The 68961-nt window shown below is 37.1% G+C and overlaps 1 long non-coding RNA gene across 3 annotated transcripts; it reads left to right on the top strand.

The window, feature by feature from the left end:
- The first annotated feature begins 16950 nt into the window (after positions 1–16950).
- Positions 16951–40249, top strand: LOC144316846 (uncharacterized). 3 transcript variants are annotated; one of them, XR_013382681.1, is made up of 3 exons: positions 16951–16994; positions 34932–35031; positions 39007–40249. It is a non-coding gene; the product is annotated as an uncharacterized LOC144316846 (long non-coding RNA). The 3 variants fall into 3 exon arrangements; XR_013382680.1 differs by having other exon boundaries at positions 16985–17063; XR_013382682.1 differs by lacking the exon at positions 16951–16994 and adding an exon at positions 27784–27936.
- Positions 40250–68961: the final 28712 nt, after the last annotated feature.

Here is a 68961-nt window from a genome sequence, read left to right as displayed (position 1 = left end):
TAGGGGTGGTGGAAGGGGAGGAGGGCGGGCGGTGGGGTGACTGGGTGAGGCACTGAGGGGGGCACTTGACGGGATGAGCACTGGATGTTATTCTGTATGTTGGTAAATTGAACACCAATAAAAAATAGATTTATTATTAAAAAAATAAAATAAAATAGAAATACCGTACCAACAATTCTACTTCTCAGTAATTATCTGAAGAAATGAAATCACTATCTTGAAAGGATATCTGCACACCCATATTTATTGCACTCATCTTTAGAATAACTAAGATATGGAAACAACTTACATGTCCATTAACAGATGAATGAGAAAGATGTGCTGTATATCTACAATAGAATATTATTTGGTTGTAAAAGGGAAATTTTGACATTTGCAAGAACACTGATAAAACTTGACAGTTTCATGCTAAATGAAATGAGTCAGACAGAGAATGACAAATACTTTATGAACTCACTTAAATGTGGAATCTCAAAATACTGAACTAATAGATATGGAGAGCAGATGGGCTGTTGTCAGAGGGGAGATGTAGGAGGTGAGCAAAATGGGTGAAGGTTTTCAGAAGAAACAAGCTTTCAGTTATAAGATAAATAAGTCCTGGGGATGTAAAGTACAGTATGGTGACTATAGTTAGCAATACTGTATCATAGATATGAAAGTGGCTAATAAAGCAAATCTTAAAAAAAGTTTCATCACTAGAAAAATATTTTAATTATGTGAGGTAGTGGATGTTAACTTATTGTGGTAATTATCTCACAATATATACATATATCAAATCATGTTTGATTTAATGGTCAAATTCTTTTCAGCAAAAATTAAAACAGAGCATGTGAAAAATTGTAAAGGTGTTCAAAAGGGGTCTGAATTTTCAACAATCTCTTTATTTGATCAGGTTGATGGGCTTTGGAGGAGAGGTTTGACTTAGCATTGCTGGAAAATACATTCAAGCATACAGACTGGAAGCTACAAATGGATCATTCATTACTGGTCTCCATTTGACAATCCTTTTACTTGTCTTTAGTTTGCCTCCTTTCCTATTTTCCATTAAGAATGATACCAAGACACTTTCAACAGCCTCCATATGCTCTATCTACTTGTACTGCACTCCAAGAAAATGCCTTTATGATTTCACTGTGAAATGCATCAGGTATCAATTCCAATTCTTTACTTCCAAACTGCAAGATTAATTATTTTCCTATCCATCCATTCCTTTCCCTCTCCAATCTCAGAAAATGAGATGCTCTCCTGTTCAAGATTAGGTAAAAGTTAAACAGGGAGGCAAGGAGTATGGGAAGTGCCTGCCTGGCAGAGGTACAGTATGTAAGATGGTCTGGGTAGGAGAAGCAATATGACAAGTTCAAGGAAGTAAAAAAAGTTTAGCATGTTTGGAGTGAGAGATCAGGCTAGGGTCTTAATCCTAAGGGCAGTGGGGAGCCATTCAAGTGTTTTAATCAGAAAATGACATGGTACTGTTGTCTTCTAGAAAAATCACTCTGCCTGCAGTGGGGGTCAAAGGAGGGGAGTGTCAAAGTTGCAAACAGGAAAACCAGTAATCTAAGCAAGAAATAATGGTGACTTAAACTCGGGAAGTGGCTGTGTAGATGATTCAAGATATATTTTGGAGGCAAAACTGATAGAACTTGATGATAATTCATGAGGGTGGAGAGGATAACAACTAGGGTTTTGTCTTGTTCAAGCAGGGGATTGGTGTGGCATTTACTGAGATAGAGAATACAAGAGTTAAAGTAGGTTGACATGTAGTAACAAATGATAAATTCAGATTTCAGTATGTTAAAACTGAGGTGCCTGTGGAACATGATATAAAGAAATTTAATCAATAGTAGAATATGTGGATCTGAAGCTCAGAAGACAGGTCTGACTGGAGATATGAATTTGAGAGTAGTTTGCCTATAGATGGTAATCAAGTTGTGGGACTGCATAGTGTGCAGAATTATGACGGGGTTTAGGATAGAACGCTGATGAACAGTGAGATGTAGGGACCAGGCATGAGGAAAGGGTCTCACAAAGAAAACTGGGAACACCTGACAGAGAGATAGGAAGAAAGCCAGGACTATGAGGCCACAAACACCAAGGGAATCAAGAGTTTCAGGATGGGGAAACTGGGCAACATCATGTCACATGCTATCACATGGCCCTTGGATTTAATGACCAAGTCCACTGTTTGCCATGCAGAGAGGAGCATTTTCACTGATAAAAGCCAGGTTGTGGTTTGAGGGTTATAAGTAGAGAAAATGAATGAGAAAACAAAAGCTGTTTCAAGATGTTTGACTGTGAAGGGGAGTGGGGAGAAAAAGAGCGGTATCTGGGAAGTTCAATGTGGCTAGTTTAACCTGGAGAGAAGTCTTTGTGTAAATTATTTGAATTTATTCATTTCTGAATAAAGATAGCTGTATTCTTCACTCTTGAGGAAAAAACAAATAGAAAGGAGTTGATAACATAGAGAAAGAGAATAACTGATAGTGTGTGGTACTGGAAAATGAAGAAATATATGGGAATTTGAACAGTGATTGTGGTAGGCAAAACAAGGACTTCACAAAGATGTCCATGCCCTAATCCTTGGCCTTAAGAATGTCTTAGGTTATGTTATGTCAAAAGTAAATTTAGTTGCAGTTGAGTTTAGAGTTGCTAATCTGCTGACCTTGAGATGAGAAGACTATGTTTGGTTAAGTGGGCCGACGTAACCACAAGGGTCTTTGTATGTGAAAGAGAGAGGCAGAAGAGAGAGAGATGGTGTTGTGAGAGGGACTTGACCTGACATTGCTGGCTTTGAAGATGGAGGAACAGGGTCATGAGTTAAGGAATTTGAGTGGCTATAGAAGCTAGAACAAATGGCAAATGGATTCTCTCCTAGACTTCCCATTGAAGGAATATAGCTCCGCCAATACCTTGCTTTAAAACCCAAACAGACTCATCTCAGACTTCTGACTTACAGAACTGTATGAGCATAAATGTGTATTAAGTAACCAAATTTGTGATTGTCAACAGAAGCAAAAGGAAACCAATATAGTATTCTTCAATTTTTTTTTGCCCACAAAAAGATTCTTACTCTTACACATCTGATTAAATGTTCAAGGTATTAGAAAATGCTAATTTACCTTCATGGATATTCCTTTTACTTGAAGCTGCAACACTGATTGATGGAGACACTTTTCTACTTCCTCCTTTAGATCATTAAAACATGTATCTGAGCCCTATATCAAGACAAAGCTGAAGTGAGCTCTTACCAAAAAGAAATGCAGAGAAGGTGTACCTCATAGCCAGCTGGATTTTCCAGCGTGCTTTCCGCATATCTCAAATATTCTAATTCTAGGACAGAGAGATAATCCACAAAGCCTTTCCTTGAGTTTGCCACCTAGGTAAAATAAGACACTGCTGCCTTTGATATTTTTCCTGTTCTCTCTTCTTTCTCTCTTTGCACTCACCCCAAGGTGATGTATCTTTTGGCAGTAGTTCAGGAATCGAAGATGGGAAGTTATTAAGTGAAATTGTCATCACTACTTCTGCCCCATATTACAAAATATCTAATCCCAACTCCCTTAACATGGTTTTCCCTAAAAGCAGAGCCTGAGACAAAGGCTTACCATGCAGGGAACAGTGAGATAGGAAAGTAAACAGGGAGAGGAGAGCCAATGAAGGAAGCTTTATCCAGTTGGCCACTGCTGTAGAAGACTGGCTTCTGGATACCAGAGGATCACCTGAGGGACCTAATAAGGGTCCTGAGGCTCTCAGGATCATCTTTCCGAATATAGGGGGAAGCCTTTACCTACTTGAAAATTCTAGTACTCCAAATTTGCCATCTCTAGACTCAATGGAAACCTAGACCTAAATAAAATTAACATACAGTCTTTAGATCTGTTGCCATGTTTCCTGGGGGCCACCACTAATTATAAGCCATAATTCTCCAATTATGTGAAAAAAAAAAAGGCTAGCCATTATGCAAAAGTTAGCCCATTCAAGACATTATAAAGTTTCAGCACAAATTTTTATTTCCAATTGGATTTTAATATCAAAACCACACAAGATACTTACATTGTTAAGCAAGTAACTGAAGTTGTTGATATGATATGGGAGAGAGAAGTTATAAATGCTTATATTTAAACTTAAAATGTCATCTGAACACTAATAAAACAAAATCACCCAGTAGAGAGTTAACTTCCTCAAGATCCGGGATTGCACCTGTGCTAGATCCCACTCTCCCACAGTACCAGAGAGGTTGAAGAGGGAGCTTCAAGGCTGTACGTGATGTTTTTAAACTAAGCTGATCAAAGTCAGTGCAGGGATCCCTGGGTGGTGCAGTGGTTTAGCGCCTGCCTTTGGCCCAGGGCGCGATCCTGGAAACCCGGGATCGAATCCCACGTCGGGCTCCCGGTGCATGGAGCCTGCTTCTCCCTCTGCCTATCTCTCTCTCTCTCTCTCTCTCTCTGTGTGACTATCATAAAAAAAAAAAAAAAAAAAGTTTCCAGAACTGGACATGAGATTAAGAGAGGGAAGAAGGAGAGGATTGGGAGAAGTCACAAAAAGCAGCTACAGTGCCCAGGATTCTAGAGCCATGCTGAGCTCTTAACAGAAATATTGTAAGGTAGGGAAAGACAGAAGGCCCATGACCTGTTTCAGGTGCTTAATTGATTCAAGAAGGTTTTGCTGAAACTACAATCTTATGTTGTTTCTTTGGCCCTTTGGAAGTTTTTATAACCTACCCAAATGTATTCAAGTACAATTAAGAATGGGTGAGAATGCCTTTCTTTTGTGAAGGAGAAAGAAAGCATTTTATTTTTTTTAAGAGAGAGTATGTGTGTGCTCACGTGTGCACTAGTGGGGATGGGGGAGGGAGAGAGACAGTCCTAAATAGACCTACATCCATCACCCATCAGGGAGCCTGACAATGTGGCTTGATCTCAAGACTCTGAGATCATGACCTTTGCTGAAATTAAGAGTCAGAGGCATAACCGACTGAGCCACCCAGGCACCTGAAGAAAGTGATTGTTAAAGGAAAGGTGGGAAAGAATTTTTCTGATGTCTGGACCCAAAGTGTATTCTCAGGTAGGTCAGTTTTAGGAAGTTTTATATGAAATTTGAGGATCTGGAATTTTATCCCCTTAAGATTTTTCTTGACAACATATCTAACATCCTTCATGGGTTTACATATTGAATTTTGAAATCATCCAAAGCCCAGGTCGAGAAATTAACCATTAGGAGGAAGAGGCAGTTCTTAATCATTTCAATGCTGGGGAGGTCACAGGGTTTGTGCTGACCAATTCTCAGCCTTAATGGCCTAAAGTTGCCTTCCATGATCTCTGGGTTCTTCCTCAATATCTCTATCCACTTCTGTTCAGTTTTCTTCATGGGATCCTCTCTAGAGTCACCCTTTCAATGTGTTGATGCCAGAGTTCCAACCTTGGTTCTCTTCTCACTCTCCAGTCTCCATACTCTCCAGGCAGATCTCATTCATTTCCATGATTTTAATTGCCTACTATACATGATCACCAAATATTTATCTTTAGCTCCAAATTTTCTCCCAGAGCTATAGACCTATTAAGCCACCTGTTTCCTGAATATCCTCTCACAGATGGCTGGAATCAAAATATATTAACTCTTTGTCTCCCCTGTCACTCCAAAATCTCCAAATTTCCCCTAATTTCCTATCTTAGTGGGTGCAATCATTATCCACTCATTTCAACAGGCTAGAAAGCTGAAAAGCATCCTTGATTTTCTTCTGCACTTTGCATGAGTCCTGTTGATTTTAGGAGAACCTGGGTAGTGCAATTGGTTGAGCGTCAGACCCTTGGTTTGGCTCAGTTCATGATCTCAGGGTTGTGAGATCAAGCCCCACGTCATGCTCTGTGCTCAGCAAGGAATCTGCTTAAGATTCTTGCTCCCTCTACCTCCTTCTTCTGCTCCCCTCTTGCTTACCTGAGCTATTTCAAATTAATAAATAAATCTTTAAAAAAGAGTCCTGTTGACTTTATATCCCAAATACTTTTACTTTCATCTTGTTTTCTCCATCCCCATACCACTAACTTTAGTCTAGGACTTCATTATCTTTCACCTGGATCATAATAAAAGCCTCCAAACTGGTCTTACTACTTCCAGTCACTTTAGTCCTCCATCATACTCCCCAAATTGCTCCCCAAGAGTGATCTCACTAAAATGTAAATGAAGTTATTTTACTCCCTTGCTTAAAATTCGATGACCTTCCATTGCCAACAGGATAAAATTCCAACTGCTAGCCATGACTTTTAAAGTCCTTCATGATTTAACTCTGACTACTAGTGTTATCCAAAATAAGCAATTATGCAAATACAGTGTTTTCAACCTGGGATGCCCTTGTAAATATAATCAAGCTTCATTAATATCGCACTGTGTTAAGGGGGTTGGTTATCTGGTTTTCCCTACTTTGAGGAACAGAATCTTTTCCACTATGAGATATTTTAAACACATAGGAAAGCAGAGAGAAATACCAAAAAGTACCAGCAAGTGTTGTCAAACCTTAAAACCTTGACACATTTCCTTCAGATATATTTTCTTTGTTAGAAATATGTTATGGCTGATATAGTTGAGACCCTCATCCCCATCTTTCCATCCCTCCCTATCCAGAGGCAATCATCCTGCTGAATTTGGCATTTATCATTTTATACTTTTACTATGTTTCATATATCATCATAAATTCTCTTATAGTATTGTTTTGCACACTTTCCAGCTTTATGTAAGTGGTATTATATGGTATGTATCCTGCAACTTGCTTATTTGCTGAACAATGCCTTTTAAATTTATCCAAGTTGTTACATGAGGTTCTAATTCTGAACAGCTACTTAGTATTCTTCTCTGTGAACATACCACAGCCTCTTTATCCATTCTTTTATTGATGGATATTTACCTTACTTCTAATTTCCTTCTATTGCAACTAACACTGCAATAAACATTTTGCATACATCCATCCTTGTGTGCACATGGGAGGGCTTTCCTAGGTTATATAGCTAGGATGGAATTCCTAGTAGAAGGATGTGTACCCTATTGTCCAGAATTTTTCTCTAAATATTCTTTTTTTTTTTAAAGTAGTATAACAATTTCTGCAGAGGTAATAATATCTTGACCCTACTAGTTGGATAAGGTCCAAGTATGAATCTAATTCAAGTACAAAATATCACAAAAAATACTTAAGATGATGTTTTTAAACTAACAACTTTGTGAAGTTTATAAGAGGACCTTATAAATGATTACATCTGTATTTAATAATGAGAATTTCAGTACCTACTATCTGTGTGAATTTTATTTAATCAAGATGGGAATTTAGGAATTATGTGGTTCTGGTGTCAGTCTCTAGCTCCTTCTTTCTGGAGGAACTGATATTGATGGCATTCTAAAGAAATTGCTCTCTTCTGAGTGCTCAAGTGTAAGGAAGCATTTCTGTTCATTCATATAGTAAGTCAATAAATTTTTATTGAGTGTGGGGTGCATAGTCGGCACCATTCTGAGAGCTGAGAGTACAGCAGTAAATGCAAGAGATGAAGCCTTGGCCCTCACAGAACTTATATTCTGGTGAGGGCTAATCAGAGAAATAAGTAAATACACCTAAAAGCAGAATATGTCAGCTGGTAATTGTGCAATTTAAAAAGTGGTGAAAGGGAAACAGAGAATGGTGAAATAAGGGAGAAGAGTTGCTTTTTTATAATAAGTGGTCATGGAAGACCTTGCTGCAAAGGAGATATTTATTTATTTGGTTTATTTAAATTCAAGTTAGCTAACATATGGTGTATTATTAATTTCAGGGTAAAATTTAGTGATTTATCAGTTGCATATAACACCCAGTTCTCATTACATCAAGTGCCCTCCTTAATGCCCATCACCCAATTACCCCATTCCCCAACCCATCTCCTTTCCAGTGACCTGCAGTTTGTTCTCTATATTTAAGAATCTCTTCTGCTTTGTCTCCCATTCTGTGTTTATCTTATTTTATTTTTCCTTCCCTTTCTCTGTGTTCATCAAATTTGTTTCTTCAATTCCACATATGAGTGAGATCATACGGTATTTGTTTTTCTCTGACTTATTTCACTTAAAGTAGTACTCTCTAGTTCCATACATGTCATTGTATGTGGCAAGATTTATACTTTTTCATGGCTGAGTAATATTTCATTATACATCTAAACTACATCTTCTTTATCCATTCATTCATCCATTGATGGACATCTGGGCTTTTTCCATAGTTTGGCAAAGGTGATATTTAAGTAGGTACTAAAGAAAATGTGACAGTGAGCCATGTGATTCCATGAGAATAAAGCATTAGAAACAGAGGGAAGAATAAATACAAAGGTTTTGAAGTGGGAGACTGCTCTGTATATTTGAGGATTAGAAAGGAGGCCAGCATGGCTGAAACTAAGCAAAACTAATGGAGTGGGCAAAAATGTTAGGTGGTAAGGTCAGAGGTAGTAGTGTTGGGAGGCAACTGTTGGTGTTACTCTAACTTTGGTGGCAGTTATTAGATGGAGCTGAACAGAGAAATGCCATGATCTGATTTAAGTTTTTGAACAATTATTCTGGTTTTAAGAACAGAAGTGGGGAGACCCACTGTGGAGGCTAATACAATATTCTCAGAGAATGGTGATATGTTGGACCAGGATTTTGGCAATAAAAGTGCTGAGAAGGGGTGAGATTCTGGATAGATTCTGAAAGAGATTTAGCATTGGAATTAATCTGAGATGTAATAGAGAAAAGTCATGGGTGACACCAAGATTTCTGGTGTCCCAGGAGCCAAAGGAAGGAAGTATGTCCAGAAGGAGGACATGGGACATTTTACTAAATACTGGTAGATCAAATTTTTAAGGATTGAAAATGGACTTTGGATTCAATAACATAAAGATTATTGGTGACCTTGGCAGAAGCTATTTTAGCAAAGTGGTGAAGTCAAATGCCTGCTGGAGTGGGTTCAAGGGAAAATGGGAAGAGAGGAGAAATTGGAGGAAAAGGAAATCAACAACTCTTTCAAGGGAAGATTTTATTGGCAAGTCTCTGTTAATGATGCAGGTCTAAACTTAAAAGAGCACCCATAGTTGGACAGCAATTTGACTCCTGCTGTATAATGCCTTTCTGTGTTCCTTGACAATAGGCAGGTCTGTGTCCTTCAGTGACTTCATTCTTCTTTGCCTTATCTGCATGGCCAACTCATATTCACCATCAACATCACACATAGGCATCTCCACATGTGTGAATTCCTCAGATGGAACAAATTAGTCTGCATATTACCTACATTTTTCATATAATCACCTTGTACTATTATAATTTATTCCCCACTAGGCAGTGACTTCATGAAAACAAGTATTGTGATTTGCAGGGTCCCTGTGCTAAGTACAGTCTCCCAGTACTTAGTAATATTCAGTTAATATTGGTCGAATGAAACAGAATTATTTAATTTTATTTATGTATATTTATTATTTTTTAAAATATTTTATTTATTTATTTGACACACAGAGAGTGCATGTGTGCACAAGCAGGGGGAGGGGCAAAGGGAGAGGAAGAAGCAGACTCCTGGCTGAGCAGGGAGCCTGAGGTGGGACTTGACCTCTGGGATCATGACCTGTGACCATGACCTGAGCTAAAGGCAGACACTTAACTGACTGAGCCATGCAGACACCCTTGAAATAGAATTATTTTAAAGAAATACTGGAGTCAGGCTTTCTCTCCTATATCCAAATGTGTGATTTACTTTTCTGTAGGGGAAAGAGCAACACTCTTCATCCTCAGGAGAGCCTAAAACAGAATTCTTATGGAGAGTTTGGTAAAGCTATGTTTTTTACTTTGTTGTTGTTGTTCTTAACATAAGTGCTTCCATTTGAAGTAAGAGAGTTCTTACTGACACACCCTATCATACCACTGAGGGGCTTGCCTAGTGTCTTCAGTGTGTTCCATCATATTGATTTGTGGTGGTGCCAAAGTGAGTGACCTTGGGAGGTGCCTTTCCCCATGCACCATTAGGCCAAACTGAGGGCTCCGTTAGTTTTTCACTCAAGCAACTGTATTTTCCTAATGTGCCTTCACTGAGCACTGATATCATTTCATTCCCAGAATCATTTCAGTTGGATTCCAGTCTTTTATTGCACTGTGGTAGTTTCTGGAAATGACAAATTATTTCTGTATTCAATCTGCTGCACTTTTCTGTTTTCTGCCTTTTCATGGCTGACAGCCCCTATGTGCTTTGTTTTGTGTGTTATTTGGCCAAGAGGGAGCTGTCCGAAATACAGTGTGACAGCATTCCTAAAGAATATTATCCTTTTACATTTACTCTTTCTGTTTGTTCTTTGGTTTCTACTATTAATTAGTAAATTCATTTCTTGATAGCCACAGTGAGGTCCGAGTAACTGTACCCAGCTAGGTACCCAGCGAAGTCCAATGTATTCAGAGTGGTAACAAGAGACCCATTCTGTTCTGATAAACACCATTAAAAGGAAAAGATAAATCAAATCTTATGGCCTTAGTCAGCAAGTTTTATTTTACAAAAAAAAAAAAAAATTAAATAAAAATCTAAGCCACACTGTAGCTGTAATTTGGAGTCTTAGCTCAAAGTGACTGCTTTGTGTTTTTCTCAAGGGTCGGAAAATCAAATCTGTATTCTGCTGGTCAGGCGCACCATAAAGAGTGCCACCTTCACCTGGGTTGTTTGGAAAGCCCATAAGTCTTGGTAACTTGGTGGATTTCAATGCACAGCCATGAGTTCCACAGGGCATTAATTCTGCTCCATTGCTTGTCCATCTAAAATAAAAAGTGTTGGTGAATACATTATACTTGGGGACCTCTAAATTCCACTTTAGTTCGTTGTCATTCTCGAGGTCACTGATCTCCTTTGCTATCATTATTTCAGTATCCAGAGCACATTTGGAGTTTGCTGCTTTTGTGTCCTTTTTGCTTTATCTTTGACAACTGCATCAGCTCGTAGTCTCAAGGAAATTAACATTGCCTTTTGTTCACAGAGCAAGATTATTTGGAAAGGTCAATTGTTGTAGCACATCACTCTGGTATATTTCTACAAAGAAACATGCCTGCTTATATTTCAGTGATGCTGTGGGATAAAGGTCTAGCTTATTTACGGTGAATAGCCATGTAGAAATGATCATTGTAAATTCATTGGTCACTTGAAAGAAACTAATTTAGTTTCAAAGGTTTTATTAGTAGATCTATCATAGGAAATATGACCAAACCATTGCTACAGAGTTGTCTCTGTGGGGACTGTGGAAGCTATGCCTGATTTTACTCAGTTGTCTTCAGGATGTCCTTTTGAGTGAGAAAGTCACTGCTACCTATTTTCAGCACACATGGGGAGTTAGCTAAATATCCTTTTCACTTTTATTAGGTATTTCCATTTTAATGATTGGGCTAAGTCATGGTAAATCTATTGCATTTTCTCCTACTTTTTTCTAATAGCAGAATTATCTTATGCTATTGATACTACCAATGTTTAGGCCAGAATACAAATTGCAAAGGGTGGAATTTTTAACCAGGAAAAATGAAAAGCATATGTCAGTAGCTCCTGATGATAGATAGAGGTAGATAGAAATGAAGGTAGAGATTGTAAGAAATAATGTTTTTAGCAAGAAGCATCTGAATTATATCAGTAGGAGACCACCTGATCAGAAATTCATATGTGTAAGAGGAGCATGAATGTTTATTGAGAACAATGGTGGGTCAAGAAGCTTGGCATATGAATTATATGAATTCAAAGCAAGTATACTGGCATTATTAACACCTACTCTTTTTTTTATTGGAGTTCAATTTGCCAACATATAGCATAACACCCAGTGCTCATCCCATCAAGTGCCCCCCTCAGTGCCCATCACTCAGTCACCCCCACCCCCCGCCCACCCCCCTTTCCACCACCCCTTGTTCATTTCCCAATTAATACCTACTCTTATTTTTATTTTGTCAGCAAGCCTTCCTAATATCCAGTTATATGACATAATTTTATGAGAATCAAACATAACAGCCCAAACTCGTAGAATTAATTGCACTTAGCCTTAGTTCCAATTACTGGAACTATAACAGTTTGGTCTTTTAACAGTTTGTGGTAAAATAGCACAGGGAGGGATGGTTAGGCTACATGAATCTGCTAATTCATGAATGCCAGCTAATGTGGATAAAATTCCTTCGGTGACACTCTGATGAAAACTGGTCTTCATTTGGTCTACAAACAAGGTAAACATAATTTATCATTCGATATAGGAGAGTTTCCAGAGCAAGCAAGGGTGTTATTAATGATTAAATTAGAACATATTTAAGATCATGTTGTCAGAGATTTTATTAGAGATGAAATAGCTTTAAAATATTCCTGTTCTTATGAAAAGCTCTTTCTTCGTCTATAGTTTGTAATAGAGAATTGAATTTATTTAACAGAGACTTGATCAAAAAGAAGTATTTTTATTGTAGAAAAAGAGTGGAAAAGTTTTATCTAGAACCAGTAAATATTGGGCTATGGAAAGAAATGCTTCCTTTGGTTTTATCTTAATAGGCTTAAGTGTAAGCCTATTAGGCCAGATTGAATTTTTAGAAACTCTTTGTATATTAGTGATACCAGCTCTGCTAAGATATACATTGCAAATATTTTTTCCTGATTTATCACTGTCATTTATCTTTTGATATTGCTTGTACTGTTACTGTTTTTGCCTTACAAAGCTTGTTTATTTCAATTTTTCAAAATGACCTATTTTTATTTTATTGTTTCCGGACATTGAATTCGGAACTTCTTCCCCTCTCCCAGGTAATAGAGGAATTTTTTTTTAAAGATTTTATTTATTCATTCATAGACAGAGAGAGAGAAGCAGAGGGAGAAGCAGGCTCCACGCAGGGAGCCCGATGCAGGACTGGATCCCGGGGCTCCAGGATCACACCCCGGGCCGCAGGCAGTGCCAAACCGCTGTGCCAACGGGGCTGCCCGTAATAGAGGAATTTACTCACATCTTAGTTCTGTCATTTTCTACCCCTTTTCTCTCTTTCTTTCTTTCCTTTTCTCCCTCTCTTCCTTCTTTTTTTTTCTATCTATCATCTATCATCTATTATCTACCTATCTATTATCTATCTGTCTATCTGCATTTAGATACCTAATTCATTTGGAGTTTATACTGGTGTATGTTGTGAAGAATAAATCCAATGATATATTCTTCCAAATAACTATTCAGTTTTTAAAATATCATTTATTAGTATTTTTGCATTTTTCCTCAATTTGATTTGAGATGCCATCTTTATCACACAATGGATTAAAAAATACAGTATTTCTGGGCAACTGTTTTTGTCTGATTATTTTTTTTTCTGATACTGTATGTTATTTTTCTAGGTGCCACACAATTTTAAATACAGATTTTATAATAATATTTTAATAACTATTTGAGTTAGCTTCCCTCCCTTTTTTCTTCCATTTTAGATTTTCTTAGTGATTTTTTCTTGTTCATAATTTTGGAAATGCATATAGATTTATTGATAACTCAATACATTTACAGGAGAACTTGGAGGTTACTTACAATCTATATTTACTGATCATGCACTGTGTGCCAGGCATTCAGCTAAGCACAGGAGTATCACGCTTGAGGAAATATACTGAAGTTCAGTGGAACCCATATTTCTAGTTCACCAGATAGATATTTAAGAAATGAGGACTTATTTATAATGTTAGATAAGAATGCTTGAGAGATGATATAGAGGGCTTATCTTATATTCCTGTGTTTTTAAAAAAAACCGTGACATATAAAATTTACTGTTTTAATCATTTTTAAGTATATAGTACAGTGGTCTAAGTATATTCACATTGTGGTGCAATGGCTCTCCAGAACTTTTCCATCTTGCTTGTTATTTCTCAACCTTAATTTTATGACAAATTTATCTGTATCTGGAGGAAAATTTCTTGGCATTTTGGGGGATTGAAGCAAATTTATAAATTAATTTTAGGGGGATTTGATAACTTTATGATGTTCAGTCTTCCTAACCAAAAATATCTATCTTTTCATTTGTTCAGTGTACTATTTTATATTTCAGAAATAATATAAAATTTTCTTCATGTAAGTTTACATATCTCTTGGTTAAGCTTATAACCAAGTATTTTCTTTACTGTTGTTTATGTAAATTGAATCTTCCCTCTCATTATATCTTCTAACTGGTTATTATTCGTACACATGAAAGTTATTTATTTCTGTATATTAATTTTAGAGTTTCATTGCTAAATTCTCTTAGTGTTTGTAATGGTTTTTCCAAAAATTCTCTTGGGTTTTTCAGGTATTCAATTATGTCATCTATGAATAGAAATAATTTAGTCTCTTTCTCTGATAGTTTTATGCCTTTAGTTGCTTCCTCTTGCCTACTGCATCACGTATTTAAATTTTTAAAGAAGATTTTATTCATTTATTTGAGAGAGCGCAAGGAGGAAGGAGGGAGAAGTAGGTTTCCCGGTGAGCAAGGAGCCCGATGTGGAGCTCGAACCTCGGATCATGACCTGAGTTGAAGGCAGATGTTTAGTTGATTGAGCCACCCAGGTGCCCCTCATTTATTTAATTTTTGTCTCATGTTGTAGGTCTATCTTATTTTAAAAGTCTACAAATTAGGTATTATTTTTATGTACCTTTAGTACAATGTTAAGTATGCTGTATTACTTTATTTTAAAAAGCTATTTAGGATGAATTCTTAACTTCAGTGTGTTTTAAACATTGTCTTAAAAATATAAGCATTTAGGGACACCTGGGTGGCTCAGCGGTTGAGCATCTGCCTTCAGCTCAGGGCGTGATCCCAAGGTCCTGGGATCGAATACTGCATTGGGCTCCTTGCCAGGAGCCTGCTTCTCCCTCTGGCTATGTGTCTGCCTCTCTCTCTGTGTCTCTCATGAATAAATCTTATAAATATATACACATATATATGCATTCTTTTTTTCATATATATGTATTCTTATAAATATATACACATATATATATGTATTTAAGTTTAGAAATTTCCCTCTAAGAACTATTTGAGCAGCATTTCCCAAGTTTGGATATGTAACATTTTCCATATGATTTAGTTCTACTATTTTAAAATTTCTGTTATTACAGCTTGTTTGATTAACAAATTATATAAAAAGTGGGTTTTAAGATTGCCAAGTATATGGTTTAAAAATATTTTTTGTTCTTTAGTTCTAATTTAATTTTATTTTGATAAGAGGATATCATTTATACAGTAGCACGTTTTTACTTGTTTTGTTGAGACTTGATTAAAGCCTAGCAGATAGGGGAGGTGGGTGGGAGGATGGGGTAACTGGGTGATGGGTGCTAAGGAGGGCACTTGATGGGATGAACACTGGGTGTTATACTATATGTTGGCAAATTGAATTTAAATAATAAAAATAAGAACAACAACAAAGCCTAGTAGATAATACAATGTTGGAAATATTCCATATGTACTTTGTGTAGTTGCTAATTATTGATTATCAGGATCTAGGTATATCTGTAATTCAAATTTGCTAAAAATGTTGCTTATCCCTTAACCGTTTTTTTGCTCTGCTTGATTTCTCTTTTATTAAGAAGAGTGTCAAAGAACTTATACTATGGCTATTCTTCCAAATCTGTCAACTTTTGCCTTACTATATATTGAGGTTAGATAGTCTATTTCTTCCTGGTTAAAGATTTTTATTAGGATATGTTTATTAACATATAGTGAGTTTCTTCACTCCTAAAAATGCTATTGCCTTAAAGTGGAAGTTATTAATCCTGACTTTGCATCATAATCACCCAGGAAAAAATTTAAAACATTCATGTGTAGGCTCAACCTCCAGAAATTCTGAGTTAATTGGTGAGCTGAAATAGGGCATGACTAAAATTTATAAATTAAACAATGGATAAGATAACACATAGACAATAACAAACTGTGAAGGAACATTATGGCATTCTCTAAAACTCGAGTGAGAAAATTTAGGCAAATGAAAGAAGTATTCGTGGAATAATGTGGAGCTTTGGTGGCAGTTGAAATGTAAATGAAATCAAGAATTATTTGAATGAATTCATTAATGGCAGAACTAAAGACAAGAAAAATAAGCTGGAAGGTAAATATAAATGTATAAATTCTCCATTCGCCCTCACCGCCCCCCCCACCCGCAATGAACATGTAGTAGCTCAGAGCCATGCTTTGTAACAGAATACCAGATTGGATTGTCTAGTTTGATAATTTCCATATTGTGATGTTGAAGTGAAAGGATGAAAATATTATTTGGAATAGATATCAAGAAAAGCCATTCTGAGGATGCCTGGGTGACTCAATGGTTGAGTGTCTGCCTTTGGCTCAGGGCGTGATCTTGGGGTCGGGGATCGAGTCCCACATCCGGCTACTTTTGGGGAACCTGCTTCTCCCTCTACCTATGTCCCTGCCTCTCTCTCTCTGTGTCTCTCCTGAATAAATAAATAAAAATCTTAAAAAAAAAAAAAAAAGAAAGAAAAGAAAAGTCATTCTGTAATGGTGGGACTTGAGATAATTCTTAAAAAAAAATCGAGAGGAAGCTAGAGAGTGAAGGGGATAAGAAATTTCAAGACAAATGGCAGATAGTGAGGGGAAGACAGGGAAGAACAGCCAACCTAAGTAATGGGTCTTTGTTACCACACATTTGTGGAATTAAACCTTCCTGAGAGTTGAGAGAGTGTAGTAGTTAAGAGAATAGGCTGTAGACCAGTGCTGTGCAATAGAAATATAATGGAGACTAATTAAAAAATATATAATAGTCACATTAAAAAGGCAAAAATAAACAGGTAAAATTAATCATAATGATATATTTATTGAACCCAATACCGTAGACCTCCTTTATCCACAGTTTTACTTTCTGTGGTTTCAATTACCTGCCGCCAACCATAGTTTGGAAGCAGATGATACTTCTTTTTATGTATCCTCAAAAGTCAGTAGTAGCCTAATGCTGTCACAATGCCCATGTTATTCACCTCACTTCATCTCATCACACAGGAATTTTACCATCTCACATCATCAAAGAAGGAGTGAGTACAGTAAAATAAGATATTTTAAGAGACAGAGAAAGACCACATTCACATAACTTTTATTACAGGGTATGGTTACAATTGTTCTATTATTAGTTATTGTTGTTAATACATTACTGTGCCTAATTTATAAATTTTTATCATAATTATATAGAGGAAAAATCAGTATATCGAGGACTTGGTACTATCTGTAGTTTCAGGGATCTAGTAGGGGTATTGGAGCATATTCCCCATGGACAAGAGGGGACTGCTGTGTATTCAAATATCATTTCAATAGTAGTCAATATAAAAAAGTATCAAGGAGATATTTTACATTTTTTTCAAAGAATCTGATGTATATTTTACACTTATATATAGCACATATCAACTTGGAAGTGAAATTTTAATTAGAAATACTTAACCTGTAGGGGTGCCTGATTGGCTCAGTTGGTGGGGCATGTAACTGTTGATCTCAGGGTTATAAGTTTGAGCCCCATGTTGGGTGTAGAGATTACTTAAAAATAAAATCTTAAAGAAAAAAAAAGAAATATTTGATCTGTATTTAAATTTTATGAGATTTATATTTGAAAAATAATATTCACATATCCAATAACTAGGTTAAGTATCAGTCCTTAAAATTTAATTAACTTAATAAAATAATAAGTAAAGTAACACCTTTGGTTTCTTCATTGCATTAGCCAAATTTCAAATGCTCAAATGGACACATATGACTTTTGGACAGTGTAGCACTGATTTTCAAAACCAGCCTACACCTACTACTTTCTAGTTATTTAGGCATGTCACTTAGCATTTCTAATTCTTAGCTTCCTTATTTATAAAATAGACTAATAATATGACGTATATCATAGGGGTTTTTTGAAGGTTAAGTCAGATAATCAGTGTAACACACTTAATATAGTGTTTTATACATAGTTTGTGTTCATTGTCGGTTATTATTTGACAATTAGGTATTTGGGGATTGGAACCAGTCTGAGATTGGAAAGAATGGCAAATATGTCTTGAATGTCCTGATTTTGAAGTGAAGATGGGAGATTCCATGGATTAGAAGAAATAGATTAGAGTTCAGGAGAGAGACTTTGGCCTAGAGAAAACACAGAGAATAAACAAAGTTTTGTTGATGTTCCAATGACTACTATTGTAGTAATCATTCTCTTTTCTCTCTTTTCTACCTGACTGTGAATTATTTGATATCTCTTAGATATGGTTGGTAAAGTTTAGAAACGGAATTTTTAGTTTTATTTTATTTTAACTGCTTGGAATTGTGCCTGCACATAGTAGTGGTTTAAGAAATGCCTATTGAATAAACAAATTGAACTTCCCAAGAGATTAATTGTCACAAGAGAATAGAGAATTGAAAACTTAAATATTTTAGAAGACTTTGGCCAATTACTATTGGATTATATGCTTTGTAAGTAATGACAGTTCAAATTAAAACGTTGGCATGCTTTCAGATATACCTTTTGAAATGGATAAAAAGCATCAATTTTGTGTTAAAAGTTTGGTGTATAAGTATTCTGAGATGTTAAAAATGAAATTACTCTCAAAAAGTCACTGTTTTAATCCAAATTATTAGTCTTTTTGTTTGTTTTTTTCCCCTCATTATTTGCATTTTAAGGTAATCTTTATGCTCTTGAGAGTTTGAAGATTTGAAAGTCATATGAAAGGTACAAAAAAAATTACACAGCATTCCTCCTTCCTAGCAAATCTTTCTCAAGAGAGACACGTCAGAGAATTCTATTAGTGGACGACAAGAAGGCAGTCTAGTTAGTGTGACGTCGCTTCCCAATTTGGTGACATTTTCTATAGCATTCTTCAGGCTATCTCATTTGACACTTTAGAACAGCTGCCAAGTCCTTTCCTGCTCTCTGTAAACAAGGTTGTCACTCACAGAGCATTCCCGTTACCTCGGGTAGGGAATGGAGGTTAATGACTTTGGAAATGGAAAACAGAATAACCATCAAAAAGACTTTTAATGTCAGGAGAATTATTGGAGAATAATTGAATCAAATAAAATAAGAATATAAATAGACCATATTACAAGGCACATTTGTTAAAAGGTTTCAAATCAGTTGAAGTTTTCTGTTACCTAGGAAGAGTAATAAAAAGAAATAAAATAGATTGAAAATGGTTACCCTTGAGAAGCTATTTCTGACTTTTTGGCAGGGTTCCCCTGTGGCTGCTGATGCCCATATAGTTGTGTCTCATTCTTACTTTCTTTTCAACTTCAATTCTACTTTACAAGTAAGACTTCTGATAGTTTTCCCCCCCTTAGAATATCTTTGATTTATCATTTAGTTTAGTGGTTAAAGAAATGAGACAAGCCTCTGCATCTGGGGAAATGCTGACATTTTTAGGCTTCTGCTAGGTGGCCTTTTAAGGTCAAATACTCTAAAAGGAATCAAGAGCATTTTTTTTGGGACAGATCCTGTTCAACCTGAATCAAAAGGTGCTGAAAATAGGAATTAGAAGAGTAGAAAAAGACTTTTAGGAACAAAACACAACCTCATACAAACATACACAAATATGTGGCTGGTGGAGATGGGAATGTAGTAATTTTGCATTATTGTTTTTAACAAATTTCTTAAATGCAAGGCATACTGATAACATATGTACTGTTTGCAAAAGAATGGTCAGGTTACTTATAAAAGTCTTTTGATTTTGTGGTTCTTAAACTGAAAATTCTTTGATTTAATGAATCTCATATAGCACTGTCATTATTCAACAAATATTAATGAGAGCTTAATATATTCAAAGTACTATTCTAAACACTGGGTTTAGGATGAGGAACAAAAAGATATGGTTTGCTTATGTAATTTATAGTCTAGTAGGGGTAGAGAGGCAATTGACAAGTAAATACATTTATAATTATAATTCTAAAGAACTTATAAAAGAAGAATAAGAAGGGATCTGGTCAGGAAATTAGATGATATTTAATTTAAAATATATAAAATCAGAAGAAATCATTAGTTAAAGAGCCTGGTAGATGGGACAGGGGTGAGGGTTCACTTTAGACAGATGAAATTGGGAAAATTTGTTATGTGGCAATAGATAATTAATATACCATGATGCTCTTTCCATTCTACAACCTACCTCTTAAAAGACTTAAAAGGAGAGTCATTGGAGTATTCCAGGTAAAAGATAGTACCATAGCTGGCACTATGTTGACAGTATACAGCATAAAGTGCATAGGTTCAAGACACATTTTGGAGGTAGTCTGTAGAAAACTTCTTGGATTGAATATGGATGAAGATCAAAGGAAAAGGCAAAATTATGTGTAACACTCTATTTTCAGGCTTGAGTATATAAGTGGTTGGGGATGCTTGGGAGAATAATTTGGGAAAGAAAAGTTCTGCTTTAAACATGTTAACTTTAATATGCATGAATGGCAAATAGAGATCTCAAGTTGACAGTTGGATATATGAATCTGGGGGCATAAATGTGGAATTCTTTGGCATGTATGTGGATTTTCACATGTTGGGAGTAGATGAGCAACTTGCAGGAGAGAGAGGAGATGTCCTTGAACTGAGCCCTGAGAAAAGGCAACGTTTGGAAGACAGGCAGAAGAGAAAGAGACAGGAAAGAAGCCTAAGTGGAGGTAGCCAGTAGAAGTAAGAGGGAGTGTGATATTGTAAAACCCCAAGGACAAAGGGAAGAGAGTATTTCAGTAAGGAGAGAGTGATTACCAGATTGAATGTGAGATTGAGTAAATTGGGGCTAGAAAAATATTCACCGAATGGGGCAAAACATGTGGTATTTAGTACCAATTGATAAAAGTAATATTAATGGAATGATGGTGTCAAAACCCAACTAGAGCAGATTAAGTAAAAAATGAAAGTTGGCAAAACAGAGAAACCAAATATCAAATATGCTTTGAGAGATTTTCCCTCGGAGGATCAGAGAAATGGGATATCAGCCAAAGGGGGATATGAGATAAGGAGAGAATGTTTTCAGAGAAATGGGATTAAGGCATCCTGATAAACTTCTGGGATTAATATAAAGAGAGGTTGTAATTGGTAACCCAGGAAAGAGAGGTTGAAAAATATTGGACATAAAATCCTTGAGTATTTAAGAAGAAATGAAGAGCAAAGCACACATAGAAGCATGAGTGAGACTTCCATTGTGGCTATAGATGCAAATTTTTTGGTAGTTTTGGTGGAAGAAGAGTGATTAAGTCTTGTCTGATTGCTTCTATTTTCTAGTGAGGTCACTGAGAATGATGACATGTAGAGAGAGGAGAAGAAGACTGAGAGCCAGATGCTGGAGTCTTCATTAAATGAAGGGAAGAGGCCAGGGGAACAGTGGATGTCAGTCATAATGAATTTTACCGTGAATATGTTTTTCTTCTTGTGCATTTTGCTTCCACAATGTACAGGATAAAATATGTTGATTTCTTCTCTGTATTTTCCCATCTGGCTCCTTGTTACATTGGGAGGGTCTTGGGAAATTAATCAGAATTGATTTAGAAAAATAGGTGACATTGTTTGCAGATAACACAGCAGAAGGTAGTGTCCACAGTACCAGTTTGATTTAATGAACCTTTGGAACCTGTGATTGGATTTAATTACTCTGGTAGCAAAAGCAGGAACAATATAGCTAAGAAGTTATCCTACTTTGGAATGCTATACCTTGCTCTCATTGGGTAGCAAGATCTCCTAATCAGATTGAAAAAAATTACACAAATATTGTGATATTTAATTTTCCTCTCCTTAATGGAGAAATGTAAATCAAAGTCTTACCTGAACAAAGAAATTGAGATTTGAGTTTTAACCCATGTAATCTGGGAAATCATTGTAATTATTTAACAGTTCTCAGATAAGAAGTAGTTTTTAGAGTGTAAAGAGTATAAAGGGTGTATTAGTTACTGTAATAACATAATAAATTTCCCCAAAACTTGGTAGCTTAAAACAATGTATTATCACACTATTTCTGTGGGTCAGGGATTCAGGAGGGACATAGCTGAATGATTCTGGCTCATGTTTCTCATGAGGTTGCATCAAGCTGTCAACTGAGGCTGTCTGTACTCTCATCTGAAAGCTCAGCTAGGGGAACTTATGCTTCCAAGCTTACATATGTGATTGTTAGAAGGCCTTGGTTCCTCTTACGTGGACCTCTCCATAGGTTGCTCGAATGCCATCATGACATTCACCTAGCTTCTCCCAGAGTGATGCAAGAGAGAGGAGGGAATTATAAATGGTTGTAAATACCAGAGAGAAGGTGAGAATCATTGGGGGCCATCATGTAGAGGCTGGCCTCTACAGATGGTGTATTAGGTTTCTACAATACATGATATCTTTATCATTTGGCTGTGTGACCTTGGAAAAGTTAGCTAACATTTTTGAGAAGCAATTTTTCTCATCTGGTGGGTCTCTAGTAACCTTTCTCTAAAAAAATTATCACCCTATTCCCTAAAACTTGTTTACACACAGATGGTTAAAAATGAAATTGTAGTTCTCACCTATCTTCTTAACTACTGTGTTTTTTGTTGTTGACATCAACAACACTCGCAAGATTATAGGAGATTTATAAGGAAATATGTACTAGTCAGTCCATCATAGGAAAGGGTTTCTAAATTTTGTGAAGATAGTTTAAGTAGAAGATTCCAGTAAATACTGGAGGAGAATAGTAAAACCACTGGAATAAGTGATATTTAGGCTTCTCATACCTTTAAAAAAAATAACAACTTTATATCTCAAATAATTCACATGCCGTGTAATTCACCCATTTAAAGTGTACAATTTCATGGTTTTTAACATATTCATAGAGTTGTGCAACCATCGTCACTATCAATTTTAGAACATTTTCATCCTCCAAAAAGAAACCCGCAACAATTAGCAGTCACTTCTTGCACTACACCCCAGCTACAGGCAATCAGGAATGTACTTTCTGTCTCTACAGTTTTGCCTATTCTGGAGATTTCTTTCTTTTTTCTTTTTAAAATATTTTATTTAAATTCAATTTGCCAACACATAGTGTAACACCCAGTGATCATCTCGTCGTGTGCCTTCCTTAATGCTCATCACTCAGTTACCCTAATCTCCCACCCACCTCCCCTTCTGCAACCCTTTGTTCCCAGAGTTAGGGGTCTCTCATGGTTTGTCTCCCTCTCTAATTTTTCCCCACTCAGTTTCCCTCCTTTCCTTTATGGTCTCTTTCACTATCTCTTATAGTCCACATATGAGCAAAACCATATAATAATTGTCTTTCTCTGATTGACTTATTTCAGTCAGCATAATACCCTCCAGTTCCATCCATGTCGATGTGAGTAGTAGTTATTCACCTTTCTAATGGCTGAGTAATATTCCATTGTATATATATATACACCACATCTTCTTTTTTTAAAATTTATTTATTCATGAGACAGAGAGAGAGAGAGAAAGAGGCAGAGACATAGGCAGAGGGAGAAGCAGGCTCCATACAGAAAGCCTGATTTGGGACTTGATCCTGGGACTCCAGGATCACACCCTGGGCCAAAGGCAGGCTCTAAACCACTCAGCCACCCAGGTGTCCCATACCACATCTTCTTTATCCATTCATTGTTGAAGGACACTGTGACTCCTTCCACGGTTTGGCTATTATAGACATTGCTGCAATGAACATTGGGGTACAAGTGTTCTGTTGCTTCACTACATCTGTATCTTTGGAGGTAGATACCTAGTAGTGTAATTGCTAGGTCATAAGGTAGCACTATTTGTAACTTCTTGAGGAACCTCCACACTTTTTCTGGACATTTCTTATATACTGAATCATATAATAGGTGGTTTTTATAACTGTCTTCCTTCAGTTAGCATGTTTTCAAGGTTTATCTATGCTGTAGTATGTATTAATACTTCACTTTTTATTGCTGAATAATATTCTATTGCATAAATACACCACATTTTATTTATTTATTCAACAGTTCTGATGGACATGTGGGTTGTTTCTATTTTTTGGCTATTATGAATAATTCTGCTGTGAACATTCATATATAACTTTTTGTGTGGATATATGTCTTCATTTCTCCTGGGTATATATTTAGGAGTGAAATTGCTGGTTCATTTGGTAACTCTATGTTTAACATTTCGAAGAACTGCCAGAACTGTTTTTCAAAGAGCCACATCATTTTGCATTCCTTGCAGCAATGTAGGAGGACTCCAATTTCTCTATATCCTTGCCAAATGTTTTTTTCTGGTTTTTAAAAAATTATTATAATCATCCTAGTAAGTATGAAGTGGTATCTCATTGCATTTTCCTAGTGTCTAATAATGTTGAAAATCGTTTCATATGCTTATTGATCATTTTTATATCTCCTTTGAGGAAATGTCTATTGAAATCATTTATCCATTTCTAAATTGGGTTATTTGTATTTATTGTTCAGTTATAAGGGTTCTTCATATATCCTGGACATGAGTTCCTTATAAGACTTGTTGTCTTTTGGTGGTATAAGACATAAAATTAAGGTTCAATATCATGTGTTGTCTTAACATCTGGAAAAATTGGAAAGGCTTTGAATAGTCTAACTTCTCATTCCTCTTCCAATTCCGCTCTCGTGTATAAGGTCCATTAGCCAAACAACCTTTAATATCAAGCAGAAGGAATGTGATTCTTGCTTATTCTTGAATGGCATGTTTCAGTTTCCTGCCAACTCATAGATTTATTCAGATAAACCAATTGCATCCTTTCTTGGGAACCACGGCTGATCCTACCTTCTTGATGCTATAAAATTGCCCTCCACAGCTCCTATTGTACACTCAGTTCCTGAGTTCAACTCCCATGTGGCCCTACTTGGCATGGTATCCTTCTCCCAATGGACTGTGTCTGTGATCAATGAACAGCTGTCAATCTCATCTGCTTTGTGTCAGGTGTTGAATGTTTGGCCATCCTCATAACTCTAGGGCAGGAGTCCCTCTCTCACCAATGAGACAAAGAGGAAGCAATCAAAACATATTTATAATTTGCATTGGTTTTTCATTTTCTGTGTGTTACTTTTCACTTTCTGCATGGTATCATTTAAAGGACATGTTTTTATTTTCTGTTTTGTTTTGTTTTGGCCACTTCTGTTTTCGGTGTCATATCCAAGAAGGCTTTGCTTAACTCAGGGTCACAAAGATTTACTCCTATGTTTTCTTCTAAATGTTTAATAGTTTTAGCTCTTACACTTAAGCCTATGCTCCATTTGGAGTAAATTTTTTGTATGTGGTGTGAGGAATGGTTTGAACTTCATTCTTTTGCATGTAAATATGTAGTTGTTCAGCACCATTTGCTGAAAAGAGTATTTACCCTCCATTGAATTACTTTGGTAGCCCTGTCAAAAATTGCTCATTATCTTTTGAATAATTTTTCTGCTTTTGAAGTTTTAATTTTTGAGTCCTACATCTTCAGCAAAGAGTCAAGCCATAAGTTAATAACCTGTCTTGCAGCTAAACTATAACATGTATTCTAGGATTCAACCATCAACAATACCCATGACAGACTAATACAGAAGGGAGCAATATGAGCAAATAGGTTTTAGTATAGCCTCCTGCTTGCTGGAGCAGTGGTGACAGTGGCCATAGTGGTTTTCTCTAATCTTTGGTGAGGCCATAGCCCTGGCAATTGTTCTTTAATAGGCCAGCCACAACATGGTTTTTGACATTGTGCCCCAGCTCATTCTTGACCCCTGTCTTCTAGGTCTCTCAACCAACACTTCTATGGATTATTATATATATATTTTTTGCTTTATCAGCCAGTGTCAAATTCTGTTGCTTACAATGAAGAGTCTGATCAATAAGCATGCTAAGGAGAGATAAAGTAGATTACAGGTAATAAATTGCACTTTAGTTTTGCATAGAACATGACTCTGATGAGCCCTACTGGCTTTTGAGGTGGAAATGTAGAGGACATCTTACAATAAGTAATACCTGGTTTAAACCAGTCAGATGCAGCCCTGGGTATTCTGTCCACTACTGAATTATAGAAAAGTGATAGATTCTCCAGTCTAAAATTACACAGATGCTTTGTATTTTCCTCTCTGACTAGCTGTGTTCCATTCTTTTCATGCTTCTAATGTTTAGTTCTATCCCATAGTTAGGCCTATATGGTGTTCTTAGTCCTGGTTGCATATACTCCATGATTTGACTCTCATCTCCTTGAGGAATGGGACCCAGATGGAACTCTTTGACTCATCATATCTGAATTGGCTTGTTGATTATCCCCTGAAGACCTAATCCCTTGCTTCAGGTTGTTTGGCAGGTGGAAGGTTGGATCTGCCTCGCCCAGCTCAATCCATTTTACTCCAGTTCTCTGGATTCAAGGGCATGCCAGTTGCTACATGGAGTAGAGAGAAGTTGTATCTCCTGAAGACATGACTTGGAGGAGGTAAAACACCTACATTTGAGGGGAGATAGCACCTCTAATGAAAGAGGGTGAGAGAGCAGCAGTAAGTACCTGGCACATATAGATCTCCCCTCCTATATTCTCCTTGAGGGGGATCCCCAGTTCTACTCCAGTACCTTTCTTCTGGAAAAAGTATCAGATAATATCAGATAAACTAGACAAATGGTCTTACTTCTTCATGGAGATGCAAATCCTTAAGTAGAGCCCATCATTTGTTAATGAATTGAAAGATTTGGCCCTTTTTAAGTCCTGTCTATGAGGGGATTAAGCTAAATATATGTCACTAGAGTCCTCTATTCTCTAGAAATTCTGTATTCTATATTTTGTATTTCTCTTTACTGTAAAATCCACACCATGTGGCTCTAGAGCCATTGAATTGGGGTTGGTGAATTGGGGTGGTGTTGGAGCAAAGGAGGAGAGAGATTCCTCCAAAGCTCATGAAGCTGCCAGGATTGTCCTCTTGCTGCTGTAGGTTTGCTGTGTAATGCAATACTTCTGGTTCCTAAAATGAAGATGTATTGCATATTCTCTATCTATCCTGGAGAATTGAATTCTACTGTCATTTTCTTTTTGTCTCATAGATGGTCAGCTTAAATCTTTGCCTATGTTGTTAAAAACTAGAATCAGTGTGAACAGTGTCATTGGGAAAAAGTTAGACATTTTTGAGAGCATGAACCAAGAAAAATAGATTGGTAAAAGTAATGTGAAATGGTCTCTATCAAAGTCATTATGTTTGATGGGTTTTTCTAAGGCATTAACCTCAGAGGTGTCTCTGAGAGATGCTTTTAAGATACAGTGCTTTTATAAAAGAAGACAGGAGAGTCAGTGGGCTAAAAAATAGACTACAATCTGGAGGGACCCCATTTGAAATTCCTTTTCTCCACTGAATCTCTGAGATACAGTTTGCAAAGTCACTTAGGCCATCACTGCTTCAGTTTTACTGTCTGTAAATGGGACAATAGCTTCTTATGTAGTTTAATAGTTTATAATTTAATATTAAAGAGCATTACACACTTATTCAGGAAAAAAATGGCAGATGGGCAAGAATGCAAAATGCATCCTTGATCCTCTTTTCCCAGCCCAGAGGAAGTAATTACTTCTTTTTGTTGCATATCCTTTGAGATCTCCAGATTATCTTTGCATTTCAAGTTTTGTCCTTTAGCAATGACTGATGAACATTGAAAATCCAACCAGATTTCACACTTCAATCTATCACCCTTCTCTTTCTTCCTGAAGTAAGTTCAATCATATCAAAAGGTCAGCAAAATTAGCATAAGAAATAGACTTCATGTACATCACAAAATTGTTCAATTGTACCACATGAAGTGGGTAAAATTTCAAATGTGAATATATATACCTAGTACAACCGCAATGGCAAACATTAATCTTGTGGAACCTTATAGAATATTTACAAGTGGTTCTCAATTAACAGTGTATCGGAAAATAACGCTACAGGACAACACAAGGAGGAGTAAAGCAAGTTCCTTTGTTAATGGAAAAAGTCTCCTAAAATAAGTTCGAGAATTGGGAAAGATCCCTGTCTCTGTGATGCTGCTGAAGCCAGCCAGCCAGCCAGCCAGTGTTGACCACGGTAACTCAGTGACCACAAAGTCTGGTCAGTCCATTTAAATCGTTGTTGCCTTTACGAAGTGCTGATACCTCCTAACCTGCCCAGGGACATAGAGGGCCTCTCTGGATTGGTTTGTTTGTAAGGATCTTTGTGGAGACGCAAGTGGGATCCTTCTGGTACCATTACCTCAGAGTGGGGAGGGAGAGACTAAAGTCTGGATGTCTGAGGTGGCTTCTCTTAGTTACACTAACTGCTCATGGATTAGGACCTGGTTGCCTAGGAAAGAAAGAGGCATGATGGAGGTGGAGTGAGTGGGGGAGATTTTACACAGAACACTTTCTTGTGTATTTGAGTTTTAAACTGTGTATAAAAATCTATTCCAAAAACAAATACAATTTAACATTGAGAAAAATTAAAATACAAATGGCAGTAAAAAATTTGGCATTTCAGGTGGAGGTTAAATTGCTATGTAGAATTTTAAAATCTTATATGTAGTTTAGTTCTCTTGGAAGCATTAAAGGATTATAGCAAAATATTTACATGTGGAAAATTCTACTTCCTATAATATTCCAGATTAATGAAAAAAAAAAAAAAAACTAGAGATGTTGCTTTTGTAGCAGATTGTATTCCAGAACTCTTGAGTGGCTCAGTTGGGTACATATCTGACTCTTCATTCTGGCTCAAATCATGATCTCAGGGTTGTGAGACCTAGCTGCATATCAGACTCTGCACTAGTGTGGAGTTTACTTAAGATTCTCCCTCTCTCTCTCCTTCTGCCCCTCCCCACCTTTAAAAAAAAGGAAAGATTGTATTCCAATATAGGTTCTATAGCCCCAGGATTCAAGTCACCCTAAGTAAACCCATCAAGGAATACAGAAAGATATCCTCCAGTTGAGTTAAGAACTAAGCCTTCCTCCATTGAATGAAATGTGTTCTATGTTATCTTCTCCACAAGAGAGGGATTTTCTAATCCTAACTATGTGTTTTTATTTTTAAACTTTATAATGAGTTTTAAGGCTAATGAACAATTTTTGATAGTCTTTCAGAGATATTGTTTGTCTCGGTTCATTAGGCTAGGAACAATAGCATTTAGAATGTTGTTTATTTTTCAAATGGGTAATTTATATTATCTGTAAGGTTTTGATACATGCAACTAGTGGTGCTAGATTGGAGTCTATAGTTTTTCCACATAGTAGATTGCATCGATACTTAACAAGGTATTAATGTGACTGCACTGATAGTCTGCATTTATCCAATGACCTGTATCTATTTTCCAAATATTTTGCATTTTGTTTTTAATTTAGGCAATGGGTAAACTTACCTGCTAGAAAACATACTTAAAATAGACTGTATTCTGTTAACCTTTTTTTTATAATAAATTTTTTATAGCTTTGGGCAAGTAAACATTTTGAATTTTCTACTTACCTATTAATTATTGAGATATCATGAGCATTATCCAGAAGTTAATAACTAAAGGAGCATATGAAATGGAATTGTTCCCATGTTAATTATCCAAGCTCAGATGTAAACATGCATTTATCATGTATTCTTTTTGTATCCACACGCCTTTGCAATACTAAAATTAACTTGATTTTATATATTTCTGTAATCTTTTCTGATCTCTTTCTTTTCATTATAATTGTGTCCCTTTTGTTCAAGTATTCTGAATCTATCTGTGTTCTCACCTTTTGTTCTATTTTCCTCTGGGTCAACCATATCAACTGAAGGCTTGTAAGCCCATCTTCCTGGTTAAATCTCAGTATAGTTAGAGGAAACAATTTTCAACATTCCTGATTTCTGCTTTTCTCTCCAAACTGCAAGAGACTCATTAATTTATACACTTGATATCTTTATTCTTAAAACAGTAGCATACTTAATAGGATGCAGCACATTTAATGGGACATAGCAATCAAAATTTCCCTCTTATTTTATATTTTTCTAAGCTGTTTTTATGATGAATGATGGCAACCATACAGTAAAAATGCACAAAGCATAAATATACAGCTTAATAAATTATTATAAGGTAAAACAGTATATAACCATCACTCTGGTAAATAAACAGAACATTGCCAGCACCCCAGAATCCCATTATCTGTTCCTTCCAAATCGTATCTCCCTCCCCTTCCACAAATTAACCACTCTCCTGATTTTTGTGGTAATTGTTACCTTCCTTTTCTTTATAATTTCATCACCCATGTATGCATTCCCTCAATTGTAGTTTAATTTTGTCTATTTTTAAAACTTTATATAAATGTATTTTGTAAGCATTTTGAGTCTGGCTTTGTATTGGTCAGTTTCCTGGCAGGAAACAAATAGCATATTCAAAAGAAGGTTGGATGGATAGACGGATGGACTTATGTATGTATGTATGTATGAGAAAGAGAAAGAGAGAGAACAAACAGAGGAACAGCAGAGGGAGAAGCAGACTCCCCACTGAGCAGGGAACCTGACTGCAGGCTAGATCCCAGGACCCTGGGATCCTGACCTAAGCCAAAGGCAGCCACTTAAATGACTAAATCACTTAGGCACCCCTCAAAAGAAGGATTTAAAAGAGTTTCATAAAGAGACCATATATAAGTTGTGTGCAAGATTAAAGAAAATTGATGAAGGATTTTGCAGTACTCCAGGGCTAACCTTAGTGGGGATGTGGGGAGCCTTTACTGCCTATAGGCCTGCAGGGGCAAGCAGTTGAAAACCCTGTGCTCCCTATCACTGTAGGGGCGAGCCTACTTAACAGCAAATGCAGACTTTGGCAGAGAAACCTAGCCACTATTGGTTATGCTCTGGCAAAGAGAGTCCAAAGGGACAAATATCCTGACCTCTCTTCTCCTGCCCTTTCATCTGCCTCTTATTGGTGGAATCTGACCAAAGTCCATAAAGCAAATTGCCAATTTGAAGAAGTCCTTACTGCTTGGGCTCCTAGGCACAGAGATTAGCAGAGAAGGAGGGACAGTGGACCTGGAAGTGCAAATGGAGCCCAGTAGAGACAAATGTGTCCAAAACAGGCTTCTCTTTCTTAACCATATTTCGAGAGACTTATTCACATTGTTATATATAGTTATATTTTATTTTCACTGCTGTATCATGCTCTATTATAGGAATATATTATTACTTATCCATTTTATTATTATTATTAATTTTATTTTATTTTGGATTTTATTTATTTATTCATGAGAGACACAGATAGAGAGGCAGAGACACAGGCAGAGGAAGAAGCAGGCTCCCTGTGGGGAGCCTGATGTGGGACTCTATTCTGAAACTCACACCATGAGCCAAAGGCAGATGCTCAACTGCTGAGTCACCCAGGTGTCCATATCCATTTTATTATTGATGAATATTTTGATTGTATTTTGCCTTTGGCAATCATAACTAATGTCTGCTTTTTGAGGCACATAGGTATGGTTTCTATTGGGTATATACCAGGGAGCAGAATTATTGGAAAGCATATTTAATTTTAGTGAATAATGACAAAGTACTTTGTTGCACTGATTTATACTCCCACAGCAGCTCATGAAGATTCTGTTGTTCTGTAGAGTTGCGAATCTTAGGTATTGTCAGTATTTTAAATTTTAACCGTAGTGGTATGTGGTATATTCTGTTTGCATTCCTTTAAACACTAATGAGTTCACTCGTTGTTTATACTTTCACTGGCTATTTGGATAGCCTTTATGTTCTACTTTTTTGTCCATTTTTCTTTTTCTTTTTTTCCTAATATTTTCTTCTGTAATTCTCTTTCTTTTTGAAAATTAGTACAAAGACATTTCTGCCTAAATGTTTCCTAATGTGAATATTATTACTTACCAAAATGGACTCCCACTCAGCATAACTTTTATATATACACATGTATAAGCTTATAAATATATATATGAAATATATATGTACTTCATGTTTCAAAGTATAAATCTATATATTTCAAAAGTTTTGTTCAGAGATTCATTTTCCTCTTGAAATACTGCAGTATGTTTCCTTAAAATTTTAGCAGCCTACTATTTGCTTTCAGAATACCTTTATGAGCTTTTGCTTTTACTTTTTTAAAAAAAAAGTAGATTCTACACCCAGCGTGGAGCCCAACACAGGGCTCAATCTTGCAACCCTGTGATCAAGGCCTGAGCTAAGATCAAGAGTCAGACACTTAACTGACTGTGCCACCTGGGCATCCCTTTTGGCTTTTACTTTTGAAATTGTGCATTTTTCTATTGCATTGTCTGTCTTTTCCTCGTATATATGTAGATTGATACATATATACATATGAGTATCTACATATATATATGTACATATATCTACATATATATGTATAGATAGATATGCAACACATATATATGTTTTATGTTTATTTACTTTATGGTTTACTTTTCCTTGTTAATAATGCATTTTTTATGGCTAGAAGCTCTAAATCTATTATAGCATTAATTTATCAACTTTTCTTTTAGAGTTAGTGCTTGTAAGTTCCATATAAAAATAATTCTTTTTAATTATTTAGATTTTTTCCCCAATTTCTCTTATAGTGTTTTATAGTTTTCTGTGCAGGAGACTTAAATATCTTTCATTAGTTTTTGTCCTATATATTTTATATTTTTGACACTATTGCAAATAGTATTTTTTAAACTTCATTTTCTAAATCTTTGTTGTTAGAGAGAAGCAAAATTAATTTTTGTATATTGATCTTGTGTATAGCAACTTATTTTCCAAACAGGAAAACAGAAAACTAAGTATTTATATAGAGGGAACTTAATGCAAGGATTTATAACATGGATGATAGAGGAATTGAGAATTGGAAGAGGAGAGGTAATGGGTCAACCCAAATTATAAAAGAATTGTAAGATGCTCTCCCCGTGGATTGGATGAATAAAGAAAGGAGGTAGTTCTACTGAAACCTAGAGACCAGCATCACTTAGCAGAAGTAGAACCACAGAGAGCCTATGCAACAGGAGCTAGAAAGATGGAGTAGTTGCTGGAGATGCCACAGGAAGCAGAGGGAGAGAGAGAGAGAGAGAGAGAGAGAGAAATACTCTTGATTTTCCTGCCTCTGCCTACTAATATGTAGTCACTGCCTTCCATTGTCTGAATGGATGTAGAAGCCAGAAGGCGAAAGAGATTGCAAAACTTTGTTCCCTTACAAACAGTATAGGATGGGAAAAATTGAACAAATTTCAGATGAATAGGTAGGGAAATTGATCCCTACATGGTCACTTATGGTCACATGGCTGTTAGTGGCAGAATGTGGATCAGGTCACAGACCTCCAGACTCCTAGACTAGTGGTTTTTTTCACTGCATTATGTAATTGAAAGCCTCTCTCTGATCCACATGAAAGTCTGTGTCATAGCTGGTGATTATTCTGGACAGGATGAAGGTCCTAAAGCAGAGATTGCCAGGGCCTGGCCAGTCAGATGGAAGGCCAGCATAGACTTGGTGCACAACCCTCCTGATTGTCATGGCCTTTTTCTCTTTCATGGATATGACCCTGATGAGAATAGCTCTTTTTTTCCCTTGATCAATAAAGAAAAGAAAAATACATAAAGAATGAGGCTCATCTCTCCTTGTTCACAGTACTTTCCTTCATATGCAGTACCAGTATAATGTTAGATTATGTTTACTGAAAGTACTAAACAATTTAAATTTGTTATTTTCAACTTAGAAGTATTGTATTGCCGTTTACTTGAAAGTTAAGATTTCCAAAGGACCTTGAATTATTATTTACTGTCCTTGTTGCCTTTATTCACGGCTCCCTAGGCATAGAAAATATTCAATTAAATTTTCAAGGCATGCTATTTGGTGATGGATACAGGGAGAAATTTCTATTGAAAAAAGAATGACCTCAAATTTACTTTTTTCAATATCTGAGGCCTCAGCTTTCTTCTCTTTGAAAAGACATAAGCAATTATTAAAGAAAATGTAAAATTATTTTACATTTTTCGTTTCTCACATTCCTTACTCTCCCATATTCTCACTGTTCCTAATAAAACACAGGAGTCTTCAGATGGAAAGACTGATTCCAGGCTTCAACTTTGTTGTTTACCACTGTGTTGTTTAGGAATGTCAAGTGTCAATTATCATAAAAGAGTGTGTACTTAATTAGATATTCCCATAATTGAGGACCTTTTAGCAAGAGTGACAAAGAACTTAATACGGTTTCTATTAACCTAAACCTATCATTCTTTCCTGCTCTATAGGACAATTCTCTTTTTTTCCCCCAAATTCTTCCTGCTTTGATATCCTTATAAAGTGGGGAAATTTTAAAATAAAAACATTGGATTTACTTTTAAATTTTTATTTATCTACAAAATTAAGGGAATAGTTGTCTTCTTTTTCTCTATGAGTAGTTTATTTTATCACTGATCTATCTTTTCCCCTAGACCAACCAAGAGGAGATGTCTTAGGAGGTAGATGTGGCAGGGGTACCTGCATGGTTTCACAGACCTCCCATTATATGTTCTGGTCATCCTCTGAACTATTTTCTCATTATTATCTCTCAAGGGAGAAGTGAGAAGAGACGATCTGGGTTGTTTGTCACGTTATTGTTCTCTAAACTGTGGTTCCATAACTAGAAGTTCCATATTATGTAAGACTTTTCATTATGTCGTGGTTCCAAAAACCAGGCTGGATGCTTTGCCCCAAAAGTAGAGAGAAGAGGAGTACGTAATATTGAGTTGAACACAAAATCTAGTGCCCTTTTCCCCTATTTCATGTGGGTCACCCAGAGCCAACAATCTATAGATTTGACTCGCTATTGAGTATGTAGTGGGAATGGCCCTATTACTAAAATGAGGCCACTTATGGCAATGTCCAAATTTCCATCACTTAAGCTTCTGACTCCTTGGCCAAAGACAATTTAGTTGGTCTTGCCTCCTCATAGTTCCTCCTTGTTGGTTTTGAGAATCCTCAGTGCCTTATATATCTCCACAACTCTTAGTTCTAATCATTGCCCACAGCTGCTGTTGGCACATAATCTCTTCTGCAGAACTTAAAGCTGTCCTTAGTCCCACAGCCTTTTCATTCAGTTTTCTTCTCTTCTCAGCACCGGTTCTGCTGACGCCAGGCATCCAAGGAGGCCAAGGTCATTTTGCCACACAGCTGGAGGACCAAAGATCTGTAAATGGACACATGCAAATGGAAAAGTATGAGATTCCTTTTATGCTGTACACCCACACCAGTCATAATCTCTCCCCCCATATTACACTTTCCCCACCTGTCTTGATCTTGTATTTAACAATCAGGTAAGCAGCTCTACTTAAAATCTTGCTGTCTTCATGGAGGATGTCAGCCAATTTGTCCATGTGATCATAACATTATGAGTTGAGAGAATATTCCTTCTGAATGATATTCAGGAAGATCCTGTAAATATCCAAGTTTTCAGTGGTCTCTTTCAATTCATAAGCTGCCATTCCCCCATGGTACCATACCTATTCCCCCTCCCCCACTCAAGAGGGTTCACATGTATACAGAGCAGTTGGATGGAAATAAGTACAAGTATCTGTTAATTAAGAGACATATAAGTGAAGCTTGGGGTTGGACTGAGACAAAAGGCAGGGCAAAGACTTTTGACTAAACAAATGCTTAAAAAGATGTCACCTTTGATTAACTTCTCTCAGTGTTTCAAAATTCTGTATTTCTATGAATTATCTTGACTTTTTCATCACAATCTTAAAAAATGATTGACTCAGTACATTACCTTAAAAAAATGGTGTCACTTTGGAGGATGTACTTAGAGGGCAACTGTGGTCCTCTTTCATCCCCCACTCCAGTTACCTTCTGGACTACTCTGCCATATGTGGAACAAATTCCTATCTGTTTATCAAATTTGGTGCTAAAGTCAACTCTTAGGCCAAATTCCTTACTCCATTATGACTGGAAGTTTTAAATTTTTTGGTGCCATGAACCTCTTTGGCAGTCTGAATCCTGTGGGCCTTTTCCGGGACCACATATTTAAGTGCATAATATAAAATACAAAAGATTATAAATAAGACTAATTGTAATGAAATACAATAACTGTAATGAAATACAGTTAACCAATTTTTTAAAAATTGTGCTTCTGTACACATTTAATAACAAGATCCAGTGGCACCTCTGATAGCCAATTTTGGAATGGTGATAAAATGACATTTTGGATTAACAGCAAGAGCTATGATATGATATGAAAATATCTATTTTCTATTAGTGATAAAGTCACTGCTAACACTGCTTTGGTTTGTAATAAAAGTAAATACTATGTTGTTGTTAAAGATTAGTGAAAATAAAGATGCATTTTTTTACTATCCAAGTTCATGGACTCCTTGGATTTGGAGTTCATGGTGCTCTGGTTAGTATGTAAGCTCTGTGTAGGGTTCCCATAGTCCTTTTTGTGCTTTGGTCTTGGTCAAGTCACTGAAGTTCATTTGACATGCTGTGATAGCTTTGGCCCTTGAAGGAAATCAGAGTTTCTGGCCTCCTGAATCAAATAGAATGTTTAACCTCTTAGGAAACTAGAAGATGCTTAATGGATACTTAGGGAAGGAGTGCTACTTGTCTACACTGATGAGAAGAATCTAGCCCTCCAGCACAAATGGGGCCTGGAACAGTGGGGAGGAGGCTTGTCATCCTCTTTTTTCTCTAGCAGTATCTTAACCCAGGTAAGTCCCTTGTAAGGATTTTAAGGCCTCTTGATGCTTCTCTCCAGGCAATAGGGTAGCCAGAACCTTACAAAGTCCCTATATCCCAACAAAACTGGATGTCTTGATGTTTTCTCACCCCTCCTTGTGCCTTCCCACTTCCGTACCTTGGTGTGTGCTGTCCCTTCTAACATGGCCCCCTTTCCATCACTCTCTGTATTTTCAGTCCAAAAGGGACTCCCGTTCTGAATTCTCATTACCTTCTCTGTGCTCATCACATTTTGTGTGGCAATAGTGTAGATATACTTATTGAATAAATTACTTTTCTTATGTTTTTTCCAGATTGTAACTCCTTAGAAGAGAGTGCTTAAGTGTTTACTTATTGCCATTTTCTCCTTAGCACTTAGTCTAGTGTCTTGTATATAATATTTTATCATATTCCAATTAACTAATTTTTAATATGCCACATGATAAACACTTAAGAAAAAAACATGGCAATATTTTGACTGTGATGATCAATACCATTCTTAATGAATTAATATCAATTGGTCTTGAATAAAGCCATTATTCACTCTAGAGCTATCTTGCATCAGACTGGACTCAGCCCAGACCTGCTGGCTATATACAACCAAGGAAGAATTTTTTACTAATCAAGTTGGTCAGGCCATTTGGTGGGCCATGTTAGGAAGGAAGGCATATCCCCCCTGCATACGGATAGGGCTGTAATTCATCCCTGCTTTGGGGACTACACCATCTCAGATTGTGGTGGGAACACATGAGGGTAGATGGCGAAAACAGGAGCCTAAACAAAGACTCATTGTACTAGGGGTATTGAATGTCTTTCCAGCTATAATTTAAGTTTTACATTGGCTCTCAGTCTTCTGTATATTTTACATGTAATTCCCTCAGTCCAATTTTTCTCAGGTAGGTTGATTGAGTGAACAAGGTAGGGACTGGCCATTTTTCGGTCTCTGCCCATAGCGTCATTAGAATTTTGCCAAAATATCACCTCTAACTTCAACGTCGCAGAGGAGGACTACAATGGAAAGTTGGATTTTAGAAGATGGTGAAAAATTGCACAATTTTATAATACTGGTGGTAGTAAGTAATGTTTGCTGTTCCAGACCATAGCAGGTTTGGGCTAGATTTTGAGATTTGTGCATTAAAAGGAGATCTGAATGACATGAAACTTTCATGATAGTATCTCTTTTCTATGTTCAGTAATGAGGAGAGCAGATTGAGCTCACCAGGGTGAGTTGGTTATACCCTGATGAGGTGATAAGAATCTTTGATCAGAACTGCAAGTTCTGTATCCAGCTCTATAGATGCTGCTGGTGGTATCATTGTGGCATTTCCAGGTGACTCTGCTCTTGGTGTATACCTCTTTCAAATGCAATAAACCTTATGTTATTTATCAGTTTATATTTTCTCTTTCTGGAGCTGTGACCTGGTTTTACAATTTATCCCATCAAATGACATGAATAAAAATCCATCAACAAAACAGAAAACTGCAAGCACAGAGTATTCACGGCATGGTTTTATAACCATGTTTATAACTTAAACTTTTTATTCAATAAGCAAATTTGGGGTTCTCCCCCCTCTTGGGGAGCTTTTCAGCAGGAGGTAATATCATGGAGCTTGAGGATAGGTTAACCAGCTGGTAATTTTTAAGGATTAACTCAGCAGTTTTTTTGAATGAAAGTTTCTTAGAATTTCTTATATATTTTATAAGCCTTTTTTTTTTTTTTTGTCCAACAATGCATTTTAGGAAGCAGGTGAAACAGAAAAGAGATTGTGGTCAGTTGAAAATGAGACATTGAGGGGCACCTGTGTGGCTCAGTGGTTGAGCTTCTGCCTTTGGCTCGGGGCGTGATCCCGGGGTCCTGGAATCGAGTCCCATATTGGGCTCCTCACAGGGAGCCTGCTTCTCCTTCTGCCTGTGTCTCTGCCTCTCTCTCTCCATCTTTTATGAATAAATAAAATCTTAAAAAAAAGAGGAAGAAAATGAGACAGTGATTGCCAAGAACATAATTTTCTTCACTTGCAATACTTTGTTTTAAACTCAACGAGCTTTTATATAAGTTCATGGGCCTTAACTATTCCCACAGAAAAAAAAATTAGTTGAATTTATGTTCTTGTCTTTTTCTAAAATGAAACTGTAAGTGGTTTTCAGAATACTGGTAAAACTAGAGAACCAAATAGGGTACTGGATATAAATATGCTTGGCCCTATAAACTATTAAATGGTAAGAAGATATGCCCATATTGGTAATGGTAATAATGGTAAGCAATATGCCCATATTGGAAATGGTTAAGTGGGAAAATAATGGACTTTTCTCCACTGAACTCTATAGAAAGTTAGCCAAGAAAGCTCCAGTCTTGTATATCCAGTTACCTTTTTTGTGTCTCCTGTTAGGGATCCCAAAGGTACCACAACTCATCACACCAGAAGACAACCTGTGGTCTTCTGACTCAAACCTAATAATTTTATTATGTTCCTTCTCAGTGAATGATATCATCCTCAACCAGGGAAAGATTCTTGAGGACCAGGAGAGAAGAAGCAAAGAACCCCAACTAGGAAAGGAGGATAAAATTCTATAAGGATCCCTGCAGGGGATCTATGTGGTGCTTCCATGGCTGTGTCCCTAGGAAGTGGCTAGCTCTCAGGAGATGACTGTGTCTCTCACAGCCTCATCAAAGTTCCTGTGACCTGGAGGTAGCAATATGATAAAAGCCAAAGGAATAAAGAGCACCAGAACAATGGACAGCTTGATGGTAATGAGTGTTGACAGACAACCTCTGAGCCAGGAAGAGGACTGCTTGACAGCACCTTGGAGAATAACCAGAGTGACCAGAGAAGAGAGAGCAAAGTGAAGAGTAGTGCAAAATAAACTGAAAGGGAAACCTTCTTGCTATCTGGGTCTGTCCTGATAATCTACTCAGCATATAGGCAGCAAGAAGGCTGGGTTGATTTCATCCATCATTACCCTCAGAGAAATAGTTTTCTTCCTGAAAGTGAATGCCATGGGGTCTTGTCATCTACTTGTGTCCTCCTTTCCTTCTTGCTGTCTCCCCTCTCTTCTTTCCATTTAAAGAAGTATGCCCATAACCAATATTTATTGAGGTCTTCCTAGGAAACAGAATTATCAGGCTATGCCACTTAAAACTTGTGTAGCTTTGTGTTAGTCACCTAATCAAGCCTCATTTTACTCATTAATAAAGAGAATAGTAATAATAATCCTTCCCAAGAGGACTACAGAGAAGGATACTGTCTGTGAAGCATCTATCACAGAATCTGGCTGAATACATGGTAGTCAATACAATGCATGGTAGCCATCATCATGGTTCATTGTGCTGACAAGCAATAGACATTGGGCCTGAATGGTTAACAAGCCAAGATTCCTGATTTCATGAAATATTCAGACCTTTTACTTCTACCTTGACTCAGATTCCTGGTCTGATATGCCTCCTGGCTAGGCTATAATACATTTCTGAATGAGTATATTCTTATACTCTTATAATAACGTATCCAAAGAATGGCAAATGATATGTAAAGGCTTAAAAAAAGATGAACCTACCACAAGACATTTTATTAAAGCAGGAAGAAATTTTCAGTTGAAAAAATATTAGTTGAAAAAAGTATTAAGGATGCCCCGGTGGCCCAGTGGTTTAGTGCCTCCCTTCCGCCCAGGCTTTGACCCTGGAGACCTGGGATCAAGTCCCACATTGGGCTCCCTCCAGGGAGCCTGCTTCTCCCTCTGCCTGTGTCTCTGCCTCTCTCGAATAAATGAATAAAAAAATTAAAAAAAAAGAAAAAATATTAGCTGTGTTCGTCTTGTGTTCTTGGAGTTTACCATAAGACATGGATGTGAACTTTAAATAGTTTATAGTTTGAATACATATAAAAATTTTCAGGCTATAAATTAAAATAAAATCACTGGCTACAATTAGAAACGATGAATACCCACAATTTGCTTCAACGTGGATGGAACTGGAGGATATTATGTCGAGTGAAGTAAGTCATCGGAGAAAGACAAACATTATATGGACTCATTCATTTGGGGAATATAAAAATTAGTGACAGGGAATAAAGGGGAAAGGAGAGAAAATGAGTGGGAAATATCAGTGAGGGAGACAGAACATGAGAGACTCCTAACTCTGGGAAACGAACAAGGGGTGGTGGAAGGGGAGGTGGGTGGGGGGATGGGGTGACTGGGTGACGGGCACTGAGGGGGGCACTTGAAGGGATGAGCACTGGGTGTTATGCTATATGTTGGCAAATCGAACTCCAATTAAAAACATACAAAAAAAAATCACTGGCAACATACAGTCCTCTCATAAACAGCACATGGTTATTCATTAGTTATACTCCCTGTCTTCTCCAACCAGAAATACTTGCATTATTGCATCCAAAATGTATGTGGTATTCAATTATGTTCCTTCCACATGCAAGTTTGCCATAAAGCTAATGAAATTTGAGCTCTAGAATCCCTTACTTGCACCAGCCTTCTTCTAAAATCCTGTTCCTACTTTTATTACTGTAATTTGGTATTATTTTTCCTTAAAAAGAATTAAGATCAGGCTCTGTCAAAGCTGGAACTGTTCTTGGTTTCCCATGAAGAACTTTTTTCATGTTGGTGGGAGGCGGAGTGATTGCTTTTACTGTGTTCTCTAAAGTGAACCATGTGGCTTACATCAACAATCTTATCCCCTTCCTCTTCATGCAGCAGGCAGCTTTCATTTTGACTTTAATGATGCTTATATCTCACTTCTTCATCTGGGATTTCCCTATGATGAGAAAAACTAGTCTTTTAAAAAATATGCTGAAAATTATTTTTGTTGTTTAAATTGTATAGGGTAAAATCTGTATCAATTTTCAGCCTTCCCCACATCCAATTCTAGTTTTTAAAGAGAACCATTGTTAACCGTTTATGTCTATCTTTCCAGGCCTCTTTCCTTGCATTTGCATAGATGTACTCTTAAAACATTTTAAATTAAAATTGCATATTCTGTTAATAAACAGTCATCATGTATATTGCTCTGCAAAATCTTTTATTTGACAATATACTGGAATATCTTTCCAACCAGTACATATAGATCTACATTATTCTTTTTAACTCATAAGTAATTTTCATGAATTTTCTGATTAACCATCCACCAGTTGATAATACTCAGGTTATTTCTCATTTTTACCATTACAAATATTACTGCATCAGATATCTTTATAGATGGATTGGCTTTGATACTTGTATAAAAATTTCTATGAGGTAGATTTGCCAGATTTCAACTAATACTGCCAAATTGTTCTAAGACCACTTATATTCTCACTAATAATGTATTTCTATTGAATTTATCACCAGGGTGTGAATTGTCATAGGGTGTTCCTATGTCATATGTTTCTATGTTTGAATTTAGATATTTCCAAAAAGAATTCCAAAATGTTTATACCAATTTATATTCCCATCAGCAATATGTGAGAGTTCTAATTGTTCTACGAATTTGTCAGTATTTGGTACTGTCACTTACTAGACTTTTATCAACATAGTAGGTGTGTTATGGCATCTCACTTTTAATTTAATCAGAATTTTTCTGTTGACTAAAGTAGACACCTTTGGAGATGTCCATTGACCTTTGGAATACCCTTCTTTATAAAGGTTCTGTTTGGTTTTTGCCCCCTTAAACACAAATTAAATTAATTGTCTTATTCTTACTGATTTGTAGAATCTAAGTGAATTTAGGATTGTATACTCTTGGTTGCCTTTTCCTCATTTTTATAGGATATGTTGATGAACAGAAGCTTTCATTTTAATGTAGTTCAATTTATCTGTCTCTTCCTTTGTAGTTAGTGCTTTTGTGCCTTATTTAAGAAATCTTTGCCTGCCCTCAAGGTGTTGAGGCTATCTTCTATGTTATCTTCTAGATGCTTTGTCTTTCACATTGGAATCTACAATCCACCAGGAGTAGTTTTTAGTGTATGGTTTAAGCTAGGAGTCAAGATTTATTCTGTTCTCCCTGAATGTCCAATTGATGTAGCACCATTTATTAAAAAGACCATTTCCTACTAGCATATAGTGTTACTTTTTTCATAAATCAAATGACTATGTAGGTCAACTCCCTAATCTATTCCATTAGTCTGTATCTCTATCCCTGTGACATGATCATACTTTCTTAATTAATGAGCTATGTAATAAGTCTTGATATCTGGTAGTATGTGTCCTCCACTTTTGTTCTGTAAAATTATCTGATCTATACTAGACACTTTGCACTTTTTATGGAAGTTTTGGAAACAATCTTTGATTTTCTACAAAAAAAAAACTATTGAAATTTTATAACAGCTTTTTAAAAATGTAATTAACATAGAGTAGACTGCACATATTTAAAATGTAATTTTGTAAGTTCTGACATATGAAAACACCTGTGAAACCATTACCAAAATCAAGATAATGAACATATTCAATACCTTCAAACTTTCCTTGTATCCCTTTGGAATCCCTCTATCCCATCCCTCTCAGAACCCCCATCTACAGATATTCACTGATATTATAAATTATATAGGTTTATTTGCATTTTCTAGAATTTTATTTAAAAAATGGAATCACACATTACACATTATTAATTTTTCTTGGTCTAACTTCTTTTACTCAGCATATTTATTTTGAGATTTATCCACTCAGTTGTTGTTTATCAATAGTTCATCTCTTTTTATTGTTGAATAGAATTCCATTATATGGATTTGTGTATCTATTCACCTGTTGACGGACAGATTTGTTCCCAGTCTCTGGGTATTGTAAATAAAATTACTAAAAATGTTCATGGGCAAGTCTTTGCATGGACATATACTTTTATTTTTCTTGAGTAGATGCTTGGGAGTAGAATGGTTAGGTGACGACTAGGTGTATGTTGAACTTTTTAGGAAACTGCCAAACTGGTTGGTGTCCAAAGTGGTTAACCATTTTACCTCTCCACCAACAACTTAGGAGAATTTCAACAGCTTGGCATCCTCATCAGAACTTGGCATGATCAGGATTATTAATTTTAAGCATTCTAATAATGTGAAGTGATTTTAATTTCCATTATCCTAATGACTAATGATATTGAGTATCTTTTCATGTGCTTATCTGCCATCTATATACTTTATTTGATGAATTGTCTATTCAAATATTAAAATATTTTGTTTTAATTTTTATTGGCTTAATTTCTTACTGAGTTTTAAAGGTTCTTTATATATTGTGGCTCAAGGCATTATCAGATATATGCTTCATAATTATTTTTCCTTATTTGTAGCCTATTGTGCTCTTAAGACTATCTTTTCAAGAGCAGAACTTCTTAATTTTTGTGAAGTCCAATTTGTCAATCATACTTTTGGTGTTGTAGCTAAGAAATATTTCTCCAATGCAAAGTCACAAAGGTTTTCTTTCTTTCTTTCTTTCTTTCTTTCTTTCTTTCTTTCTTTCTTTCTTTTTTTTAGAGGAAAATCTTTTTTATAATAGGGCAAAAAAAGGGGGTGGGGTCTTTTTTTTAAAGATTTTAATTATTTATTCATGAGAGAAACAGAGAGAGAGAGAGAGAGACGCAGAGACACAGGCAGAGGGTGAAGTAGGCTCCATGCAGGGAGTCTGATATGGGACTCGATCCTGGGACTCCAAGACCACAACCTGAGCTGAAGACAGATGTTTAACCACTGAGCAACCCAGGTGTCCCACAAAGATTTTCTTCTTCATTTTCTTCTATAATTTTTGTAGTTTTCAGTTTTACATTTAGGTTTGCTATTCATTTGAGGTAATATTTATATATGGTGTGGGACATGAATCAAAGTTGATTTTTTGCCAGAGATTACCAGTTTGTCTTTCTTAACACCAATATCATATTCTTTTGATTACTGTAGCTTTTTAATAAGTCCTGAGTCACATAATGTTAGTCCTTCTACTTTGTTCTTTTTCAAAAAGTTTTCTTGGCTATTCTAGGTCCTTTACCACATGGATTTTTGAATAAGGTTGTTAATTACCAGCAAAAAAAAAAAGAAAAAGAAAAGAAAAAGAAAAAAAAGACTCTCTGGAATCATAATTCACTTGTGATTACATTGAATCTATAGATCAATTTAGGGATAATTAACATCTGAAAAAAATGAGTCTTCTAATCTATAAACATGGTGTATGTATTCATTTATTTATGTATCCTTGTATTGTATTTTAACAATACTTTGTCATTTTCAGTATACAAGTCTTGCACACCCTTTCACAGGTTAACCCCTAATTATATAGAGATTTTTGATGTTACTGTAAATGGTGTTTTTGTTAATTACAATTTCAACGTGTTCATTGCTAGTATATTAGAAATACAATTCTTTTTATATATTGTTCTTTTTCCCTATAATACTGCTAAACATTTATTAGTTCTGATAGCTCTTCTGTAGATTTCTTGAGATTTTTTTACATAAACAAGCATGTAGTCTGCAAATACAAAGACTTTTACTTTTTCCTTTACAATCTGTATGCTTTATATTTCTTTTTATTGCCTCATTGCACTGGCTAGATTCTCTACTACAGTTTTGAACAGAAGCAGTGAGGATGGACATTATTTCTCTGTTCCTGATGTTAGGAGGAAAGCATTTACTCTTTCACCATTAAGTAAGATGTTAGCTTTAAGTATTTTGTAGATGCCTTCTTTCAGGTTCTAGAGATTCTCTTCTGTTCTTAATTATCTGAGTTGTTTTTCTAAAAAATCAGGAATAGATGTTGGATTTTACCAAGTGCTTTTGCTGATTAATGAGGTAATCATGTAGTCTTTCATTTTTAGTCTGTTAATAGGGTCAATTACACTGATTTATTTTTGCTTGCTGGGGTTTTGATTGGGATTTTGTTAAATATTAAAAAAATAAGGAGGATTAGTATCGTTATAATAATGAGTTTCCAATTTATGAACCTTGATAATGTTTTGTAGTTTTTTGTGTAGAGGTCTTCACATCTTTTTCTCTTCCTTCCCTTTTCTCTCTCCTTATCTCTTTCTTTTTATTTCTTTCTCTACCTTTCTTTTAAATCTTTTAAGAGTAGTTTGCCTACATGTTTTAAAACATGTCCACATATTTTTTTTCCTTCCATCAAACAGTGAGGCATATGTCTTCTCCCCTCAAATCTGGGCTGGCCTTTGTGACTTGGTTGTAACCAATAGAATGTGGCACAAGTGATGCTGTGTGACTTTGAATACTAGGTCAGAAAGGACCAGACCTCATCATCAAAGTCTATTTTAAAACTTTGATATTAAATTATCTTTCAGTGATTCAGCCTTTACCATGGTGCCTAGCACTAGGCTCTATAAATATTTTATAAATAATTTTTAAAGTAGTATCTTGTTATACCTCTAGGGACTTGATAAGGCTGGAGGTGTCAGGAAGGGAATAGGGGTGAGTAGAAGAAAGGGAGTGGAAGCAAACCTTGTAAAGGAAATATTTTTATTACAATTTATATATAGGAAAACTAATACCTAGAGAGGTGAATTACTTGCCTGTGTAAGAGGTAGAGCCAAAATAGAAAACCCCAACAGCATTTGACTCCAACATTCTTATTCCTTCCTCAGTATGATTCTTAGACCTAGGCAGATCAGCTCACCAAAGAGTGTATGATTAATATATCATATTTTCCTAGTGGATATTTTATTCAAAAGCAATTAATTTAATCTCAAAATATGCATTATATGTTATGGAGCTTAACAAATAATTTGCCATCATTGAAAAAGAAAAACCAGGAGAATTCAAAGAAATATTCTTGCAGATACTTGGTTTGGACTATAATTCCAAAATCATCAAGTTACATCTATTTTGGTAGGAATTATCAAAATCCAGTATTCTGTGCTTTCTTACTTCTGATATAGGGAAACAATGAAGTGTTTTTGTGCTATGATTTGCAGAGCACTGTTTTTGCAATTCTAAGAATTACTAATATTCTTTTAGTTCTTATATATGCCAAACACTGTGCTTATCACTTTTTCTCATTTATATTTACCACATTCCTACAAAGTAGGCAATGTTATTAGGATACTCTAGGTGAAGCACCTGAGTCTCAGAAAAGCTATATAATTTGCCTCATTTTCACAGGCAGAGCAGGGATTCAATGTCAGGTCTGTTTGTTTCCAAGGACTATTCTCTCAACCTCTAATATTGTATAAGCAATGGCTTTCTTGAATTGAAACTTGCTGTATAATTCATCACGGTGGGAATATTAGTTGTAGATATAGGCAATACTTGATTAGGCTCAAGGATAGCCTAATTCTGCATTCCAACATGGTTGAAAATGGGACCATCTTGTACAAGTTGGATCTCTAATCTCCCTGAATAGAATTTGTAATTGCTTCAGAGTGCAATTCTCAGCTCCTCTCTGATTGGCCAGCTTGTTTGCAGTGAGGTATCATACCTATGTGCACATCTGCTCAGCCATCTGTAGTGTAAAATGTTGTCAATCATTCTTACCTCAGGGAAACCATGAGATTTTCGTTTTGGAAAATTACCGTCCTGTGGAAGGGTAAAGCAGGATGCCAGTGGTAAAGATATTTTAACAATGTGTCTTACTTTAGATAGATTCCTAGATACATAGATTGTATTCTAAGATTTTAAGGTACAGGAATAATCCCCCAGCCTATAAAAGCAGTTCGTTTTATGCCTATTGGATCACTAGGTCATAAGTTTTCCTTCCTAGGACAGACTATATTACCAAGACTGACAGTCAAGTTTCTCAGACCAAATGAAACTGAAGTGTCACTGGGATATAATAAATTGTTCAGACCAACTCTTTGAGATCTCTGTTTTTGGTAGTTCTGATTGTGGTACAGAATGAGGGCTGGTGAAAGGGGTATAACGAACCATAACATTGCTAGTAATTTAGTAGTTTCTCAGAAAGGCCACCAGTTTAGTGACATGGTAAATATACTCATTGGTGATTTATTTTTTCAAAAGAGCTAAAACTATAACACATATCATCCCCACACTATCTCTACTGTTACCAAGCCAGTGCACTTTGAATAACTTTATGTCCCATATATATATCCAATCAACACAGACTGACTTTTCAGATTTATTTGAGCCCTATATCACAAATGCTGAGGGTAAGTGTCCATAGGGAGATTTGGTTTTAACTTACAGTGATGATTCTCAAAGGTGAAGGAACTAGACAGGGTCAGGAGACCCAGGGCTACTTCTATTCCAGATTTGCAGTTTGGGCTCATTTGGAAGTATTTTCATTATTTCCTGCTACCTTTGTAGACAGAATTCACAGCTTGTGGTTATATAAATGGAAACTACTCTGGTGACATGTTGTGACCTTCCTTTTCAAACCTGGCCCTTTTCCCAGTCTCAATGAATGGGGCTGTCATCTACCCAGTGACTCATGCCAGAAACTTGGGAGCTATCCTGATACCTCCCCCAGCCCCCACACTGTATTCAATCCATCACGAAGTCCTTCTATTTAGTTCTGTAATAGCCCCGTATACGGCCCCCCTTGCACATTCTTGCTCCCGCCTCTAATCAGTATTCTCTACACTCTAACCAGAGCGATACTCTCAAAAGTTATCTATTAATGTGTTAATTCATCTCATCAATATGTTTTTAGTGCATACTGTGTGTGAGGCATGCAGTATAGAATAAGGTAAAGTTCTTTCCTCACAACAATGCAAGACAATTTGTGTCAGGCTCCCAACCCTCACCTCCCATGCCCCCATCACTTCATATTCAAACACATCAATAGATTAACAATTGTTCTGAGATTAAAAACCAAAATATTTCCAGTGATGTTCATAATTAGGTCCCTATTTTTCTAGCCTCACTTTTTGTCAACATTCACTTCACACTAACCATGCAGCCCTGTTTCTAAATATACCATCTGCCCTACCACTCCAAGCCTTTGCATAAGCTCTACGTTTTGCCCAAAATATTTTCAGCCTCTGTTACACATCAGCCATCTTTTATATCTCAGTTCCAATGTTCCTTCTTTAGGGAATCCTTTTCACATCCACCAGACTAACCTACATCCTTGAATTCTATGCTTTCATGGTACCATGAAATTTTTAAAAAAAATATTTCATTTATTTGTTCATGAGAGACACAGAGAGGCAGGGACATAGGCAGAGGGAGAAGCATGCTCTCATGGAGCAGTGAGCCCACTGTGGGACTCAATCCAGGAACCCCGGGATTACACCCTGAGCCTAAGGCAGACACTCAATCACTGAGCCACTCAGGCATCCCAGTACCATGAAAATTTCTTTTGTGGCAGCCATCATGGTTATCCTTCAGAGTAATTGATTAATGACTTAACTGCCACAAATCTTTAAGTTCTGTGAGTTTTTTATTCACCCTTTGTAGGTCCAGAGACCAGCATACACTATGGGTAATAAGTGCTCAAAATGATATTTTTAGAATAAATCATTGTTTAAACAAATGAACAGATAGGATCTTACAGCATGGGACTTCACTTGCTCATCCAATCTTGGGTTGGCCACATAACACTAATGTTTGACAACATAGGCTCTTGCACTAAATATATCCAAGAAGTAATTCCATCTCCTCCCTTTATTAGCAAATTATTCATTCTCTGAAGGTCTCAGTTTTGGCACCAATATCATAGATGGTTGTTGTAAGGATTAAATGGAACAATGACAAAAACCTCTTGGCATAGCAATTGGTCTGTGGTGCACACTTAATAAGTGATAGTTAAAATAATAACAGTAAATCATTGTCGCTAAGCATGGCCCCTGTCTGCACCCATAAAGTAATAGTAGTTGGTCTTTCCTGTTGTCAGTGAGCTATTTATAAAGGAAGTGTTCCCTGGGGAGAATGGCTTCAGAAATCCAAACTGTTTTTCTTATTATTTTGGGTTCCACTTCCATTTAGGAGGATTAGCTATTGGGAAAGAGACTGCTATTGTTACCCAGGATTTATTTTCTCCTATTGTAATAATGGAATTAAACAGGACACACCCTGCCCAGAAGAAAGTCTACATTTAACAGCCTTCCTTGCACCTGAGTGTATGTGTTTGACTAAATTATGCACAATGGGATAATGCCTATGGCAGTTGTGGGAATGTCTTCCAAGAGATAGCTGGCTTATACCCCTGTCCTTTTTTTCCCCTGTCTTTTTTTTTTAATTTTTATTTATTTATGATAGTCACACAGAGAGAGAGAGAGAGGCAGAGACACAGGCAGAGGGAGAAGCAGGCTCCATGCACCGGGAGCCCGACGTGGGACTCGATCCCGGGTCTCCAGGATCGCGCCCTGGGCCAAAGGCAGGCGCTAAACCGCTGCGCCACCCAGGGATCCCTTCCCCTGTCTTTTTTATTATTTTCCCCTCCTTTTACAGTTTGATTGGAATGATGGGATGATGGCTGAACCAGAAGCCTCAATCTTGGACTATAAGGTAACCATGGGAATGGAGGCCATTACAAGGTAGAGCTGCAGGGTAGAGCTTAGATTTCCAAGGCCTTTTAGGTTAAAAAACAAACAAACAATAAACAAAACCCCCCAAAACGAAAATACTTGCTCTGTGGAGAACAGCCACCACACATCTCTGGACTATCTCCTTCTCAACTTTGACATCAGAGAGAAACAAACTTCGTCTTGCTCAAACGACTGTCATAAGTTTTATACACAACCTAAACTAAATCTCTGCCAACACAGGTCTCTACTATACAAGATGTGAAAGGAACAAGAATTTCTTTGTCTTCTTCTCAAGCCTTGTGAGGTACTGATTCTGATAACCTGTTTTCCTCTGAGACTCATGAGCGCAATGCAGTTGTTCAGGCTCCAGCTCTATAAAGGCCCAATGAATCTTTCTTTGTTTTTCCACACCCAGGTCCACATCAGAGTCCCAGTTTGTTATTTGGCTTATTGAGCCATCCGTTCAAAATCAAGTATTTGCCCATTTACACTATGGAGCAGGCACTGCTTTAGGTTCTTGGAGTACATCAATAAGCTAAGTACCTGTGTTCTATTTGGATAGATTTCTTTTATTTCTGAGGACTTCTCTGTTCTCTGTAGGAGAGATAGCCATGTTTTTAGTTGCTATTTCAGCTTCAATAACTTTTTTGATTTTAGAGGGAATTCTATATTTTGTAGGGAGACTTAAAGTTAACATGGGCATTTTCCTCAGCTTCTGATATTTGTGAAGACAAATGAAAAACGGCTCTCTTATGATATTTTACAGTCAGAAATTTGGTCTGACTATAAAATATCATAGCTTGAGAGGAAGCTTAGGTCATTGGTCACAGAAAGATAATGCCATGTCTCATCTGGACAGGCATTTTTTCCTCTGTCCTTGCTATAATGTAGAGCAGCCACTCGAGTATAGAGACAGAGAAGTCATGTGATTATAGCCAAGGTGACAGGCCACAACTTCCAGATGGCTAACCAAGGACACACAGGCAGCATGGTTTTCCCTCCTTTGGGTGTAAGTTCTGGTCTGCTCTTAATGACTTTGGGCAGAAAGTCCACAAATGAGGACTTCTATTTCCTCTCGCTTAGCTATTGCCATTCCACACCAGCCCAAAAAAGACAACACTTATCTTAGTATCCTGGTACCCAGGGTTAAGCCAGGTAACCTGGTGTTATTTTTCATTTTTTAAAAAGATTTATTTATTTGAGAGAGAGAGAGAGAGAGAGAGAGCTAAAGTGTGAGGGACAGAGGATCTCAAGCAGACTCCACACTGAGCATGGAGCCTGACAAGGGGCTCTAATCCCATGATACTGAGATTACCACCTGAGCTGAAATCAAGAGTCAGACACTCATCTGACTGTGCCACAAAGATACCCCTGTTTTTTTGTTTTTTGTTTTTTTTTTTCATTTTAAAGGAACCAAACTTTCTCTCCTCTTCATGCCTTCAGTTGTTATTTATCCAGTGATGATGATTCAAGTGTGGCTGTATAACAGTCTCACATATTTCTTTATGTTTCCTTTTCTAATTCAGGCAGATAGTGCACCTTGTTTTTCTTTGCCTCAGAGAAAGAAGATTCCTGTTCTGTTTTTCAAAAGCATAAACTATTGAGTAGGATAGAATTGCCAGAGAAGAAGATTGTATTACTCTCTGCACTTTGATCATACCCAAGATATGTCAGGACTCAGAAAGCCTGTGTCATAGAGTACCAGGGAACATGGCCCCATAGATCCCCCAGGAGACTGAGTTCAGGCCTCCCGTGTCCTTGAGCGGCTCAGAAGCAGCAGACCAGGGAACCTGATAGACCTCATAGGTAGGTGCAGAATAGCTTAAAAGTACCCCTATGGAGGGATGGCCAATGACAAGAGACCTCATCAACATTGGGCACCCTTTATGATTTAGCACTGGCACAGTGTTAGCACAGGGGAAGCCCCAAGAATGAGTCTGGCTGGAGATTGGGAGCTTGCAGTTGAAATTAGGGTGAACTACAGAAAATCAAAGCAGGTGTTAAATATTGCACACCTGTTTGTGTACTAAAGTATAGTGGATCAAAGTGTAAGCTCAGAACTGGCTCTGTTGATTACTGGCTATGTGACTTTGGACAAGTTAGTCAATAATGATGACTGTGTCTCAGTTGTCTCATCTGTACAATGGGGGAATCATAGGATGTACCTCACACCTTTGTTGTGAGAATCATATTATTTAACCTATGTAGTGCTTGGCACATAGCAAGCACTCTACGTATCAGTAGTTATTAAGATCAACTATTAAGAAAGATATGCTTTTATCTATTGGTTAAATTGTTTATAGATTTTTCAATAACTGAGACAAAAATACTTTGGGAAAGGAGCATAAAGCTATAGTATTAGGAAAGCATTGCTCACTGAAAAGCAATAAGAATCCAAATAATAATTTTTGAGGTGATTTAAAAAAAACTTGAGAAATGGTATTAAGTTCACAGAAATTGGCATTCTATGAGAAATACTTTATTTGGTCCAGTAAGGAGTACCTGTAGTGAATAATTCCATGTGTTGCAACATCCACTTTTGCTTAATTTATGGCCAAACATTGCAGAAGCTGCTCCTTCTTCCCTTGTAAACCAATTCAGGTAACACCCCTCATGACCCCATCTTCCATGAAAACCTCTGCCTCTGGCCTTGAACCCAGTGCCTCTGTTTGAGTAGTATGAAATAAATACCAACAAATCCTTGTTTCTTGATTGATTATTCCTGAAATCTCTAATGTAGTCAGGAGAGCACATCAATTATGTTCTGCATTTTGGTCCAATGCTTATGAAATCTAGTTCATGACTGCAAACCCTTCTTTCCTATTTACGTCAGTCTGATACACTAGAGACAAAGCAGCTCAAACTTTAAAGTGCATGTGAACCACCTGAGGGTCTTGTTACAATGCAGGTTCTGATTCCGGTAGGACTGGGATGGGCCCAAGATTTTGTATTTCTGACAAGCCCCCAGATGATGCCCTTGCTGCTGATTGCTTTGCACAGCCTAGGTTCTGGCAGGAGAAATAAACCAAAGGCAGTGATGTAAGGGACTGGGACCAGAATAGAGATACAAAGTATATTAAGCTTGTATAAACAAGGCTCAGCTAAATGCCTTATTTTATTTTTTAGAAGTACAGGAATTCAAGTAATTGTACAAACAATTCCTCTCCTCTTCCTGCCCCCTCCCAATTTCTTTTAATATCAAAAAATAAAAGACATGCTTTAAGTGTTTCATTCAAGGTTAAAGTGCTATTATTTTTAAAAAATGTGTTCTTTGCCTCCATTTACAGAAATCACAGCTGTAGATAGTTTCAAACAATGACATGAATTACAGGGATTTCAATGGATTGCAAAACTGGAAAAAAATTCATTCAAATCTCCTTTATCCAGTAGAAAGCCATGTGTGTATACACTGGAGAATTTAAGGGTAAAAGAAAAAAAGTTGGAGGGAAAGCCTATTGATTTTTGCTTAATAATATAAGAGAAATGAAGGTAGATTATATAGGGGAGGAAACCGTTTCCCTTCTTCCTTTTTAGGTTCTTTGGACTAATGATTAAACTGGCATAAGACAGATTAACAGGAGAAAAAAAATAAATTTTCTTCTGTATGTATGTACGGGAACCCCAAAGATACGATATTCCCTGACAGCCAGGCAATTGAAGCTTATATGTCATCCTGAGCAATGGAGATGGGGTAGAGGTGTGGGTAGAGGTGTGGGACTTAGGAGGGAAAGAAGACAATTCACAGGAAAGTAGGAAAAGCAAATGTTAGGTAAACAAATATTTGCCATGCTTTGCAGAGAAGTCTTTCTGATTGTAAAAAGTGATCTGGTAACACTTCTCTTTCTGGTCTGGGCTTTCTATCTAAATTCTTTTAGACATTTAAAAGAGAAAAGATCCTCTTCCTGAGTCTGTTAGGCTTTGATTGCCTTTAGCTCAAGATCATCCACATGCCAAAGTGTCTCTGCCTCAGTTGCCAAGTATAGAGTCCTCTGGCAATTAGGAAGGGAGTTTTAAGAAATCACACCAGCACAATATTGAAACATCCAGTAACTGTTATTAATCCATAAATGCAAACAGATAAAACCACCAGGAAATGTAATTATTCCCTGACAAATTTTTCCCTACACATTTAAACAACAAACAGCATTTCACTTAGCTTAGAAAGCTTTTGTTTTAAAGCAGATTGTAGCCTTGCTATAGTAACTCTTGCTTTTCCCCCAATTTTCTAGCTGGTTCATTGTTTTCAAAAAACTGAAAAATGTATGATTTGTGCATTAGTCCAATTTAGGCAGAAAGATGTACAACAGACTTTTATGGCCAAGTTTTTATTCTGATAAAAGTTTAAGAGGTGATGGTTGAAGGCTTTGTTAGTGTTTTTTGATGCAACTGGTTCTTTTTAAAGTGTGGTTATTTGATGGGGCACACAAGCCTTTTGGAAGTTATGTAATCAAAACAGAAAAATTGTACTATGAGATACTTACCCAGAAATGCACATGCTGAACTGATCAAGAAAGTCGCTGGAGAACATGAGCAAACATGAGTTGTGCATACATCTCAGTCTCTCAGTCAAAAATAAAGAGTAATGGGATCCCTGGGTGGCGCAGCGGTTTGGCGCCTGCCTTTGGCCCAGGGCGCGATCCTGGAGACCCGGGATCGAATCCCACATCGGGCTCCCGGTGCATGGAGCCTGCTTCTCCCTCTGCCTTTGTTTCTGGCTCTCTCTGTCTCTCAGTCTTTCATGAATAAATAAATAAATAAAATCTTTAAAAAAAAAAAAAAAAAAAAAAACAAAAATAAAGAGTAATGTTTTGTCCACTACAATGCTGTCAATTTGATCTATTCAGTGTTTAAAAGAAGAAAGAAAAAGAAAACCTAGATAATTCAATGCAAACAGTAAGTTAATTTAAGTATTTGACCAGTTTTTTAATGTAAGCGGTTCAATTGAAATGGTCAATTTGGTTGCAGTAAGTAGACAAATTTTAAATAATTCTTTAAGTTTATGTAATGAGAAATTTAGGTTAACCTTGCCAGTTTTTTATCTTTTCATTACCCACATATCCTCTGTTGATTGTGTTAACTGCTAAGCTGACTTTTCTGTTATACATAAAAATATGATGAAACTTTAATTAAATATTTACTTCTCTTGAGTAAGTCACTTAGAGTTGATTAGATTCAAATCTACTGTTCACTCTTTTCCTAACCCACACTTTCTTGCTTGGAATTTAGACTTTCGATTACTAATTAGACAAATAGTGGATTTTCCCCTTTTTTCCTTTATAATAGATTATTGTGGTTTCTTTGTGTCAGTTGCTCAGACATTTAACCCAATCTGAGAAAACTCTGAGCTTAGGAAAAGTAATTTCGAAACTAAAGAGAACTAGAATCTGGGTGATACTCTCTGAAGATAGCAGTAAACATTTGGATATTTTAACTCCATCCACCACTCACCCCTGCCTTTTTTTTTTTTTTTTTTTTTTTTTAGCTAAGAAAGCAGTGAGGTCTATCTTTAATAGCGGCTGCAGAAATGATTAAGTTTTAGGAGGACAATTGGACTCAAGGTTTCCTATAGAGATACTTAGGATTTGTGAGAATATGGCTAGTTATGCTTCAATCTCCTAAATGGATTCTATGCCTTATTTTTAAAAGTCTATTTGTTGTTAAGAAACATATTTAAGGGGGATCCCTGGATGGCTCAGTGGTTTAGCGCCTGCCTTTGGCCCAGGGTGTGATCCTGGAGTCCCGGGATCGAGTCCTGCGTCGGGCTGCCGGCATGGAGCCTGCTTCTCCCTCCTCCTGTGTCTCTGCCTCTCTCTCTCTTTCACTCTGTCTATCATAAATAAATCTTTTAAAAAAAAAAAAAGAAACATATTTAAGATCTGGTTGCCATTGTCATGTTCTCAACTCCCATTTTGATGAACTCTAAAGTATGATGTGAGGGAGGAGAGAAGATTGGATGATGAAGCAGAGGGATGGTGCAGATGGTTGGCAACCAAAATATATTTCAAATAGACAAGCCTTATTTTTTTTTAAAGATTTTTATTTATTTATTCATGAGAGACAGAGAGAGAGAGGCAGAGACACAGGCAGAGGGAGAAGCAGGCTCCATGCAGGGAGCCTGATGTGGGACTGGATCCCGGGTCTCCAGAATCATGCCCTGGGCTGAAGGTGGCCCTAAACCGCTGAGCCACCTGAGCTGCCTGACCAGCCTTATTTTAAGAGACAAGGGAAAGTCTTCAAATGGACTCTTCCCATTTGCGATTTCAATAAAGCACTATGTAATTGTATAGTGGATGAAAGGATATAGCAGTAAACAAAAAGGAAAAAAAGGAAAAAAAAATCTCTGTTTACGTGGAACCTGCATTCTACTCGTGAAAGACAATGAACAATATAATGTATTTGCATATATATACACACACTAAATACACATAACATGTATATTTGTATTTATTTTTATTTTTTAAAAGATTTTATTTATTTATTCATGAGAGACACAGAGAGAGACAGAGGCAGAGACACAGGCAGAGGGAGAAGCAGGCCCCATGCAGGGAGCCTGATGTGGGACTCGATCCCTGGACTCCAGGATCATGCTCTGGGCCAAAGGCAGGTGCTAAACCACTGAGCCACCCAGAGATCCCCATGTATTTGTATTTATACACATACATTACACATATAGATGTATATTGTGCACACACATACATTTACTTATGTAAATGTATGCATATATGTATTTATATATGTTACCTGGTATTAAGTGTACTGTGGAGAAAAATTTCCAGGAAGGTTAGCAAGATATGTTGGAGGATGATGCTTATAATTTTGAATAGGGTGATCAGTGCTTCCATTAGGAGGTGACATTTCAGCAAAGACTTGAAACAGGTCAAACTGTTAGCCATGCAGATGTCTGAGGATGATTCAGACAGAACGCAAAGCAAGTGCAAGTGCTCTGGATGACATTCCTAGGAATAGCAAGGAGGTCAGTGTGGTTAGAGTAGTGAGCATGAGAGCAAGAAACAAGTCATAGAAGGATAACAGGGTAAATGGGCTAAGTAGTGCCTTGACAGGCATCTTAATGTCTTTGGGTTTTTATTTTGAATGAAATGAGAATTCATTGAAAAGTTTTAAACAGACAAATGATATGATGTATCTTCTATTTTTTTAACTGATTAAGCATTTATTTTATTATTTTTATTTTATTAAAATTCAACTTGCCAACTTATAGTAGTGTAACACCCAGTGATCATCTCATCTTGCACCCTCCTTAATGCCCATCACCCAGTTATCCCATCCCTTCCATCCACCTCCCCTTCTGCAACCTAGGAGGGTATTATACTGAGTGAAATAAGTCAGTCCAAGAAAGACAATTATCATCTTGTTTCACTTATATGCGGAATAAAATAAATAGTGAAAGGGATCATAGGGAAGAAGGGGAAACTGAGTGAGGAAAAATTAGAAAGGAGACAAACCATGAGAGACTCCTAACTCTGGGGAAGAAAAACAAAGGATATATTTTCTATATTAACTGTACCTCGTTGGCTGCTGTGTTGAGGACAGCCTGAGAGGAGCAAAGACCAGCGGGAGACCACTAGGAGGCTGTTGTCATTATAAAGGAGAAAGAAAAGGAGTTGGCTCTGGGAACTTCTTTCGATGACAAAGCCAAAGGAATTTGCTGATGTTTGGGTTTGTAATGCAAAAGAACAAAATGTCAAGGATGACTTCAGGCTTTTGGCCCAAGCAACTTCTTTTTCTCATTATGTTATGTCCCTTTGTATCTCTAATAATTTGTTTTGCTTCAAAATCTATTATAAAATAAATTAATGCTGCTAAGTATTTGCCTTTTACTTTGAACCTTTCTTGGCCTCTTTTACCAGCCTATAGCTGGCTTTTTTTTTTTTAAATCTAGACTCAGATTTTCTTTTCTTTTCTTTTTTTAAAATTTTATTATTTATTCATGAGAGACACAGAGAGAGAGGCAGAGATAGGCAGAGGGAGAGGCAGGCTCCATGCAGGAAGCCTGAAGTGGGACTTGATCCTGAGACTCCAGGATCATGCCCTGAGCCAAAAGCAGACGCTCAACTGCTGAACCACCCAGGCGTCCGGAGATTCAGATTTTCTAAATTTTACTTAGTTAGTATTTACATTTACAATGATTAATTTTTATTTTATTTCTGTCATCTTATTTTATGCCTTCTCTAGGTCATGTTTTTCTTTTGCTTCTCCCTCCCCCCCATTTCCTACTGTATTGATGACTTTTCTTTATTCCTTTATTTTCCTCTAGTGTTGTGGAGGTCATATATTTTACACTTATTCTTTATAACCATCCTTACATTTGTAACATACCTTATTTGACTTAACAAAGTGTATAGGTTTTCAGTATTTCTCTAACTATTCCTGAAATGTATCAGGACAGAAAACTCTTATACTCCAATCTCCCTTCTATCTTACATACTTATTTTCAGTATTTTGTTTTAAACTTTTCATAATGGAATTTTCCACATATTGATAAAAGCATAGAGAAGAGTAGAGTAAATCCCACGTACTTTTTGCTAAGCTTCAATAATTATCAGTGTATACCTATCCTGTTTCATCTATACCTCTTCACTTCCCTGCACCCCTTCCACTTGTCATTGGGTATTTTAAAGCAAACCCCAGACATTATATTGTTTTAGGTGTAAATAATTGTATATGTTTTCTTAAAGATAAGTGATCCACTATTTTAGTTCCATCTATTTTGTATTGCCTCAAGTTAGTTATTGTTATAACTAACAATACCTAATTTACAGAGCAGAGCAATACCTGTTTAGATTTACCTGTATGTTTACCAATTTTATTGTTCATCTTTGCATTTGGCATCCATTCATTCATTTCAGCTCCAGTTTCCTCTTTCCTAAACTACATGTTTTAGTATTTCTTTCAGCAAAAGTGAGTAGTGTAACTCTCTGTGAATTCTCCGAGTCTTTGTCTCAATTTTTGTGTGTCCTCTCTGTTGAGAAATATTTTTTTAGTAATAAATTTATTTTTTATTGGTGTTCAATTTACCAACATACAGAATAACACCCAGTGCTCATCCCGTCAAGTGCCCCACTCAGTGCCCGTCACCCAGTCACCCCCACCTCCGGCCCTCCTCCCCTTCCACCACCCCTAGTTCGTTTCCCAGAGTTAGGAGTCTTTATGTTCTGTCTTCCTTTCTGATATTTCCCACACATTTCTTCTCCCTTCCCTTAGATTCCCTTCCACTATTATTTATATTCCCCAAATGAATGAGAACATATAATGTTTGTCCTTCTCCGATTGATTTACTTCACTCAGCATAATACCCTCCGGTTCCATCCTCGTTGAAGCAAATGGTGGATATTTGTCATTTCTAATAGCTGAGTAATATTCCATTGTATACATAAACCGCATCTTCTTTATCCATTCATCTTTCGATGGACACCGAGGCTCCTTCCACAGTTTGGCTATTGTGGACATTGCTGCTAGAAACATCGGGGTGCAGGTGTCCCGGCGTTTCATTGCATCTGCATCTTTGGGGTAAATCCGCAACAGTGCAATTGCTGGGTCGTAGGGCAGGTCTATTTTTAACTCTTGGAGGAACCTCCACACAGTTTTCCAGAGTGGCTGCACCAGTTCACATTCCCACCAACAGTGTAAGAGGGTTCCCTTTTCTCCGCATCCTCTCCAACACTTGTGGTTTCCTGCCTTGTTAATTTTCCCCATTCTCACTGGTGTGAGGTGGGATCTCATTGTGGTTTTGATTTGTATTTCCCTGATGGCAAGTGATGCAGAGCATTTTCTCATGTGCATGTTGGCCATATCTATGTCCTCCTCTGTGAGATTTCTCTTCATGTCTTTTGCCCATTTCATGATTGGATTGTTTGTTTCTTTGGTGTTGAGTTTAATGAGTTCTTTATAGATCTTGGAAACTAGTCCTTTATCTGATACATCATTTGCAAATATCTTCTCCCATTCTGTAGGTTGTCTTTTAGTTTTGTTGACTGTATCCTTTGCTGTGCAAAAGCTTCTTATCTTGATGAAGTCCTAATAGTTCATTTTTGCTTTTGTTTCTTTTGCCTACATGGATGTATCTTGCAAGAAGTTACTGTGGCCAAGTTCAAAAAGGGTGTTGCCTGTGTTCTTCTCTAGGATTTTGATGGAATCTTGTCTCACATTTAGATCTTTCATCCATTTTGAGTTTATCTTTGTGTATGGTGCAAGAGAGTGGTCTAGTTTCATTCTTCTGCATGTGGATGTCCAATTTTCCCAGCACCATTTATTGAAGAGACTGTCTTTCTTCCAGTGGATAGTCTTTCCTCCTTTATTGAATATTAATTGATCATAAAGTTGAGAGTCCGCTTCTGGATTCTCTATTCTGTTCCATTGATCTATGTGTCTGTTTTTGTGCCAGTACCACACTGTCTTGATGACCACAGCTTTGTAGTACAACCTGAAATCTGGCATTGTGGTTCCCCCAGCTATGGTTTTCTTTTTTAAAATTCCCCTGGCTATTCGAGGTCTGTTGAGTAATATTTATCTGGAAATAAAATACTTGGCTGACAGTTATTTTCATAACGTTTTGAAATTATTTCCCCATATGGTTCTTTTGTGAAATCAGTCAACCATCTAGTTAGAACATGTCTCTCATTTCTATCAATTTACTGTTATGTGTGTAGCTGTGGATTTTTTAGCTTTTTTTTTTTTTTTTAAGATTTTATTCATTTATTCATGAGAGACACAGAGAGAGTGAGAGAGAGACCGAGGCACAGACCGAGGGAGAAGCAGGCTCCTTGCAGGGACCCCTATGCAGGACTCGATCCCCAGAGCCGGGATCATGCCCAGAATGGAAAGCAGATGCTCTAACCACTGAGCCACCCAGGCATCCCTTAGCTTCTTTATTTTGAGCTTCTTGAAGCTAAGAATTCATAGAGGTAATCAATTCTAAAAAATTCTCAGCTATTATCTCTTTAAATATTGCCTCTCTCCCATTCTTTCAATTCTCTTATCCTGGAAAGTCCTGTTTAAAATATATTGGACTTTCTTAGTCAATTTTCCAAGATTTCACTTGTCATTTATGACGTCCATATTTGGGATACAATCATTTTTTCACATCTATCTTTCAGTTCTCTGATTTTCTTTTCAATTATGGGTTTCATTTCTCAGAGGTTTGTTTGGTTTCTTTCTGGAAAGTTACTACCTCTGTATTTTCCCAGCAAAATAGGTGATTAATTCCTTCTCTTATCACTTTAAAAATGCTGTTTTTACATTCTCTTTCAGATCATCTTTCAGTTATTTCATAGTCTTGCTGCTCCAACCTCTTGCTTGTGTCTAAGGACTCTTCCCCAGTGGTGTTTGTCCCTAAGTTATTGTGACTCAAATTAGGGGAGGGCTATTATTTTGCTTTTGTTTTTTGTTGGAAATTCCCACTTGAAGCCTACAATATGGAAGAATTCCTCCAGAGTAGTTTTGCATTTTATTTCTCAATGTGATCCATGGGCACCACTGAGCCAGGATTGATTTTTATGGTAATTTCTTGGTTTAGAGGTTCCCAGACCACAAAGGTGGAAGCAATTAAAATTGTAAAACTGTAAGACAAATCCAGGGTCAGCTGGGTAGCTAGGTGGGTTAAGTGTGTTGGAGTTTTGATTTTAGCTCAGGTCCTGATCTCAGAATCCAGGGATTGGCCCTATGTTGCCTCTGTGCTCAGCAGGGAGCCAGCTTGAGTTGCTCTCTCTCCCTCTATCCCTGCTCTTGCTCTCTCTCTCTTTCCAAAATAAATGAAATCTTTAATTAAAAAAAGAAACCTGGTGGGATCCCTGGGTGGCGCAGCGGTTTGGCGCCTGCCTTTGGCCTAGGGCGCGATCCTGGAGACCCGGGATCGGATCCCACGTCAGGCTTCCGGTGCATGGAGCCTGCTTCTCCCTCTGCCTATGTCTCTGCCTCTCTCTCTCTCTGTGTGACTATCATAAATAAATTAAAAAAAAAAACTGTTTAAAAAAAAAAAAAAAGAAACCTGGAGTTTAAATTGATTAGGGATACTTTCCTTTTTTAAAAATCTTGAGTCTGGAGTTAGGTAAATTTCCCTGTTGTTTGCTATGTAGAACTGTGGGACCCAGGAAAGTTAACAAAAATCCCCTACCCCTGGACAAGCAGAGCAGGACTAACTCCATTTTGTGCTGCACCTGCCACCTCCTGTATCTCCCCCACATGACCTGCTTATTGCTTAAGGCCTCCCCAACCCTAGACAAGCCGCTGGGCACACCCTAATCGGAAATCGGCTCATAACAATGTAACCTCGCCTTGTGCCCTCCAAAACTGCACGCCCATTCTGACCAAAATAATAGTCCAGTTCAAAAAAAAAAAAAAAAAAATAGGCCAGTTCAAATGGATACTATAGGGTAAGATGTAATTCAATTGGCCACCTGCGTGTGGACCGACATGACTGTGCAACTTTGCGTATGTTACAGTCCCATTCGCCACTGGCCCCTATAAAGCTGCGACGGGATCCCTGGGTGGCGCAGCGGTTTAGCGCCTGCCTTTGGCCCAGGGCGCGATCCTGGAGACCCGGGATCGAATCCCACGTGGGGCTCCGGGTGCATGGAGCCTGCTTCTCCCTCTGCCTGTGTCTCTGCCTCTCTCTCTCTCTCTCTCTCTGTGACTATCAAAAAAAAAAAAAAAAAAAAAAAAAAGGCTGCTACACCTCTTAGTCTCGGGGTCCAAGTCCCTGCTCCGCTGTGTCGGGTATACTTGGACCCAGGCTCGAGCTTGCTAATAAAGCCTCCTGCGCTTGCACCGGTGTCGGCTCCTTGGTGGTTTCTCGGATTAGCAATCTTGGGCACAACAGAACATCTTGACTAATATTTAGCTCCCAGCGGACCTGTAAAAAACAGATATTGCTGAGTCAGACTACTCAGGTGTATAACAATTCCTTTGGTTGAGTTATGTTCTTCAGGAAGTTGTTAGTCCCTTCAGTCAACTGGGACACCAGGGTGTGGAAGCAGTAATCGACTAGTATCTCAAAACAATACTAAGTGAATATTGCATAGCAGCATGTCGGAGGGTTTGAAATAGTCAAGCAAGATATCTTTATGATAAAAATCACTTAACAGGGCTGGCCTCGGGCAATATTATAAAATAGGTAAGGTTGGTCTTTGTTTCTCTCCCTTCACACCACTCAATGCCAACCTCTATAAGTCGCCAGAGGGCAGAAGTCCTGCACCTTGTTGCTGGAGAATGTTATTCTTTGCCAGTTATCCCAGTAGAAACACCAGCTGATAAGAATTCTCTCCACACATCAATCAACAGAACTACTTGTGGTAGGTGCATTTTAATAGGAGTCTTCTAAAGATTAAAAAAGCTTTAGAACTTGAAGGGAGGGATGCCTGGGTGACTCAGCGGTTGAGCCTTCCTCTCAGGGCGTGATCCCAGAGTCCTCGGATTGAGTCCCGCATCCCGCTCCTTTCAAGGATCCTGCTTCTCCTCCATCTGCCTATGTCTCTGCCTCTCTCCCTGTATCTCTCATGAATAAATAAAATTAAAAAAAAAAAAAAAAAGAGAACTTGAAGGGATGGGTTTTTAGGGGAAATTAAAGGTATTGAAGGAGAAAGTAAAGGGGAAGGGGTACTTTTCCAGATCTTCCAAAATCATATTTAAATAATGCTGCTTTTTCATAAGGATAATTAAGCTTTTGAAATTATGTAGAAGTTCTGAGGATCACTTATAAGAACTGTAGTACATTTGCAGGTATTATATCCTTATTTTGATTTATTGAACATCTCTCATTTCTGAGATACTGGGCTTGTCACTCTAGCATATATTAGTGCAAGAGCAAAAGCTCAAATTTACCCTCTGACATAAATAATCTTATGTTCAGGTGAGGTAAGGAGGTTGTATGAATGTATCAAATGAGTTGTAAATGAACACATTTTCATACCATTCACATGGGAAGAATCACCATACTGATTGTCCCTCTGTGTTCGAGGTCCCAAGGGATTCCGGCAAGATAAACAGCCTAGGGTGGAGGAAGAAGTTATCATGGTTCATTTAATGTTTAGCCTATCATCTCTATTGCTAGCTATTGCTAATCTAGTTCTGAAAAGAATGGGTTGTAATTATATGTGTATATGTATACATGCATATATATGAGCCTGTGTATGTATGGGCATGTGTGTGTGTGTGTGTGTGTGTGTGTGTGTGTATATATATATATATATATATGAATTTTTGAATGGCTGTTTGCAAAGTCCTGGCCAATTGCATACAATGATTTTTAACCTGTCCCAAGTAATTTTAGAAATGGTGAGCATTACCAAAGTATGCACAGCATCTGGTCTATCTTGTCAATCAGTTGCACCTCTGCAATTTGCCTGCTTTCCCTTCCACTTTATAAAGTTCATAGGAGTTTGCAGGATTTATCTGCTGGACTTGAAGAGACTTCTAGAAAGATACTGTTGCACCCATTAGCTTCTTGCAACACATTGTGTCAGGCTTCTATACTGAGAAATAGCAAAAGCTTGGGGTCCTAGAACAGAATTCTAATCTTGTAACATATTGACCATGTGACCTCTCAGAATTTCATCTGTAAACTGGGGACCATAATATCTACCTCTCAGTAATGTTGGAGAATTGGAAATAATGTTTAAAGCATCTAAAACAGTAGGAGTAGGAGTAGTAGGAGTTTGAAAAAGGCCTATATCTATTTATTTGTTCATCTTATGAATAAACTATTACATGTTGAAGGCATTGAGCATAGTGTCCTGCATGTGATATTCTATACTTATTTTTGTGGACAGACACAAAAATTTATTTTATTCATGTTTCTATATATGGCATATATCCTTTCATGGCATTCAATAGACAACTGTGGGTTCTGGTCCTTAAACATGGGAAATTCACATGGTCCATCAAGAAAGGCTGCTACTTCTAGAACTTGTTCATAATGCAATGTCACAAAACTCTCTTAATTAAAAATTCCTTTTTGTGTGTGTGAAATATCTGTTAGAAGAAAATGTTTATGTTGCTGTTCACAAATTGATATACTTTACTATCTTGAGAATTGAAGCTGTTTTTTAGAGAAGAAATTTTCAAATTTCATGAACATTGCATGTAATAATTTTCTTAATTTCTCTTCAGAACATTTTGGAAATTTTGGGTAATGTTTCTAAAGTTGGATCAAAGATGACCTATCGAGGTAAAATACATTTTTTTTCCTTCTTTCCAGCTTAGGATGGACTGTTTTCACATATTAAGTGAAAACAAGATCTTGACCGATGCAGTCTGTTTCAAACAAACAGGTCAAGATTTTCTGATATTGCTCTGAGAAAGAGGAATCAGACTATATAAAAAAAAAAATTGAGATGTCAGTTTTCTGTCTTTTACATGGGAAGAATCCAGCAAGTGTATGTTTATTATCTCAAGGTCTGAAGACAATGCAGGAGAAAGCTCTGCTTTAGATGCTCTTAATGTCCTCAACTCTTTCAAGAGGAACACAGAATTTTGAACTCAGGTTGGACCGGTGTGTGACTAGGATGACAGGCAGTCTCGATTTCACCCAGTCACCTTCATAGCTCAGTGCCTGTGGGCAGAATATAAAATAGGACCAGCATCCCTTAGAACAGCTGTCCTTAAAATATCATTCTAAATGCTCCAAGGAAAAACTCTATTTATGATGGAAATAAGACTTCTGGCAATGCTTACGAATAAAAGTAATTCAAATAGCACTAAATAAAATTTATCTTGCCAAATGTCTATGGTTAGCAGTGAGAACCAAGTGGATTTGCAATGCATTGGCTGGGTCATTAAGTGCTTTGGAAACACAAAATGACAACCTGGATCCCCTGCCATACTGTCAGCTCCTTCAGGGCAGGCGCTGTTTATTGTTCACCTTTGTATCACCCAGAGGAGTTTGAAGACTATACTTGCTCGCTAACCATCTATTGATTGGATGAGTGAAAGACACATTGACTACATTGTCAAGGGACAGGCTTCAGATCACATTAAATATGGCCCAAAGTGTCACTGCACTTAAAGTGACTGGTAATGGTTCCGGACTGAATTAGTCCTTCAAAGGAGTGCAACTACATGGTTTTTGTTTGTTTATTTTTTTTTTCCAGGGGGTGGCAGGAAACCCAGTGTATTACATAACATAGAAATTAATAAAGTATCTACATTGTTTTTGTCTTGATGCTTTTTGACTATAACTCCTTTGAGAATCACATTTGTGTCTTACTCTGTTACAGTGAGACATAGTATTGTTTAATGGCTTAAAAAAAATGGACTCTGGGCCAGACTGCCTGGTTTAGAGTTGTGGTTCTGCCAATGACTATGTGACCTGGTCAAGTTACACATAACTTCTCAATGTCTTGGTGTCCTTGTCCTTAAAAGGAGATTAGAGAGTTATATTGAGGGTGAAAGACAGTTAATGCAGACAAAAACATCCAAACTGGTACTTGGCATGTAGTAAATTCTCAGTAAAATGTAGCATATGACAAAAACTTATACTTTTTAATGGATTGGAAGAACAAAGACTTAAACTTAATGAGGATTTACTATCTACCTATTGTTTTACATAGCTTATTTGTTATGAAGCAGTTTTGTATAAAGCACGTCTGTCTTGCATCCTACTTAAGGAGATCTAGTAACTGCAGGACTAAAGTACCTGTATTAGTTTCCTAAGCCCGCTGTAATAAAGTACTACAAATTTAGTTGCTTAAAACATCAGAAATTTGTTCTTTAACTATTCCAGAGGTCAAAAGTCCAGAATCAGTTTCACTGAGCCAAAATCAAGGTGTCAGGAGAGCCATGCACCCTCTCTAGGTGTTCTAAAGAACATTCCGTTTCTTTCTGCTCCCAGCTTCTGGTGGCTGCCAGGCCAGCTTCCTTGGCTTGTAGGTGCATCAGTCCAAGCTCTATCTCCATAGTCACAGTGCCTTCTCCTCTTCTATGTATGTAAAATATCCCTTTGCCTTCACTAATAAGGACACTTGTGATTACATTTGGGGCCACCCATATAATACAAGATAATCTCCCCATCTCAAGATTTTGAATACTAATCACACTTGCAAAGACCAATTTTTCGCTATATGAGGTAATATTCACAGGTTCCAGGGATTAGGGCATGGATATCTGTTGGTTTATAATTTCCTTGGAAGCTTCCCAGGTGTAATATGAAATTGGCCGCCAAACATGGAGGATAGAGAGAAACTGCAGAAAGAAGCAGACCACTCCAGATTGGTAGGCAGCAGGGAGCTTACATATGAAGCTTGTCTTGGTAGCCACAAGACAAGTATATCTCTGCACCTGCCTGCCAAATCTTAAAAGTTTATATAGGTGCCTTAACTGGGTCCAGTCACATATACTATCCAGATGGTCTAGATAACACCACATTACTGTCTCAAGACTATGTCCTTGAGGAAGCTTCTGGGAGCTGGGAAGGCAAGTGGAACCCATATGACAAGGACAGAAGAGGGGGTAAGGAACCTCCATTTGCCCAGGCCTAACTTACAGATCAATCAGCAGTCACATTGATAACCTCCCCAATCATATTTTGAGATGTCATTTCTTAGCCTACTACACACATTTCCTTATAAGGCTTTCTCAAACTATGAATTCTAAGATTATAATAAGACTAAGTTCACTTATTAAAACATCCTCAAAATGGGTAGGTAGAAAGTAAACTAATAGTATGTTCCAGCATTGAGTATCACTAATTTCAAGTTAATCATAATTCATGATTTTTCTTTACCTTATTTTATTTTATATATTTTAAAAGATTTTATTTATTTATTCATGAGAGACACACAGAGAGAGAGAGAGAGAGAGAGGCAGAGACACAGGCAGAGGGAGAAGCAGGCTCCATGCAGGGAGCCGGACGCGGGACTTGATCCTGGGTCTCCAGGATCAGGCCTTGGGCTGAAGGTGGTGCTAAACCACTGAGCCACTGGGGCTGCCCTCTTTACCTTATTTTAAACTAATTAAAACTTTTTTCTGATATCATTTCAACATGATTAATATAATATTAATTAATTTTTATCATTTTTATATTCTCAACAATTCTATTACATTGACACAACTAGTATTATCTTAATATTATAAAATAGAAAACTGACCTTTAGCAAAGGAGCACCTTACCTGAAATCAAAACTTTGATCAATGATAGTAGTCAGTCTTTTGACAACTAAGCAAGTGGTTTTTACATTTCATCATAATGATAAATTGTTTTCCTAGAAAAGGCTTCTATTTTTTTTAGGATTTTATTTTTATTTATTTATTTTAGAGAGAGAGTGCAAGCGGAGGGAGGGGCAGAGGGAAGGGTGTGAATCGCCAAGTAGACTCCATGCTGAGTGCAGAGCCCAACATGGGACTGGATCTCAGAACCTCAAAACCACAAGTCAGGCATTTAACCAACCAAGCCACCCAGGCATCCCTTCTGTTTGGATTTTTTAAATTTTTTTTTTTTAAGATTTTGTTTATTTATTCATCAGAGACACAGAGAGAAAGAGAGGCAGAGACTCAGGCAGAGGGAGAAGCAGGCTCCATGCAGGGAGCCTGACATGGGATTCAATCCCAGGACTCTAGGATCATGCCCTGGGCTGAAGGCAACACTAAACCACTGAGCCATCCGGGCTGCATGGGTTTTTAAAAAATCTTTTTATTTTTATTTTATTTTTTTTTAATTTTTATTTATTTATGATAGTCACAGAGAGAGAGAGAGAGAGGCGCAGAGACACAGGCAGAGGGAGAAGCAGGCTCCATGCACCGGGAGCCCGATGTGGGATTTGATCCTGGGTCTCCAGGATCGCGCCCTGGGCCAAAGGCAGGCGCCAAACCGCTGCGCCACCCAGGGATCCCCTTAAAAAATCTTTTAAAAAAATCTTTTAAAGAAGCTTCAAAAAAATCTTTTAAAAATCTTTTAAAGAAGTCTTTAGGAAAAAAAAAGAAAAAAAAGAACAAACTTTAGAAAATGTTTTAATAATGAATGTATTTATTTATTTATCTATTTTTAGTCATTGTATCTTTTTTTTTTTTTAAAGATTTTATTTATTTATTCATGAGA

Source organism: Canis aureus, chromosome 7, assembly GCF_053574225.1.
Source record: "Canis aureus isolate CA01 chromosome 7, VMU_Caureus_v.1.0, whole genome shotgun sequence".
In the NCBI taxonomy this organism is placed as follows: domain Eukaryota; kingdom Metazoa; phylum Chordata; class Mammalia; order Carnivora; family Canidae; genus Canis; species Canis aureus.
This window is presented reverse-complemented; position numbering and strand designations above follow the sequence as displayed.